At 34.7% G+C, this 66,969-nt stretch overlaps 3 protein-coding genes across 8 annotated transcripts; 1 reads left to right on the top strand and 2 right to left on the bottom strand.

Annotated features, from left to right (window-relative positions):
- Positions 1-6,703: 6,703 nt before the first annotated feature.
- LOC100245322 (lysine-specific histone demethylase 1 homolog 1) lies at positions 6,704-12,573 on the bottom strand. 2 transcript variants are annotated; one of them, XM_002265033.5, is made up of 2 exons: positions 10,314-12,573; positions 6,704-6,921 (listed from the first exon to the last, which is right to left on the bottom strand). In XM_002265033.5, exon 1 carries the CDS (start codon positions 12,473-12,475, stop codon positions 10,442-10,444), a length of 2,034 nt encoding a protein of 677 aa, XP_002265069.1. In that variant the 5' UTR covers positions 12,476-12,573; the 3' UTR covers positions 6,704-6,921; positions 10,314-10,441. The 2 variants fall into 2 exon arrangements, with proteins under 2 accessions (XP_002265069.1, XP_059592036.1); XM_059736053.1 differs by having other exon boundaries at positions 6,704-6,934; positions 10,314-12,549.
- A 16,625-nt stretch (positions 12,574-29,198) lies between these two features.
- LOC100255521 (protein PAT1 homolog 2) lies at positions 29,199-45,881 on the top strand. Its single transcript, XM_002264784.4, has 5 exons — positions 29,199-29,484; positions 30,951-31,096; positions 33,127-33,183; positions 33,790-33,865; positions 43,144-45,881. Exons 1-5 carry the CDS (start codon positions 29,430-29,432, stop codon positions 45,246-45,248), a joined length of 2,439 nt encoding a protein of 812 aa, XP_002264820.1. The 5' UTR covers positions 29,199-29,429; the 3' UTR covers positions 45,249-45,881.
- A 331-nt stretch (positions 45,882-46,212) lies between these two features.
- On the bottom strand, positions 46,213-54,064 carry LOC100250343 (probable UDP-arabinose 4-epimerase 2). 5 transcript variants are annotated; one of them, XM_010649857.3, is made up of 11 exons: positions 53,838-54,064; positions 52,410-52,534; positions 52,024-52,148; positions 51,052-51,165; positions 50,837-50,944; positions 50,648-50,739; positions 49,644-49,785; positions 48,832-48,926; positions 48,217-48,346; positions 47,989-48,133; positions 46,213-46,798 (listed from the first exon to the last, which is right to left on the bottom strand). In XM_010649857.3, the coding sequence occupies exons 2-11, from the start codon at positions 52,468-52,470 to the stop codon at positions 46,557-46,559; spliced, it is 1,254 nt and encodes a 417-aa protein (XP_010648159.1). In that variant the 5' UTR covers positions 52,471-52,534; positions 53,838-54,064; the 3' UTR covers positions 46,213-46,556. The 5 variants fall into 5 exon arrangements, with proteins under 5 accessions (XP_010648159.1, XP_010648160.1, XP_059592032.1 ...); XM_010649858.3 differs by having other exon boundaries at positions 53,761-53,838; XM_059736049.1 differs by lacking the exon at positions 53,838-54,064 and adding an exon at positions 53,733-53,774.
- Between the last annotated feature and the right edge of the window lie 12,905 nt (positions 54,065-66,969).

Raw genomic sequence — 66,969 nt, 5'->3', positions numbered from 1 at the left:
TAATTTGGATTTTATCCAAATTTAATTACCAACTATGCTATGGGATCCCTAAGGCCATGGGAATTATTTAATTAAATTTTTTTATGCTTTTTATGTTATCTATGTATAATTTTTAGCATGTGAATATTTTGGTATTTTTAAAGGAAAGTGAATTTTCCTGTGTTTTTTCTTGAATTGGATAACTTATTAAATCGGAATGTGCTAACAATAAATTTTACTTTAGGAAATATTTTACTTTATGAAACAAAAAATTAGAAAGAGATAAAGAGCTTTATTCCTTTTTCAAAAATAAATTTTAGAGATTTTATGCTCAAAATAAAATCTTCTCAAATTTAAGATCTTTGAGAATTTTTTAAATTTTTTTAAAAAACAAGCTTTATTTTTTCCAAGTCTTTGTAAAATAAGATATTTCTTTCTTTTTTTTTTTTACACAAGATTCGAATTTAAGGAAATAAGTTGATTTTGGGAAAATTCATGATTAAGAAAGCTTACTAGGATATTTGTTTAAACAATTTTGAAAAGTGATTTTGGATTTTTTTTTTCTTAAGAAAAAAATAAATTTTCATGAGAAATTTTTTTCCATTGTTATTTTTCTTAAATTAGTTGTTAAAAGTGATATTGTTATTCCTTTTTGGACTATCCACTTAATTTTGGATGGGTGGTTCTCCAAGCTCTTCCATCCTAAGAGAATGTAAACGACACTTATTATCCCCCCTAAGAAGGACTTTTGTAGATATAAATAGTTCAAGGATCCCCCGAGAGAAAGAGGAACCCACCAAATCCTTCATGTTACCCCCCTCCCCTAAAAAGGACTTTTGTAGATATAAATAGTTCAAGGATAAAGGAGTAAAAAAGCAATTCTTTTAGCATAAGAGTCCCAATTTAAGAAATAAATAACGGATTTGAAAAATCTCATGATAGAGACTTTATTTTTAAGAAAGGTAACCAAACTTACTAAAAGTCTTCCTTTTCAAAATATTAAATGGGAGAGAGTCTTAGCAAAGCTCACAGCTTCCATTGTCGAGTCTATCTTGATTTGGGTTCATCATCACCCTACCGGTGGGTTAGGCCTTACGAATCAAGGGAAATGGACTCTTCATTAAGACAATACTAGACGTGTCTGTAGTGGGAGCAACCATCCCATCGATAGGGTTCCTTACTTAGTGATATTGATACTTCAAGGACAATGGTTCTACACTTAATATTAGATATGAAATGGTCAAATCGCCCACCATGGTCCCACTTGCATAGTCCATGGGCCAAATAAAAGAAATATTGATCTTACCTTAGGTACTTTCATGGTTAAGATAGGGAGATCAATCTGAGAGGGTCTCTAAATAATAATAAGGTCATGACCTACCCACTATAAGCTTGATTCTTATAATACTAAGATACCTTGCAAGTAGATATGTAGTCATGAGAGCTCTACATTTTTGCTAAATCAATACTTGTGTTGCTAAATTTGTTACAGATATCATTGTTGGGAACCCTAGATTACTCTATTCTCATGCCCTGAATCTCGTATGATGCATTCATCTATCCCTAAGTATCTTTAAATCTATCACAACGGAATAAAATGGCAATAAAAACCATTATTACCTATAAATCTAGAGATATGAACACTATACCTAGATCTGGATGTTCCCAAATCCAAATTCATCTGATGAAGAACATGCCTAAAAAATTTGGAGGTCTCGTACACCCAAGATCTTCCTCCCGATGACTCAAACCATGATATTGGCACTCCAAAGTGTGGGCTTTGAAATGGTGGAAACTTTGTTTCTCTCTTTCTCTCTCTCTCTCTCTCTCTCTCTCTCTCTCTCTCTCTCTCTCTCTTAAGGTGCAAAACAACTCACTAAAGTCATGGGGAAGCCCCAACCCTTTAAAGGGGTATTTATAGGGTTGCTCACTAGGCTTAAGTGACATGAGTCCATTAAGGCTTGGATCACTTAATCTAGCCCAAAACAAGTCATAATTGATTAATTAATTACATAAGGTCATCTAATTAATTAATTAGCCCAATCCAAAAGACCTAGTTAATTATCTCCTATGCAACCTTGTGTAATTACCAAAACACCTTTATACACAAGAATGAACCTAAAGTCAACCCAACCCTCATAAACTGTGTTATCATGGTCTATAAGCTCAGAGCAAGGACTACTAGGACCCATAGGAGTACTGGCTCTCTCATAATCTAATTTTGAAGTTGATTCAACATTCCACTAAAGAGAATCAACTATACTCCAATGCCCTATGTAAATAACAACGGGGCGAAACTCGAGTCCGTGACCTACTATCCACTGCATGCAAACTCTCATGAAATGGTGTCCATAATCTAACAAGATAGTGTTATCACCTATTAAGAATACCTCTCAAATCCTTGAATTATAGATCTCACTTATTATGTGATCAACTGACATACTCTAACTCCAAGAGGCAAATGTCAGATTCCATTAAATGAATTAATGTGGTCACAGATTTCACGATTACATGTCCTTTGGATCACCTAAGAGGACACGTGGTCCTAATCCCATGAGATATCATGGTGCCTCTATTAAGAATAGCTATTGTCACCAACCTCCATCAATAGTGACTCAATCCATAAGGATATATGACCACTTCAAGGTCTCACCCATAGGTTAAAGTCTCTTATTGATTTCGGCATAGGCTCGATATCCTCTCAAGGTTAAGAATCCATGCAGTATACAAACTTGGTGAATCATAACAATTGATAGTCTTGCGTCATGATTCACCATAGGTCCTATTCAGTGTGCATCACATGCACTAATGCACTCACCATGGGAAACTCATCTCGACGACTAAAATAAGTCATACTCCAATTAAGAGGTGGTGCACTACAATCTCTACTGGATTTTCCAAATCCAAGAACCGACTTTTGGACAACTTATCTACTTACAAGGAAGTCATGACTTATATCTTATGTGCAACTCCCAATGCACACAAGTCATGTACAATATAAGAAATTGGATTGAATGCTCAAATCAATGTCAATACACCAAAAGGATAGCAAGGGAACAATTAAGTCTAACTTTGTTACATCAAGTCTTGCTTTTAGGGGCTCAATCCTAACAAACTCCCACTAAGCCCAAAAATAGACTAGGCACCGCAAAAAGATTCTACTCCACAATCACATCACCTCCTTCTACTATCCCACAATAAGGTAACACTTCCTTTTTATGTGTTTTCTCTTCTAGTGGTACTTCTGTTATTTAGACCATACCACTGTCCTACTGTTATCACATAACAAGATCTTAGATGATATAGTCAAAAGAATTGCCCCTAAGCTAAAAGGCTTCATTTGTTGCTATAGAAGTAATGAAAACCACTTAGAGTGTACACATACCCAGAAGTAGACCTGCGAGAGTCCTCCTCATTCTAAAGTCCAATTTCTTGGTATGAAAGGAGTACCAACTCATCACAAAGACTCACAAACATATAACCTCTCGTTCTTCAAAGATACTTAAGTATATGTATGGCATCTGCTCAAAACCCTAGTCAAAAAATGGACTAATATCCACTCATTATTCTTATAGCAAAACAATTTAGTCTAGCATATAGCATCACATACTTAAGGATATCCATTGTAGAGGCATAGGATACTGCATTAATGCAATCTCTCTCTATAGATGTCCAAGGACATTGATCATGAGAAAGACAACTCCAAACCCAAAGAGTAACAAACCCTTCTTGGATTTTTGCATGTACTTGACCATATGCTCATCAATGCAAGTGATGTGGCACAATTTTCCTATTCTTGTTGTCCTAGAGGACCTTAACACCAAGAATATATTGTGTCTTACTCTAGATTTTTATCTAGAATTGAGTAAACAACTAGATATTGGTTGATGACAATATCCATACATCATATCCAATAAGTAAATTTTCATTTACCTACAAGATCTTAGAGCATCACCACGTTTCCTTATGCCTTCCTGTACGCACAAGGCCCTTTGTTATGAAAATGTTTAATTGTTATATATCATAAATGAGACATATTACAATAGATAGGAGTATTTGAATTGATTGACCAAGGTTAACGGTCACCAAAAAACACTCCCAAAACACTCTTGGGAATGTTAGGAAACCAACAAAAAAACATAACCAAATCGGAGTTAAAACGAGTATAAAACATCAAAAACACGATGAATCGGTTCAACTAGTTGTAATCGACTCAACCAATTGGTTCGACTAGTTGATTCAGTTCCCCACATTCAATTTGACCCGAAAGAGGTCCTAGGTCACTAAAAAGAACTCGATCGAGCTCTAAACGCACCAAAAATTTGGGAGAACCTAGGGTGCCGCTAAAATCATGTTACGAATCCAAAAAAAACTCCCTCCAAAAGTGGCCCAAGAGTCAATGTCAAACTAAGTAACAATTGAACCACCAAAGAGTGCGATGAAAGGCTAAGCAAAAGAGAATCCTATGTGCATACTATATGAAAATACAAGGCGAGGGTAACAAGTATGATGAAAGGCACATGCTATGAGGACAAAATGGAGGGTCTACACCATCCTCAAGGAGAAAGAGAACTCCACCCTTCTCTCATGTCAAGCATCCATGAAAGGAGAGATTGGGTGGAAGATTATTGGATAGACAACGTCTACAACGCTAGTTTTACGACATCTTCTTCAAATTAAATTCGATCTGAGAACCAGATCACAAGTTTGAGGTTTTCTCTTTAGATCTATATTCATTTTTGTTTTTGTTATCATATGTTTCCACTATGATAAATCTAGAGAAGCCTATGATAGAATGCATGCACCTTACGTGATCTAGGGCCAATGAATGGAGCAATCCGATTTTCCCAATAGTTACACCTTAAGTCATGATTAGTGCCCTAGGAATGATGAGGAAAGGAAACAAATAGCAAGAGTTCCTTATGTGAGTGCAATTAGAAGTTTGATGTATGCTACATTGTGTCCTAGACTTTGACATATGCTTTGCAATTGGACTTATCAACCGTTAACATACTAACCTCAACTATGTTTATTGACATGCAATTAAGAGGATTTTTTGTTACCTTTAAGGTTCCAAAGATTTTGTCCTTCACTATCAAGATGAGGACTTGACATTGAGAGGATACTTTAATGTGGATTAGGCTAGTGATAGAGATGAACACCAATCCACTATAGGATAGGCTTTCTTACTCAATGGTGTCGTTATAACTTAGTGTAGTAGGAAATAGTCTTGCACCACTCTATCCACTACGTAATTAAAGTATGTCGCTTGTTCAATGGCAAAACAAAAGGAGGTTGTCTAGTTGAGAAGATTCTTCTAACGCTAAAGAGGCATGGCTCTAGCTAAAGAGTCTATCACTATTTTTAGTTATACTATAGTTGCTCTAGCATATGGTAAGGATCCTAAATACCATGGCATGTCCAAACACATAGATATTCATTTTCACTATATTCAAGACATTATTACACATAGGAAGGTAGTCTTGAAACATATCTCAACTAGTAGAAAGATGGTTGATCCACTTACTAAAGTCATTGTTAGACATGTTTTTCAAACTCGTGTTAGAAGTTTGGGACTTTGTAGACTTTGATACATATATATATATTTTATTTTTGGACACTTCCTATATTGACATTTTATATATGGGAATCACATGCATTAATTCCTCATGGATGTGGATTCCCTTTTAATATGATTGATACCATCACCATTCACTATTTGATTATTACTAGGCTTAGATTGACCTCTCACATGAGTAATCACCCTAGCACTTAGATGGTGAGCAAGATGAGACCATATTTATTTTGGCACTAAGAAAACAAGCAAAATAAATTTATTTTTGGAACATTGCCTTTGCTAGGCTAAGATGATACTTATAAGGGTCAAATATGAAATTATTCCACAATTTCATATAGTTTGAACAAGTTGAATGTGATATCGTAGGTGGGCCCTTGATGAGCAAATGTGTTAAGAAACACAGGTTAGGTGTTTAAGGAGGCAACTAAACTAAGATTGGCATTGTGTTAGAGAGTGCCACACCCACTCCAAAAGGAGTTATGTCATAGCATACGTATCATACTGTATGTGCATGTTACGACCATTGAAGGGATTAGTTAGATAGATCCCTACTCCAACTCTATGTGAGCCCTTATAGGCTATTACAGACTACTTTATACACTTAAACCCCAAACAATGTCATGAAGTGAATGCTAGATCTCCCTACTTTAAAATGTAACCTAAGGATCATAATTTATACAGTTTAATGGAATATGTTAGGAAAGTGGTCATGTCTAAATGGACTGGCATGAGTCGCCAAGGAAAATTGTCAATAACACACCACTATTTATAGCTCATAGTTTGAACAATGATGTCAACTTTGTGTTCTATATAATTATGAGTACTAATATATGTATATAAGTTAGGGTTAAACATTTTTAATTAAGATATGACTCATTAAGAGGTTTTTAGAAGTGCTTAAACTAGTATAATTTACAAGTCTAGGAAATAGGTGAGATATTTTTTTAGTCATATGTTGTAATAGTGAGATAGACACTTAGTATAAGCACTCCTATTTAACAACTTTTCATCACATTGCAAGCAAATGAAAAAAAAGGTGAAATGGAGAGAAAAATGGAAGAGATTTTATGATATCAAATGTGGATGAGTGGAAGATGTTGGAATTTGAATATAAATTCCATCATCCACAAGTAGGTTAAAAACAAATTGGATAAGATTTCATGGAATTCAAAATTCGTTTCTAAGTTCAATCGATTAAAAACATAATGATAACTTTTAATTTATTAAAATGTTTATCCTACACCAATGAATTTACCTATAACTAGAGCAATTATTGATAAGTGGAAGAATCTTTTTTCCTTTTGATATTTAGGCTTCTCTATATTTCATATCTTTCTTCCCATCAAGCCCTTTGTTGTGTCCATCTGCACCAAGAATCTAGATTATCATAAAAAATAAATAAATAAATAAAAACTCTAGTTTCTTCAAAAAAGGAAGCAACACACATTGAGGATAATGTAGAGGAGAATGTAGTTCAAGTCACAGATGACTTCCACAAGTATTTCATACGACATGCATTTTTGTTTTAATGTTACAAATTTATGCAATTTAAATTAAATATATATAAACATCAATAATTTGCTTTTTGTATAAGAATCTCTACATTTTATATCGAAATCACTATTATTTTGATTTTAAAAAAATCTATCCAAAGCAAAACATAGGTTCCATCTAATTACTAAAAATAGTAAGGAAAGGAAAAAATGTAAAAAAAAAAAAAAAAGGTTTTTGTCTCATATTTGGATGTCATGCCATGAAAAAATGTGAAGAAAAAAAACTAATGAAAAGATCTCGGAAAATGTAATATATATATATATATATATATATATACATATATATATATATATATATCTTTATTTTTTTTTTAGATCAACATGAAAAAAATTCTGAGAAACCGTATTCATCAATAATTTTATTTTATTTTCCTCCACTTTTTCATAGACAGCTAAACAAGATAGAAAATAAAAATTGTAAATTTGCCTTACAATTTTTTTTATTTTCAAAATAAAACCAAACATAAAAATTTCAAAAAAAATCTCATTCTTTTTTAATATTTTTTTCTTTTATTAATACTTTCTAGTAATCAAAATATTGCATTAAAGTTATTTGATTTTTTCTATAAATATTTTTATAATAAAACAAAACATGAGAAAACATAAAAGTAAAAAAGAAAGAAAAAATACAATAAAAATAAAAAATATATTTTTAAAGTCAATAAATTATTTTAAGACCTTATTTCAAAATCATTTCATTTATTTTTAACTATTTTATATAAAGATTAAATAAATTTAAAATATATAAATTTCTAATTAATTTTAATTATATTTATTTTTTAATATTTTATAATAAAATCAAACATTTAAAAACATATACATTTTCCTTAGTTTTTTTCTTTCCATAATACTTTCTTGAAACCAAACTTAGCATGCAGGTCCACCGCCAAGTGTTTTTTTTTTTTTTTTTCAATTAAAAAAAAAAACCAATGAACCGTATTTAAAGTGTTTTCACTTGTTTTGTGTACGCTATCACAAGTGTCAAGGAAACATGAAAAACATGACCGTTCGGAGAACAAATTTCAATTGTTTTTCACGATGTCTTGTTGAGAAACACGGAATATAAGATAAATTTACATAATTGAATTCTCAGACTAAATTTTATCTTGAAAACAACAAACAAATAGCGTATAATATTGATAATTCTATTTTTCTCTAGCACTCATGCCCATATAGAAGAGGTTTTTAAGCTCTCATATGATAGTGTAGTAGCTAGTCTCACTTCTCTGTTTCCAAAATTTTTCCTTTTCTCTCTTCTGTTTCTTACGTTCGCCTTATTCCCTGGTCATTCCCCATTTTCATAATCGTGATGATCCTTTCACAAATCAGAAAAACAAGGACCCAAGCAATACGAAATGGAGGCAAAAATAAAATAAAAAGAGTCGCTTGAAGAAGACCGGCAAGAAATCTCAATAAAGAAAACACCCTCTTATCAATTATCATACTCCAAACCAAGATTAAGGATCCAAGTCATTGTTTGAATTCCAGACTTTGGCTTATAAGTTTATTTTAGACTAGTTGGGAAACCAAGGAGAACATGGATGAATTCAGAAATGAATATTCGACCATTCCAATATGATATGACTATGAGGGTAGAGAGGCTCATACTCAGAATGAAATGTTTTTCTTTTGTTCATGCTCATCAAGATTTTACAGGCAGAAACTAAAAAGGAAAAAAGCTCCATCAAGTCTTTAATCTATGCTGCCTTGCAGTGGATGCGTCATTTATGATCACAAGGGTGATTTTATTTCACATTTTGCCAATTGGCATGACTCCAGACTCCACTTTTGATAAAGGATTGTGATCTGTATTATTCAGACTAGAAGCTTTTGATTGATGTTTTAATGACAAATTTAATTAATCAGTTCAAGTTCCTTCCATTTAATATGATCAGCAAAGTATATCACACATTCCAAGAATCTAACCAAGCTGCTAACCTTCTCACAGAGTCAGGTTGTTGTTTTTTAAGATCTTTCTCATCTTCTCTCGGATATTAAATATCATACATCTTGACAGGATGGGTCACCGTTGCCGTTATTTTAAACTCTCGCAATAGGTTTCATTTTTTTTGTCCCATAGGACTCATCTTTTTCTACAAGGTTTTGGCTGGTAAGTCTCCTATAATTTTTTTCCTTTGAATGTGTCCTCACAAAATATAGATTATGTCTGCCTAATTTTAGAATAAAATTTCTAATAGCAGAACTTGAACTTCCCAACAGATAATTTTAAAACGTACCTCCACCAAACCATTATGGACCCTCACTGAGACTCTTCAAGGAATGTTCTTAACTTAGTAAAACTCTAGAGAGCTATCTTAGGCTCTGTTTGAATCATGGAAAGTCTGATGGAAAGAATGAAATATAGGGAGAAAATAAATAAATAAATAATAATTCTAAGATCAATAAATATTTTCCCTATCAAGATTGTCCAATTTTATTCTTTTTTTATTTAAAAATGCATAAGTTTTACAAATTTTTATTATCTTTCATTTTTCCTCATATTTTCCATGAAAAATAAAACATGAGAATTTAGCTCCTTTCCCTTTTTTTTCCATCTCTTTCCCTACTACTTTTCAAGATCCAAATGAAAGTCTAAAACATTAGAATATGTAAATACATATACCTTTAGTATGATTCTAGCCGCTTATCATATACTGAGAATTTTTCAATCAGATGACTCTCAGAGCAGTCCTAAGAGTGTCTTAACTATAATTTTGTTATCCGATACCAAACAATTGAAGTAACTCAACAAATAAGAGGGTTCAAATAAAGGCATTCATTTTAAAAATGATGCAAACGCAAAGATGAAGTAACTCAACATATTCTAAAACACTAGAATATGTAAATACATATACCTTTAGTATGATTCTAGCCACTTATCATATACTGAGAATTTTTCGATCAGATAACTCTCAGAGCAGTCCTAAGAGTGTCTTAACTATCATTTTGTTATCCGATACCAAACAATTGAAGTAACTCAACAAATAAGAGGGTTCAAATGCAAAGATGAAAATGTACAAGAATATAAGACAAGTGATCAATCTAACTTAGAAAATATTGCAGTCATCCAAGGAAACGAGCAATAAAATTTGCATGAATTACGTAATTGAACAAATTTTGTGCTAAATTTACATCTAAGAATCTAATGACTAGAATGTGCAACTACTATACAACATAAAGCAGCTTTCAACGAGAATCATTACCTCAGGGTACCAGTTTTTTATTATCCATTTGAGTGAGTTTGGGCCATCCCATCCCGCCAATCCGGTATTGGATGGAAAGAAACTCCAAATAGGTATAAGCCAGTGAGTTAGCCTCTCTCTGTTAGAAACTAACTAAGCAAAGATCGCCGATTAGCCACTCTCAATATGTTTGCAGCCTCTCGCATCCCACTAAGAAAAGCTCCATGCATTGTTGCTGGATACTGTTTATTAGTTGCCTCTCCTGCAAAGAAAACCCTTCCGTCTCCTACACTCTCTGCCAGGATATCATAATCATCCCCTGATGAACCAATTGCAACATAAGAGTAAGAACCATATGTGAAGCGATCTTTTCCCCACCGGGTGCAGACCACCTGAATTGGATCAGGAACAGCTATCCCTTTTGGATTGAAAATACCCTTCAGTATGTCCAAAACCCTTCTCACAGCTTCCACGGGGGACATCATTTCGAAATTAATTGCTGCCTCTCCTGCAACAAGAGCCACAAGAAGCGGGCCTCCTGATACAGAAGAATAGCTGTAGAACAGAAAGAACTCGCCCCTCATCGTTGACTCTTCTGTCAAATGCCCAAACGTGTCAATTTCTCCACCCCAAAAATCATATGGAAACAACATAGCAACCTTGTTTAGTAATCCAAACCCAATTCTTTGAATTGCATCTCTCTTTCTTTGGGGAAGTTGAGGCAGAAAATCTATCGTTCCTTTCTTGAGCACACCCAATGGCACTGTACAAAGCACCATGTCCCCCCGAAACTCCTGCCCACCAGCATGCACAGAAACCCCATCAGCACCATATCTTACACTCTCCACTGTCTGACTGTAAAAAATCGGAAGGTCCTCTGCAAGTGCCCGCACAAACCTCTCATTTCCTCCAGGAATGAAACAGTGGTCACCCCCCATTTCATATGGATCATCCTGATCCCAATATGCCATAGACAAATCAGACATCAGCGATGCATTCGCATACTCTAAATTCGCGAGATGCCAATTCAACAGCATCCGCTCTTGGGGGTCCTCTGCAACCTTGTAAACACGCCTAAAGGCCTCAAGCGCAGTCCCAAGTGAAACATCCGCGGACTTAACCTCCTCCATCATTGCCTGCCTTAGCTTACAAACCCTATCCAACAACCTGTTAAATGAAGTCTCCACCCGCGAATCAATCTCCGAATTCACCATTCTCCCATCAGGCAAATAAAGTGGGCATATATCCCTCACCTTGTGCAGAGGAAACCCTAATTGCCTCGCCAAAACCCCTAACGGGTTCCCATTGATCCCAGTGAGGACACTCCCACCGAGATCAGCAGCTGCAATCACTCCGCAACCATCCATTCTCTTCATCTTTCTTGTTCTCACGCGCCCTCCGGGCCTGCTCCTCCCTTCCAATATCAAAACCTTAAACCCTAGAAAGATCAATTGCCGGGCGGCAGCTAATCCAGCTAGTCCCGCACCGACGATTATTACACTAGCTTTCAACGAATCATTTGGCTTCAGTTGCACCTCTCTAATGGCAGGCGCGAGGCCAAAATTGATGTAACCATGCTCAAGCAAAAAGGAGTATGCAGAATTTACCGAATTTCGATGCTCCGATCGAATCGATTCCATTGCGTGGTCGCGGGTGAGCCATGTGGAAACGCTCCAGCGCCACCGCGCGAGGATGTGGTTTCGGACGACGATGTAGTTGGCCTGCTCGGCTCCGCCGATCGCCGTCACCACATTTGCTTCGATTTCCTCTTCTGTAAGAGAGTCCACCGGAAACCCGACAGAGATGGCGACCAGGGCCTCAACGTCGACCTCCTTGGCGAGATCGGCGATGCGTCGGCGGCGGCGGTGGGTCTTGGACAGCGCCGGGGAGTCGTTGATCTGCATTCCGATGATATCGTCCATGATCTTCTCGCTGTAAATGCTGGACTTGGGATGGGGGCGGAGGAGTCGGAGGCCGGTGACGGCCGCGGCGGAAGATATCATCTCTGGGAACTGCTTCTTTCGCCGGCGGCGCTTCTTCGGCGGAGGCTCTGAGGTTTCATCGAGCTGGGAGTCCGAAACGCGGACTTCGAGGGTGGTCTCGGGCGGAGAAGATTGGTTTTCGGGGGTGGACTCGCCGGAGACGGCGGCGGTGGGGTTATCGGAGAGGTCTTGTGGTTCCATAGCGGTGGAGGCGTGGGGGCAGTGTCAGTCAGTTGGCTTCCCAGCACAATTTTGATGGGGAAAAGAGAGAAATAAAGTAAATTAGGGTTTTAATTATTATTGTTATTGAATTAAATTCTATATCTAAGAATTTTATTTTAAAATCTTTTTAATATTTTTTAAATTTTAAATAAATAAAAATATAGTTCATAGTCCCCTAAAATGAACTTAGATAAGATTTCTATATCTCCCTGGTAATTGATATACTTAACTTCAAATTAACTTTTTGGATTTGCTTCTAAAATCAATTTTTTGTTTTATAGTTCAATGATATTTGGTAAAACTTTATACTTATTACTTAATGAATTAAATTGATTTTAAGTTAAATTATTCTTAAATTTCTTATTTAAAACTTATTACTTAATTCTTACTTTAAGTAATAAAGTTGTTTGATAAAATTAACTTAAAATTTATTATAAATCATCAAATTGATATATTTATTCTCACAATTATATATAATTAAAGTTGAAGGGATCGAGTAATAATGGAAGTCGTGAAATAGCAAAAGAGATTACGAAAGTAATTAAAGCAAATAAGGATAAAAAGGTAAAACAAATATATGGACTTGAGAATAAGTTAATTGTTTTTATTTATTATCAACTTTTTGACTTTATGTCATACTATTAAGTTATTTTATCAAACATACTTAATTTACTTCATAACTTGAATTAAATTATTAAGTTATTTTAAGTTATTAAGTCGGTTTACCAAATGCCTCCTCACTATGAATTTTTTTGATTTAGCTAAAAATTAAAATCAAAATCATACCATCTTTAAAGGAGAATGTTTATATCATAAAATTTTCAACAAATACAAAAATAAGGCTTTTAGCATAATGTAACCTTCTTTTTTTTCTTTCATAATAATCTTTTTTTAAATTATAAATTCTTTTATAAAAGTTGATTATCTAAGTTTTTTTTTTAAAAAAATGGTTATATAACTTTAAAATTGTAAATTCTTTTATAAAAATTAGTTATCAAATACAAAATTCTAGAAAAAAGACATTTATGAAAGATAATTCTAAGATTTGGGTAATCATTTCCATTATCCAACCAAGCACTTAAAAAATATGTAACAAAAATACTCAACCATAAAGAAAAGATGTATTACATTAAAGAAATCAAATTAAGTAATTCTTGTAATTATAGAAAAAACCAAAAAAAAAAGAAATCCAAGATGGAAGCCCCACTCTAATAGTGTGTTTAGCAATGTTTCCATTCGAAAGTTTTTAGTAAAAGTGTTTTCTCTTAAAGTTTTAAATGTTTTTCTAAAAAAAGTGATTTTCTAACACTATAAGTGATTTTTCATATTTTTAGAAGTGTTTTCTAAATTTTGTCAAACACCTTATTTTATTTTTAAACACACTTTTTAGATTAAAATTGACCTAAAAAGTTGTTTACATCAAGTGAGGGGTTTCATTAAAATTTCAATAGACTATCAATTTTAGTATACTAAATTCAATGGCAAATTTCAATTCAATACAATAAATTTAAACAAGTGTTAGAGAGGATTTGGGTTGTAAATCAAATTTAGACTTGAATAACTTAGGTGTTGTTACACGATTCAAGCGGGTAGTCTCGCCTAGCTGCCAAGTAGCTCAAGATGTAGACGGTTATAATTCCTGCACAAAAGGCTACCTATTTGGTTTGTCCAGGTACACCCCTCCAATGCTAAAGTCAGTAAATGGCTTAAGCAAGTAGGGGAATTTTGCAAAAAGAAAGCTTTGTTACCATTTGTAGAGTCCAGATGGTTATTTATACCTTTTTGCGGTATAACGTCTTTCTAGGTGTCTTAATAGCACCTTAATTGCCCTTGATTGTGCGATATTATGGCATTGATCACGGATGCATAACAATTGTCTCACCATGATGAGCCACTGAAAATGGAATGTTTCCATAATAATTATAGTTAATATAGAGCGTGTCTGGCACACAATTTACGCATTAATAGGTGTGTAAATGCATGATGGATGGTTAAGCCTTAGTCATGTTATATCCGTGTAGGATTTATCCATCTAATCTACTTTGAAATAGATCAGTCACTCGCCTTGAGGGCCACTAGGCCATTTGACTGAGGGCGGTTTTCCAAATGGCTTCTCTAACCAAACAATCATGAGAGAGTGGTGGACTTCAGGACAGCCTTGCATAAAGGGTCCCACAATACCCCCCAAGCCTTGCAGTTAGGCCTAGGTAGACATCAAACAGCCAAATGCAAGAGTTGTGACTTTTGGAGATTTTGAAATCATGGTGCCTAAAACAAATATATGGACTTAAGAATAAGTTAATTGGTATTATTTATTACCAACTTTTTGACTTTATGTCATACTATTAAGTTATTTTATCAAATATACTTAATTTACTTCATGACTTGAATTAAATTATTAAGTCATTTTAAGTTATTAAGTCAATTTACCAAATGCCTCCTCACTGTGAATTTTTTTTATTTAGCTAAAAATTAAAATCAAAATCATACCATCTTTAAAGGAGAATGTTTATCTCATAAAATTTTCAGCAAATACAAAAATAAGGCTTTTAGCATAATGTAACCTTCTTTTTTCTTTCATAATAATCTTTTTTAAAATTATAAATTCTTTTATAAAAGTTGATTATCTAAGTTTTTTTTTTTTTTAAATGGTTATATAACTTTAAAATTGTAAATTCTTTTATAAAAATTGGTTATCAAATACGAAATTCTAGAAAAAAGACATTTATGAAAGATAATTCTAAGATTTGGGGTCGGACAAGACGTTCAGAGTAGATCGAATTGAGTGGTGTGAGACCATCAAGCAGGTCGTGACACCTAAATTGAAGAAGCTGAAGAGAAAGAGATGGTTGCCAACTTGTGAGCCGAATTCTGCTAGCAGCAACAGAAAAGGTTGAACGAGGCCATTGAAGTCAAACCCTCGTCAAAGAAACAAAGGACGGGTGAAAAGGGCTCGTCCTCTAGGTTTGCTCCCATTTCTCCACTGATGTCAATTCCTTCGTCTCCTCCCGCTCCCAAGGCACAGGTTGTGGAAAGCATTTCTTTTCACGGGCTAGGGGAAACGGTCACCATATCTAGTGATGACTCTACTCCTAGTGTGCATATTCCACCAACTACTCTCATCGATATGCCTAACCAAGAAGAGATGGACGTTCTTTTAGAGCACTTCCCCATATTTACCAATATGGAGCCTCCAACATCCCATATGAACGAGCTTTTTCCTATATTGGAGAGGGTTTCAATGACTTGACTGCAAACCCTCAATAGAAATTCATGGCTCGTGTCCTACATGGGACCTCAAACAAGACCATTGAGGCGATCATGCACTTGAAGGACTACTCGGCCATGTAGATAACAGAAATGGTATGATACCCTTTACACATAATGCTTATGGTTTACATGTCATTTTTCCTTACTTTCTCTCATTAGCTCTTTGTGACAAATTGTAGTCAGGGTTCGAAACCTGATGAGACAACGCTCTCATTTTTTTGAATGGCTAAAGGCAGTCGAAAAAATTAGGACATATACAACTCATGGCATGGACAACCAGAAGGAGTTGTTGGCCAAGTCGAAAATGACCAAAACAATTGAAGCCATTGCACGGAAAGTGACAATTGAGAGCGCAGGTTTGCTAAGGAAGACAGAGATGAAGAATGATATGCTCCAAGCCGAGAACTATCAGTTGAAATTGGATATGGCCACCACTGAGTCATCTAAGGCCAAAGCTAAGGAAGAAGGTGCTAGGTTGAAGTGGGAGCTCGAGTGGACCGTGTTCAACTTCACCAAGGAGAAGAAGAAATTGGAGGCAGCTTATCAACAATAGGTGGATGACATGTTCTTTTATGGCTATCGATGTTGTATGAAGAAACATGACATTATTGACGATATACCTAGCATTCCATCATATGAGGAGGATGAAGCTGAGGTGGATGATAGTGTCAGGCAAGAAGACAGCTCGGGAGCAGGAGATGGATTTGCAACAACCGATCATGAAGATTAGGATGCAGTTGTTTTCATTTTCCTTTCATTTGGTCGTTTAGGCCATTTGATTGTATAAACATTGGCCTTTTGGCCCTTTTTTGGATGCTACACAGTTTTCAATGAATTTGCATGTTTGTGACATATGCTTGTGTATTTGATTTGTAGCATCATACTCATTGCTTAGCACAGGTTATTCTCTTGACCTTGAGCGGCATTAACTATCTTGGGTCTTTTGGCCTTTCTCCCAACGGAGCTTTAAGGCTTGTGTCGCTTAGGTTATGCCTTGATGTTCTTTAGACTTATGATTTGTGTCATATTGATCATTCCATTTGCAATCCGGCTTATTAGCTGTTTACAATCTGGCTTGTTTAGCCATTAAAAAATGAAGTACAAACATGGTTTATGCATAACTTGTTTATTGATAGTATTTCTTCAAATTTGTTACATTCTATGGACGGGGCAATGGTGTTTCGTCTAGTGTTTGCAGATGGTACTCCCTTACTCCTTCCACTCTGAGTACAACATAAAGTTCTTCCCAATTGTGTTAGAGTTTGTTGGCTCCTATTTCAATTGTATTCTCAAAGACTCATCTTAGAACCATGTCACCTAGATGGAACAATCGTGGGTGGGCTCTCTTATTGTAATGAGTCATTATTATTTGCTAATAAGAGGCTAATCAAACATTTTCGGCCTCACACTCCTCATCCGCCTAGTTTAGGTGCACTTCAAGATTTTCTTTGTTGGTTTCCGATTCTTGCATTGTTGTTCTAACGGTGGGTAACCCTATTTCAGTGGGAATGACAACTTCTATTTCGTATGCAAGGGTAAACGGGGTGACTCTAGTAGGTTGTCTGTTGGTGGTTTTGTAAGCCCATAGTACGCCAGGCAATTTGTCTACCTATTTACCCCATGCCCCTTCCAACCATTTATTCAAAGAATTTAACAATGTTTTATTCGTCGCTTCTGTCTACTCGTTGCTTTGTGGATATCGAGGTGTTGAATAAATGTTTTTGATCTTCAATTTCGAGCAAAACTCTCGGAATGTATTACTATCAAACTGCAGTCCATTGTGACAATCGCGTGAGGAATTCCGAATCAACATACAATGTTTTTCCAAACAAACTTTGTCACGTTTTTATCTTTGACAATCGCGTAAGGACGAAGTTTTTTTGTAGCAATGTGCAACGCCATCTGCTCTACTTGAGAGTAACGTGTCTCAACGTCCACCAGAGCTTTACTCAAGTAGTAGATGAGTTTTTACCCGTCTTCTTGGGCTTGTTGGAATAAGACAACGCTGACTACATGGTCTGATATAGCAAGATACATGTATAATTCCTCCACCTCCTCTGGACTGCTTAAGATAAGAGGTTCTATGAGGTAGTGCTTAATAACATCAAAGGCGCTTTTGCAATCCTCCATCCAACCAAACGTTTGGGCTTTGCACAGAGTAATAAAGAACGGACAGAGCTTATTAGTGAACCGAGCTATAAATCAATCCAAGGCTGCGAGATGGCTCGTTAGTCATTGCATTTCCTTCTTAGTGGATGGAATGGGTGTCTCAAGCAGGGTTTTTACTTGGTCCAAGTTTATTTGGATTCCTCGTTGAGTCACCAAGTAGCCCAGAAACTTGCCCGCGCTGATGTTAAACGCACATTTAAGCGGGTTAAGTTTCATATTATACCTCCACATTATGCTAAATGCTTCTTCCAGGTGCTGAATATGTTCTATGGGAGTTTTGCTTTTGACAACTAGGTCATCAATATAGACTTCCACTATCCGTCTCATCAATGGTTTGAACATTTTTGTCACCAACCTCTAATATGTTGCATCGACATTTTTTAGCCCAAAAGGCATGGCGTTATAGCAATATAATCCATGACATATGATAAAGATCGTTTTTTCTTTATCAGAATGAAACATAGGGATTTGGTGGTAACCGGAGAAAGCATATATGAAAGAAAGCATTTTGTTCCTAGACGTAGAATCAATAATCTGATCAATTTGGGGCAAGGAGAAGCTATCCTTCGGGCAAGCGTCGTTTAAGTTTGTATAATCCACGCACACTCGCCAAGTTCCTCTCTTCTTTGGTACCACCATAATGTTGGCCAACCAATCTAGATAGGCGACTTTTAGATAAAGTCAATGACCAATAACTTATTGATTTCTATCTAGATTACTTTTTAGTAATCTGGGTGGAAGCTTCAGACTTTTTATCTCATCAGACGCATGTTGAGGAGAATATTCAATTTATGAGCAGCCACAAACAGATGGCCCTCTCAACCACTAAGGCAGTAGTAAGCGAGAGTGCTAGTGGCACGAGCCCCACTTGACTCTATCAGTCGACGGTTGGATGACATGCTCTCCACACCGTTCGACCTCCATATCATTAGCTAGGAGCTGCCCAGAGGGTTCGTAGTGCCCAAGTTCACAATGTACAATGAAACGAGCAACCTGTTTGACTACATCATGTACTTCAGACAGGACCCTCGACACAGGGAATGATGCGCCGATGTGCAAGGTCTTTCTGGCCAGTTTACATGACCAAGCTCTTTCCTGGTTCCACCGCCTCCCATAGAGTTTCATGAACACATTTCAGGACGTCTTAGAAGCCTTTTTAAGCCACTAACAATGTTTCGCTTTCCAAAAGCAAAAAATAAACACCCCGTAAAACATCAAGTTGCAGGAGAATGAAACGCTAAGGGATTTAATAAAGTGATTCAGGCAAGTAGTGCTTCAATTTTAATCCTGCAATATGGACGCCATCCTGCAAATCTTAAAGCGAAGCATCAGTCCGGACACTTCATGTTTTAAGTCTCTTGCAAAAAATCCACCCATAACAATGGATGACCTATTCAAGCGGGCAGACAAGTATTTTATGCTTGAAAATGATGTCCGAGCAACCTCTCAACAAGTCTTGGTCACCAATCAACCAACCAAGAATGATAAGATAAAGAGTTCTAAGCCTTCTAATCGAACGAGGCAAAGTAGTAGAAGGTAAGACAACTGGCAACAACACTAGGAAAGACTCACTCCCCTAAGTATCTCATACGAGAAACTCCTCTCGCAGATCTGTGATCTAACGAACTTCAGATGGCTAGAGCTAATCAAGACAAATCCGAATAGACAAGACCAGAACAAAATGTGCTCTTACTATAAGAATCATGGCCACACCACTAAACAATGTAAGAGTCTACATTACTTGGTGGATAAACTCGTCAGGGTTGGGCACCTTAAGTAGTAAATTTTCACAATAAGCGGGCAGGCAAAGAGAGATAGCTGCTCAAGCCCTTGCATCTCTAACAGGCCCCAAGGCTGTCATTAACTATATACACGGAGGTCCAATAGATGACAAGCAAAATTCTAAGTGCCAAAGGTGAAGGTTGCTTCGTGCGACTTCTTTAAGAGAACAAATTAGCTCCGTTAGTGCACCTTCGCAAAAGGAAGTGTGCATCCAATCGATGACACAATCATTTTCCCTTCTATAGATGTCAATCGGGTGTTGCAACCGCATGAAGAGGTCTTAATCCTTACATTGGAAGTGGGTGGATTCGACGTGCGAAGTATCCTAGTTGATTTGGGTAGTTCATCTGATTTCTTGCAAATGTCAGACTATAGGCAAATGAGTTACTCGCCATCTGCCTTAGAGTATCCTGGACGTTTGCTATCTGAATTCAATGGAGCTACAACAACCTCCTTGGGCGATGTTGTGTTCCATGTCTAAGCTGGCCCAGTCACATTGAGCGTACGATTCTCGGTGGTTGACAATCGATCTCCATACAAAACCATTATGGGACATGCATAACTTCACAAAATGAAAGTCATTCCTTTTACATACCATCAAATGGTGAGCTACCTCACGAAAATGGGACAAGCCGATCTCTTTGGCAACCAGCTAGCTGCACAAAAATGCTATCAAGTGGCGTTAGAATCTAAACATCCAATCGATGAGGAGGCACACCTAGAGCCATCAAACGCAAGGGAACAATAACAGTTACTAAGTCCAACAAAGAAAGATCCATCCGGGGTTGATCCACTCCAACCATTACTTCTTTCACATGACATGAATCAAATCACCTACATTAGTTTCTTACTTGCGCAAGATGAACTGAAACTGTTAGGGAATATGCTTCAGTGCAATAAAGACATCTTTATTTGGACTCACTCGGACATGCTGGGAATCCATCCGGTCGTGGCCTCCCATAGGCTCAACGTTTCACCCACCTTGCGACTTGTCAGGCAGAAAGTTCGGCACTTTCATCCGTACAATTAAAAAAATCATCCAAATAGAACTTGGCAGGCTATTGGCAACTAGATTTATCAGAGGAGTCAAATATTCGGATTGGTTGGCGAACATGGTGGTAGTTCCAAAGAAAGAAGGGAGGTGGCGATTCTACGTTGACTTCACCAACCTGAATGATGTCTACCCAAATGATAGTTTTCTCTTACTCCTGAAAGATCAAATAATCAACATCATCATCGGGCATGAGATGTTCTCATTTCTAGACGTCTTTTCTGGATACCACCAAATCTTTATGTTCCAGTCATACTAGGAGAAAACAGCCTTTTGTCACGCCACAAGGACTGTATTGTTACAGAGTTATGTCATTTGGACTTAAGAATGCTGGCGTTACCTACCAAAGACTAATGACAAAAATCTTCAAGCTCCTGATCGACAGAATTGTGGAAGTCTACATTAATGACATTGTAGTAAAGAGTGAGACTCGAACTGAGCACGTCCAATACTTGGAAAAAGCATTCCGCCTTATACAAGCATTCAACATGAAACTCAATCCAGCTAAATGTGTTTTCGACATCAAGTGAATGTCGTCCTTGAAACACCTGTTCCAACCAACATAAAGGAATTACAGTGTCTCACAAGCCGTCTCGTGGCGTTGGGTCGTTTCATAGTTCGTTTCACAGATAAGCTGCAACATTTCTTCCTCACACTTAAGGGGGCAAACACGTTTTATTGGACAGACGAATGTAAGCAGACATTTGAGGCAGTCAAACGCTACCTCATTGAACCACCTCTTCTAAACAACCTCAAATCCGACAAAGAACTCTACATGTATCTAATCGTATCTGACTGCGCTGTCAGTGTCGTCATGTTTCGACATATATGAGATAGGGAATAGAGGCCATCTATTATAGGAGCAAAGCAAGGGTGGATGTTGAAACACGTTATTCCCAAGTAGAGTAGACTGCTCTAGCATTAAAGAGTGTCACTCAAAAGCTCCGCTCGTACTTTGAGGCTCATCAAGTGACCATACTTACAAACCAAACTCTCTAAGTCACTTTGCACAAGCTAGACTTATCAGGGTAGATGTTGAAATGGGCAATCAAGTTGAGTGAATATGGGATCAAGTATTAGCCACAGTTATCCTTAAAAGGGCAAGTTAAGGCAAACTTTATAATTGAACTCCCTAAAAAACAAACATATCTGGTCGACTGCCTTGGAGAGCAATGGTGGAAATTTCATGTAAACGGAGCATCCAGGGTGTCTGGATCCAAAGTAGGTCTGCTCCTATAGTCACCCATTGGGAAAATAGTAGAACAAGCTATCTGCCTCAGCTTTTCGGCTTCCAACAACGAGATAGAATATGAAGTTGTGCTAGTCGGGCTAGATCTTGCCCTAATATTAGCCACAACCAAGTAGGAAATCAAGAGCGACTCTCAACTAATTGTCGAGCAGATTCATCGAGAGTATGAAGCAAATGATGAACGTATGATGCAATACCTTGCCATGGTGGAAGAATGCCTAAAAAAGTTAGACGAATGGATCACCAAACGAGTGTCATGGGAAGAGAACGGAAAGGTCGACACACTAGCTAGGATAGCTGCCACTCTCCCCATAAATTGGACAGTAATGTTGTCCATCTACCTTAAAGTCGCGCCTTCTATCAATCTCGGGCCATATTCAATATCAGTCAAACAAACTCAGGATGGATGCTCAACATTATAAACTACCTCACGATAGTTGATGTACCAAAAGACGAGAAGCAAGTACACAAACTCTGCATACAAGCAACACACTTCACTTTAATTAATGATCAACTTTATAAATGATCATTCAGAGGCCCATACCTAAAGTGTTTAAGCGAGCCAGAGACCAAACATGTCCTAGTCGAATTCCATGAAGGCATATGTGGCAATCACCTAAGCAGACTAACTTTGGCACACCATGCCTACACACAAGGATACTATTGGCCCACAATGAAGTAGGACACTGAAAGCTACGTCAGAAGATGCGATCGGTGTCAACAAAATGCTCTCATTCCTTGTGTACCTTCGAAAGCCCTCAACCCAATCATAACTCCTTGGTTGTTTGCGCAATGAGGGGATGGACATAGTCGACCCCTTACCCACTAAAGCAACACAAAAGAAGTTTTTACTCGTTGCAACCGACTATTTCAACAAGTGGGTGGAGCTAGAAGTCTATGCCAGTATCAAAGACAAAGATGTCTCCAAGTTCGTCTGGAAAAACATTTATTCTTATTCCGAATTCCACGAGCAATCATCATGGATAATGGGTCCTAATTTAACAGTGTTATCTTTCAAACATTTTGCTCAGAGCTAAACATTAAGAATTTGCACTCAACACCCCACTATCCACAAAGTAACAGACAAACAAAGACAACAAACAAAACCCTGTTGAATGCATTACAGAAAATGTTGGAATAAGCAAAATGAAAATGGGTAGACAAATTGTCTGGAGTCTTATGGGCCTACCGGACAACATCCAAATGACCAACAAGAGTCACTCCTTTCACCCTTGCTTTTGGGATGAAAGTCATCATTCCAACTGAAATTGACACGTCTACTTCCAAAATAGTTGTGCATGATCAAATGAAAAATGATAAAGAACTTAAAAGGCAACTAGATTGGGTTGATGAAAGCGAGGAGCTGTAGCTATCCGAGTAACTTCTTACCATCAAAGGATAATCGCTCGGTACAACAAAAAGGCATGTCCACGGTTTTTCTGGTCAAGATCTTTGGTTCTCAAAAGAGTCTTCGAAAACACAGTTGAAGGGGGAGTCGGAAAGCTACAAGCTAATTGGGAAAGACCTTATGTTGTAATTAAGATAGGAGACTCAAGGACATACCATCTCCAGACACTAGACGGTGTGCCCCTACTCCACCTATGGAATGTAACTAACTTAAAGTAATATTATTAATAAAAGTTGCTTTTGGAAACAGTATAGCAAAGACAAACTACTATAAAGAGCAAACTAGAAGGAAAATTAATAAGTGCATTCAAAATTGAAGTAAAATGCTCAAAAGAGCATTGTTTATACAAGCATAAAAATCCAAGCCACAACCGGCCAAAAAAAATAAAGGAAAAAAAAAATCAAGTTTGCTCATCATGGGAGTCATCCTCATTGGAAGGTCCCGTCTCCTAGAGCACGTCGTTCTCTTGGCTCAAGCCCGTCTCATAAGGTAAGGCCGCCAAAAAATTCATCATCCTTATCATCAAAAGGAAAGTTGAGAGTATCGTTGGCAATGTCATGCTTCTTCATACAACACCGGTTGCCATAAAATAACATGTCATCAACCTGCTTCTGGTAGTCCACTTCCAAATCCTTCTTCTGAGCAACAAACCCTGCCCGGAGGTCTTGTAGCTCTCGCCTCAACCAGACAGTCTCCTATTCAATCTTCTCATTCTCGGCCGCCATAGCCATCTTCTCCTCAATCAGTCAGTGACCCTCGACTTGGGATGCTTTCTTCTCTTTCTCAACTTTCCTTAGCAGACAGGCACCCTCCTTAGCCAACTTTTGGGTAGCAGTAACCTCACTCCCTACCATCTCTAAGTTGGTTAGGAGCTCCCCATTTCCGTCCATGTTATGGGCAATGAATGCCCTCATGGTTTCGATTGTTTCCAATCGATGGAAGAGGTGCACTTACTACCGTATGAGGTTACGAACTCCGACTATCACCTAGGGGCAACAAAGATCATTATGAAAAAAGAGACTAAAGAAAAAAAAAATGAGAAAATTCATAAGTGAAAAAGAGAGGGATGACTTACCACTGTCAATGTCTCAAAAGCAGTGTAGTCCTTCATATGAATTAACGGGCAATGGTAGTGTTTGGATTACCGTAAGGAAGCCGCACCAAGAGAGACTAGTTAGGGTCTTCATTCACCTTAACCGGAATTCGCTGCATAACCGAAAATGGCGCCCCCATGTCCTACATAAGAGACTCCTTTTCGGTAAAGACAAGGGTACACCTCAAAAACTCCGACACTTCCTCTCAGTTGGGAACGTAGGTCGGCTTTAGGCGATGAAGAGAAGGGTTTGGACACTTGAATGAATCCTTAATGATGCTCTTCGAGACGACAAATGGTTTTCTCATCTTGTGGTAGGGAATATCGCCAATAGAGGAGGGTTCATCATCCAAACCCGAGGCGACAATTGCAATAGGAGTCAATGGTGTTGGCTTAGACAGAGAATCTAGTCCGGGCGCCGAACAAACTTTCTTTGAAGGAGAGAGGCCGATAACAATATATTCGGATAGGTGCTTATGCTGCCTTTTGTGGAATTCGACTCTCAAGTTGGTGGTCATCTACTATTCTTCCTCTTCTTCACAAATAATAAGGGGCATCAACAAGTTCATCCCTACTTCTACTTTGTCTTTAAAAGATGAAAAGGATGGAGAAGATGAAGGAGACAAAGAAGAGGATGAAAACGGGGTGGCAGGAGGCGAAGTTCTTGCCTTCTGGACGGGACAAGTTGTAGGCTTCTTCTTTTGGGTAGGAAGACGGACTGCAGAGTTGGATGCTGGACTGCTAGTAATTGGAGCTTGCCTTAGTGTTCCCTCATGGTGTTTCTTCTCATGTTTCTCTAAACGAGCCTAACGTGCTTTAGAATTTGCCAAACAAGTAACCTCATAGAAAGGCAGATCCTTCAGTACGAAATGTTCGCCAAGCACTAAAGACGGATGAGCTAGCTAGGGAAACACTGGGATAATGAAGGGTTTTGGATTTTCGATCAAGGCTTAGAGGTTCTTATCCGATAGAAGAATGTTGTGAGCCCATTCAGTAGTGTCAATCTTGAACAACTTGTTTAGACAAACAAATGAAGCCTTTTTCACCCACTCTACAAGAAGTCCCCACCTCTCCTTACCTGCATTAGACGAACATAAAAATCGTAAGTAGGTTAGCAACAAGGATGGAATAATAACAAGACAAAATGAAAGTGGTAAAAGCATAGATTACTTGAAATCTCCAACGAGCATTGTGGAGAAAAAACTCTGTCCAGACCCTCAAACGAACTGCTCTAAGGGTCGAACACCAAAACATGCCCCTTGGCCTAGTCTTTGCCTGAGTTCGAAAGATTGGTCACGAACTGGAGAGAATGAATGTGGGCAACCAAGCTGAACCTCTCCTTTGGGATTATCTTGATAGTGTAAACGAACAAGACTTTCAATAGGGAGAGATCTAATTAGAAGAGCATGTCCAGCACACTACACCCCATCAATATCCGAACGATGTTTGCATGAAGGAAGGTAGGAGAAATTTGTGTGAAGTGAAGACATTGTTTAAGAAGGGAAGGTAGGAGGAAACGGAACCCTACGAAAAATTGCTCCCTATATCATGTTATTCGGGAGATTGATTGACGATAAAGCTTCGTCGTCTGATAGCTAAATCGAGATGGTGTCTGGAATACGAAAACGAGCCTTGAGTGTCTGAATTTAAAATTTGTCCATCCGCCTTATTGATGCCTTCCATTGGTAAAAGTAACTCCTCATCTATCCATTAGATCATACAGATATAGGTCGTGTGGAAACTTGGGCAGATCAACGTAGTTTTCAAAACCAATCACTCTACTCGTCTATCGTTTAGTGTTGCCCTAGTGACGGACATATAAACCTAAACAAACTATAATTCAAACTAGACAAATTTGGCTGTGGAAACTTGCAAAACAAGCTCATTCGGCGACGGCAGACGAAGAATCGCACACATCACACCATCAAGATGGTAGTGAAAGCTTGAGACAACAACACAAATACAATGATGACATCGAAGTAAGCAATAAATCTAAAAAGCCCAAAATCTGGACATTGATGTGTCAATTTTCTTTCCAAACAAACAACACCAACATAATCGGAAAAACAAAAACAAACACAGTAAAAAAACAAATCGATAGTAGAAAACTTACTAAATCCAAGAACAAAATGCTTTTAGGCGAGAAAAGAAAACCTTTAGTAGTAGACCAGTCGTTAATGACGATGAAGGCAAAAAGGCGCAACCGACAATAAGCACAATAACGAAAAAAGAGCAACGCAGGCGAAAGAACACTGTGTAGAGGAAAACTAATAGATGAATCAAATGGGTGTAACCTCACTATTTATAGGGAATGAAAACCTAGGTAGACCAAGAAACACGCTGCTTGGAAGTGCTTACCAAGATTAGTAAAGAGACACGCCACTTGACAACGGGTCTCGATTGATGTGTCACATCGTTAAAGGCCAGATGATATGCGTCCCTTAGTACCCAAAAAATTGAAAAAAAGGACAATTCGTCCTATCTCCGCCTGTCAACGACTCAATCGAATAAATGCAGACAGATTAGGGGGCATTGTGGGAGGCTTCCCTCCATGTGTCCTCCCTAGGCTCAAGACTCTTTGACCATTCAAGGTAAATAGATAATCCATTTAGAGCAATCCGTTTGCACCAAGATAAACTCCGTTTAACATGGGAGGAAAAATAAAATTTATTATTCCCCGATGCTAGACGGAATGGACAAACCAAGCCGACTAGGACTTCTAGACGGACAAACCAAACCAGTTGAAAATTCCAAACATTGGTCGGATGATTAATCACCACCAATACCTAAGCGATAATCAAGACAACATTTAGACCCAAAAATCAATGTCAATAAGTTGTTACACGCAATCAGCAACATTGTCAAACGTAAATGTACAATTAACAATATGGTCTGAGATTCTTGCACGACAACCAACAAATGGCACCAGTTAGTAGCGTTTGTTTGGTATGATTGTCCAATTTGTGCTAAGATAATGGTGTTGACTACCTTATTAAGGCATAGTATTTTCCAAGACGACAATTATCAGCGCAATAAAGGCATGAATGCACAATCAATGTTCTGACTATGGCGCCATATGTTCTATAAAACCCCTCCAGAAGCATGAAAAAGGCATGCATACATAATCATTCAAAAAAGTTGGATTCATTCTCGCTAGATTTTGACTTAAGCTTTGGAGGGGCGTGCTGGGATCACCTGCTCAGACATCCTTTTGTGCAGAGAAGTAATCCGTCTGACGCTGGTGAAACTAAATTGGCCTGCATCCAGTTAGCACAACACCAATAATAAGTATGCTTATTATTTTTGTATTTGGTTGGTTGGAGAAGATGATTATAATGAGCATGCCCATTAATTATAGTAATTTCAAAAATAATTTCTTATTAAATCATTCCAAATAAAAAAATATCTAAGAAAAAACTTTAATTTTTTTTAAATAAAAAAGATTACACATTATGATTTGTAGGAAAAATTCTTAAATTATGGGCAAATAATTGAAAAAAAGGTTGGCATTCTAGAATAAACTTTTTTTAAAAATAAATATAATTCCTTTTATTATCATTTAAAGAAATATATAAATAGGCATTAATTCCAATTTAATTTCATAGTATGAACAACTAGAATAATAGTGAACATCTATGAAAACCTCAAATGACTAACAATATTCAAACAATGAATTAGATAATCAAACCATCTAATTAATAATGAATATCAATAATAAAGAACAAAATATTGGATATAAATAATAATTTTGAATTACTAAAAATAACTAAATAATGAATAAGGAAGATGAAGGTTTGTTTGGAAGTGCTTTTAAAAAATGGTTTTTAAATATTTTTTATAACAAATATTCATTTAAAATGTTCTTCACCTACAAATTTTATATGTTTTCAAATAATTTTTTTTATCCATAATGCTTTATTTTTACTTATTCTCTCTATTTTGCACATCTATTTTTTTTTTTATTACAACAATTAGGAGGTATTTGATAAAATTTAATACTTATTATTTAATAACTTAAGTTAACATTAAGATAAATTATATTTAAGTTGTCGATTTAAAACTTATTATTTAATTCTTACTTTAATTATTAAGGTTGTTTGATAAAATTAACTCAAAATTTATTATAAATAATCAAATTGATATAGTTATCCTTATACATTGTCATAAAGTAGTAACAATGAAGGTAATTAAGGCAAATAAGTATAAAAAAGTAAAATAAATATGTGAACTTAATAATAAGTTAATTATTTCTACTTATTACTTTAAGTTATTTTTATTTTAAATTATATTATTATGTTATTTTATCAAATATACTTAATTTATTTAATGACTTAATTTAAGTTATTAAGTCACTTTAAGTTATTAAGTTAGTTCATTAAACATCCACTTAGTAAAAAATAAGTTAAAATAACTAAAAACATATAGATGTACTTAGAAAACAAATTTTCTGTTTTTCTTGTTTTTAAAAAATAAAAAAGTAATATTGAGAAAATTTTGCAAACATAACCTAGTGTCTACTTCTATTTCTTATATTCCAAGAAAATTAATTTTGAAAATTGGATTTTAGAGAAGAAAATTCCAATTTCTTTGCACTTTGATATGAAGAACTAAAAACAAGGCTCTTGTCCGTATAATAACTTTGTCTAAAATTTACAAGTGGCCCAGGGTTTTGAGTTTTTTTTTTTTTTTTTTCTTTTCACATTCACATCCCAAATAAATAAAGGGAGGAGCCAACCCTCACTAAGATATTCCTTCACACCATCTTTCGATTCTTCCTCTATATATATACATATAATATATGTATGTGCATAAGGACACTGGGAAACAACCCGAAAAAATCCCTCAAATTTAAGCTTTTGATTATGCTGCTGTTTGGATTTCTGGGGTTTTAGCTCTTCTGATTCTGTGGAAATGGAGAGATCTCAGGGTTTGGATTTCAAGGACCTCCCCGAGGCTTCTTCCTCAGGTCAAACTCCTCACCTCCATCTTTGTAATTATGGCTTTTCTGGGGTTTTTTTGCTTTGATTTTCTAGGGAAGGTTTAGGAAGTTCTGGAGTGAAGCTAATTGGAGTAGATTTTTCGGTGGAAGGGACCCGAGGCTTTTGGGTTTGTGTCTTCGATTTGGGTTTTGACTGAGATGCGTTTTTTTCTGGTTTTACTTGATCTGGGTCTGGTCGGTGGCTGAGAGAAAATAGGAAAAGAAAATAGAAATTTGAATTTTGAGTCGTAGGAAGTGAAATCTACCCCCTAACGGACTGATGAAGCTAATTGGAATGGAGTGTTCGTGAGCTGTTTTTGGGGAAACAAACTGAGGCTTTTTGGTTTTGTATTTCTGTTGTGTTCGTGATTTCTGTCCTTGATTTGGGTTTTGACTTTGATGGAAATATATTTTTTTTTTTTTCTGGGATTTGTTAATCGGGGTCCGTTTGGTTCTGAGAAAAGGTAGAAAAAAAGGAAAAAAGAAGCTGGAATTTTGAGTTATGGGATAGTGAAATCCACCACCAAACGAATGGGGATTATAGGGCATAACGATTGACTGTTGTTTCTTTTCCTTTTGTGTTACTCTTCTTTTCTTTGGTTCTCCCTGCAATAGAGCAGAGGATAACTGTTTGATTGAGCTTTCAAGTGTTTATCTTCCTGATCTTCATTGGTGTCGTGATTGATTCTGTGATTGAATTTTGGGTTTTTGAAGATCTTCAGATGCCCATTTTATAAGTAGGTAGGTTTGATAATCCAAAGATTCAGTTGAGATGCTGACAAAAATGTAGGAATTGATTAGAAATGAAAGCTCTGTAAGGCAACCGGAAGTCCAAGTTTCCAATAAAAGAGTTTATACTTCTCTTGTTACACTCCTAGACTTAAGGTGTCTGTAGGGTTGGGAGATCTCTTGTGGATCTTGTTAGCTGTTTGGGAAACAATCGGGATGGAGGAGCTTTGCTTTCTTTCTCCTTTTTTGTGTTGTTGCACTTAGCTTAGTTTATGTATACTCCCAGTGTACATAGGTAGGGTGCTCAGTGCTCGTTCAGTATATTCTTTTTATCAATTAAGAAAGATAATTCCCTTTTCCTTTGTCGGTTTTCTCAACAACCCAACATAGGGGTCGTATTAAAAGATTTATCACAAGTATTGGGATTTGGGGCTGTCATAATTGGGGTTTTCTAACCAGAATTGATTTTCGGTTGGTTACTTGACACGTGCTTAATTTGTGTTCGAGCTGTTGTTTCTATATGTAGTTTACTGGGTTACATTCAGCATCTTGATTATAGAATGTAAATAACCGTATTTGTATTCATCTTCTGTTTAGTGGCTCACGAGGCTCAACTTTTTCTAACATCTATATGTGTTTTGGATGTTTGAAGGATGGAACAATTGGATGTGTTGACTTAACTTCTTTTTTTGGTGTCTCTTTTTTCCCTTTCAATTCTTTTGCAGATGGTGCACTCTTTGATGCATCACAATATGAATTTTTTGGTCAACATGCTGTGGAGGAAGTGGAGTTGGGGGGTTTGGAGAATGAAGAAAATATTCCTGTATTTGGATCCGTTGACGATGAGTATCAGTTGTTTGAGAGAGAAGAGGTAAATATTTTTCCCCTTGGGTCATGTAATGAATTAATATTAGTTTTGGTGTCCATTCAATTCTAAGTCGCATCATTTCCTAGATGGTACTTGAACTTTTTATAAAAAATTAACGGAGAAAAAGAGAAAAAGGGGCATTGCCATGGTGCTGTTAAGAGCTGAAGATAATGCTTTTATTTTAATATATAATATAAACGTATGTAGATGAGAAGTCATTTCATATAACCCTTGAGAATAAAATCATATTATTATCTATTTGTTTTAAGATGTATTTGTGTAGCTGTAACTTCTACTAAAACTCTTTTTAAAAATATCTATATGTAAAAGACCTTTACTAGAAACAGATTTGTTAGTGTTTGGTTGCTACATTTTTAGAAATTATTTTTTGAATAAACAAGTGGATAAATTTTTCATTTATAAGGTTATAAGTGTCATTTTATAAAATTTCTAATGTTATATATGTACATGTAAAACAATTCTTTTAAACAAACTCCAAGTCCCCATGTCTTTAAAATTTTAGAATGTTTTTTTTTTCCATTTTTTTTATTTATTATTTTATCATTTTCCTTTTTATTTTTTAAGGTGTTTTCACAAAAGCTACTTGTTGCAACATTTACACAGAGATTCTAAGTCCCAATGTTTTTACATCGAAGGACTACTTAAATGTAACCAAACACTCTGCAAAGGGGCTTTTACTCTCAAAAAGCTCTTTGAAGTCTTCCAAAAGGTGCATCACATAGGGCCTTGACAAACATGAAACTATGTCTGGAAGAAACATTTTTGGTACAGAAATTATGCTTTGATTCTCATTTGTTGGCTGGTATAGTTGGATAGAAGACCCCTTTGGAGTCCATTGAAAGCTTATGAGTGGCTTGGACTGGGAGGGTTTTTTCTTTTTTTTTTTTTACTTTTTTCTTTCCAGTCGTTGTATGTCTATAATTTTCTTGGTTGTAATGGTATAACTTGTATGCTATGCATGTAATGGGGTTGTGCCCCTCTTTTGGCATTGTTGATGTGTATACTGTGCTAATAGTCTATACAATAATTTTTGTTTTTGATGGTCTTTATAAAAATGTGGCAGTACATGTCTTACTGACAAATGGGAACTTCAAGATCGCTTAATCAAACCCAATCTTTAGTTGTAGTATATGGAGATGTCTTTACACCAAAATTCCTTTGTCAAGTGGTGCGCTTTGAGAAGAGAGCTTCACTTGCATAGAAGTATTTTAATCTTTCAACAAATTTCCGTTGTGGAGCTTTCTCCTGAAGAGCTTCTCTAAAATTGCTTCCCAAGAGGTTGCCTACCCAAATTAATGGAGATTCAATTGTCAAAATGTTTTTACCCCTTTTGTCTTTTTAAAGGAAGACATGGATAAAAGCAGGACAAAGAGCAGAGATGTTCCACTTAACAGAAACTTTGAAACAAAGGGAATAGCAGAGAGAAAATTAACTGGAAAAAAATTGATGTTATGACATCATCAAAGCATGATTTCTGGATGCCTATGCTATAGATGATCCATTACCATAGTCTTCAACAGAGTGATATCCTCTGTAAATCTGCCTTCAAAACCATCATACATTGGCTCCTTCATTAACTTAACAAGAGCTGCTGTGGTATCTGCTGAATGTGTCAATTTCGTTGCTACAATTGTTTGACTGACTCTTCTGTGATTTCTAAATCTTTAGACTCAGTTACAGATTACACAAAAACGAAAAATAGTTCTAATCACCTGTGCTTGTCAAAACACACCCACGCATGCTAGCACATATGTCTTTTTGCATGAGAATAAGGTCTTGCAGACATGTGTGTATTGCTGGTTGCATATGAGAATATGAGAGTTCTAATTTATTTTTCTGATTTTTCTGTAACTTTTCCTTTAATGTCATTGCTCCCAACTTCCTGTCTTCTCAAACTGCTGGATTAGTGTTATCTTAATGGTTGATGATATACATTTTTTCTTCATTTCCATCCTCAAGAACATGATACACTGCCATATTGACTCTAACCTCATTTTATTTTTTATCACCAGAGTGTAGGTTTAAGTTCTTTGTCTGACATCGATGATCTGGCAAGTACATTTTCAAAGGTAGGCTTTCTCACATTTATCATCTTGCAAGCAATGAAGAATAAATATTGTTATTGTGTCAATTTTTATAGTTCTCATATTTTATACTTCTCTAAGATCAAATGATTCTTAGTTTCTTAATGTAAAAACTATTATTTTTATTTATTTATTCATTTATTTTATCCCATGCTAAATGTTTGTATTAGTCATTGCATTGGAATTGCAATCCATAAATTACTCTCTCTCATCCTCTCCCTATGGTACTTGACTGGGGTATGCAATCCATAAGTATTTGTTTTCCTCATGTTTACTACAGCTCTGACAACAAATGTTTGCCTATAAAAATTGTTCCAATGAAATGTGATTGACAAGAATGTTACTTACTTCCATAGAATGTTGATAAGACTATTGTGAAATTGCTTCAGACAATATAGCCCTGCATTAATGATTTCTGTGTTTTTTTAATCAAATATCCTTTACGTTAATAGATGGGATATTATTTTCATTTCTGTCAGAATTTGTTAATTCTTATTACTATTCTCTCCTTTTAGTTTCATGTCCTTCTAAATGTAATTTTAAGTTGTAAATTTCTTGGAGGCATTCTTAATTCATTGTTCTGTGATACAGTTGAACAGAGTTGTTACTGGACCAAGAAATCCAGGAGTTATTGGTGATAGGGGTTCTGGATCTTTTTCAAGAGAAAGTGAGTAATCTATTTCTCTGGCATCATACTATGGTAGACATTGGATGGTTTCCTTGACATTTTGATCTATAGACCGACCAGTTTTCTTTCTAAAATCTTTCTGTATTGCTCACAGCCTTGGCCATTGGCCATCTTTTGTATGTGAAATAATAAATTCATCTTATTGCTATGGCTGAAAATATCTACCAACTGGCGAGCTTTATGTATCTATGCATTTGCATGTATCTAGATTGTATTTGATTTTCTGCTGGCAGCTTTACATCCTTTGTTGCATGCACTAGTTTATCATAGGTTCTTGCTGATTGAACATTTGTGATGGTAATGATGCTATTTAGAATATTATTAGTGTTAAGAAAAAGCCTTATTAGGGTGTCTATAGATATGAGTCCTAATTCTCTTTTTAGCTTCATTGATTGGTTAGATTCTAAATAAGGACAGGTAATGTTTTTTTGTTTCTTTCCCTTTCCCTCTTGGGTGAGCCTTTAGGCCTCCGCTGTATACTTCCTGTATACTTGGGGGTGCTGTTTTGGCATCTCCTCTTTATATATATACTTTTTGATATTACCTATAAAAAAAAAGAAAAAAAGAAAAGAAAAAGCCTAACAAATTTCACTTACTAATGAAGCGTTTAGTTTCTCTATTTCCTGCATAGAAGCATAACTTTGTCGTACTCGAGGCCAAAAACAGTTAGTTGTTGATCTGAAAATATGAAAATTAATAATATTTTAACATACCTTTTTTCTGTTGTTCTGGGCTTTATAGTTCCTCTGTGGATTATTGGCCAGAAATTAGAGGGTGGGGTTCTTGTAATAAGGCCTGGTGCCAACAGGTATTGATGGTTGATCCAGTAGCAATTGGGGGACAGTTGAGATTTGTGCAAGCCTACATGTTTGATTCTGGCCATTGAGGCAAAGGTTCTTTCCTTGGTGGAGGGCTTGAAAAAGATGTCCTAGATGGTTGTTTGGAGTTAATAGTAGTGTAGGGATTATACTGTTGTCTTTTGTCATTTTGTGGGTCTCTATGAGGTGATGGTATTGGCGGAGGGACCAGTGGGTAGGGCCAGACTATTGACCAAAAAGCTAATAAGTTGGCTGAAAGGTTGCCTCCTCTCTAGTTGACTTTGGACTTCTCATTTGTGATGAGGCATGGTTTAAGGTTGCCTTCTGTTGTAACATTGAGTATTCTGTTGTTTATGGGAGTTTGTTTACTGTCTTGTGGAACATGGCTTGTTCCCCCCTTTTTTTGGTTCTTTTTGTTCTCTCCTTTTATTTTTCTTTTTTTTTTTTTTTTTTTGCTTTTGTTTTGTTTTTGGTTACCTCATGAACTTGAAATTCTTCATGTTAATGATTTAATTATGTCAAGTTTAAAAAATTTATTCTCTTATGAACATTTTCCTATGTTTTATGAGTTTAACAGATTACATTACTATTGCCTTATGTTTTAAGGCTCATGCCTTGCCTTGATAGAGCAGGGATGAAAGTCCCCCGAAAGTTTATTGAAGTATGATTTTACAATTCCATTTTGTTCCTCTGTGGGACTTTTTATTTATAAAATGCACACCAGTTAGGTGTGAATAATATGTGGGGATTCCAAATGAAGAACAAGCCAAGATCTCTCATGAAATCTCTGAAAGCTAGCCTCTCATGGAGGTTGAGGATCAAGCTAGCCTATTAATCTGCTCTGAATCTTTTTATTTTCTCATAGGTTCAATCCCCTCTGAATCTTCTTTGTGCTTGTTCAAAAGGTTTATCTGTTATTAGCCCTTCGAGCTCTCTAAGTTAGGGCACTTTCCCATCCTTGCTGTGCAGAGAAGGGATGAAAGTGTATCAAAGTATGATTCAATAGGGCCTTAGGTTTATGAAAAGTTTCTCCAAGAAGTGTTTGGAAAGATCGCTTGATTGAAATCTTCTGGCCCTAGGATGCTTATAGTGGTCGGTTGTTGTGCTTTCACCCAATCTGTATTAATGTGCAATAATTCATGTTTGCAAATAGAATGCCTCCTTTGCATGTAGTTTGAAATATGTGTTTGCCTTTCTTTAGTTAATTGTATATTTTGTAAATTTGTTGTCAAACCCATATGTCCAACATGTCTACCATGTGAATTTGATTTTATTAGTAACTTAAACTACCTTATTGGGTATTTATTGTGTCATTGAGCTATATTTTCCTACTTGGTTACTGTGAAAATGTAATTCATAGCATTACATAAATGCATTTATGGTTACCTCACATTGTTGGAACAGCTTCATATTACTTAAGTTTATTAATTACTTTTTTTTCTTAGTTATGAAGAAGTTCTAGTCCTTTACTCTGCTTCACCTACCATTTCCATAGTCCACTTCTTTAAAATCAGGATAGTGAATGGATCTTGTATCTTAGGAGATGAACAAAAGAATGTTTTTTCTTCAGCATTTTTTTGGTTATTGGTTTTGTTTTTGTTTTGTGGCAGGTAACATATTTTTTTATTGTCTTTATTGAGGCTCAAACCTGAGATCTCCCACATCCCCACCCCAACCCCATCCCCCTTGAGCTAGCTGTCTCCAGTAATTTTGAAGATGAAATTATTAGATTTTTGAAATAACAAATAATGGCTGCTTTTGCTAAACGTTTCAAGGGGCAGATTCAACAAATCTTCATCCAAAATTTACTGTTTCTCATTTAGTTTGTTCTATCTGCATGTGTGCACACACACACATGTGCAGGATGTTTACAAGGTGCATCCCAACAGATGTCAAAAAGGGAAAAAAGGGCTTCTGTTATGGAGACTAAAAGAGCAACATTAATCAATTACTTAAAAGGGTTAAGCTCTTAAAATGACTAGTTTCTTAGCTTCTGCCATGTGCTTGTATGTACTTTTACTTCATAACAGTTGGATTTTTGTGCCAATGTCATAGAACATGTAGAATTTGAAAATTGTATTTATTTATTATTATCAACTAAGTATTTCTAGTGAGCTTTTGAGTTTGCTTTGTCACCTGGTCTTAAACATTCTGTATGCCTCTGTTGTTCATTAAACTTTCAGTTAGGTGTTGTATGACAATAGAGATGTAACAAAATAAAATATTATCACTTCCTATATTTATGCCTAACATAAGTACTTAATTGAACATCTTTATCTCCATCACTAGGCTATCTACACCATTTCATTTTTTATTACTGATGATCGGATGTGAAGTCATTATATTGTAGTATTATATAAAGGCTAGTGCAAATGATTTTTGTATGGTTGATGGTGTCATTGTTACTTCTATAGATTTTTTTACATATAGTAGATTGATGACATATGGTTATTTTAACTTTCTCTAGTTTTACGATATTTCCAGATTTAGTAGGGTACTTTTAATAATGGCACTGAAGGTTTTGTATTAAGCTATATCATTTCTAGTTTGCTGATGCTATTATTTTCTTATCTAGAGTTGTTGGAGAGGAATGTCAAACTTATCCTCAGGGGGAAAGTTTGTTTTGGTACCATGATTTGAAAATAAATAGAAAATAGTAACTTATTTAAAATCAGTTATTTTTATATATTTGAAAATATGTAGAAATTTATGCACTCTAATATTGATTTGCAATATGTTTCCCAAAATGCTCTTTTCAGTTGGGTGGCAGCAACTGTTCAGGAGACTCTATGTGGACTCTCCCTCTCTATCCCATTCTCTCAACATAAAAAAGCCTTGTCTAGAAAATCTCTCACTTACCAATTTATTGTTTTGAAACGAGAGAATTCAACACCGGTTTTACAGAATAAAATTAGGAAAGGAAGGAGGCCTTCTTAAAACAATGGGTCCAACTATGAGATAGAGAACAAAGGCGAGTGAGAGGAGTTGGGATATTCTCTGGGGATTGAAGATTTTCTATTATTTTTTTTTGTTAGGTCATGAAACATGACAAATTCTTAAATTTAGAATTGGCAAAAATGTCATTCAATTTATATATATAGCATTAATTTTTTATTATTTAGAATTCCATTAGTATTTTGTTATAAATATTATTTTATGAATCGAATAAGTATATATTATGAAAATAAAAAATGTAAGTAAAATAAAATTCATAATGGTTTTATTTTTCAAAATTCAATTTTTTTTTCTAAATTAGAAATAATTAAATGCTATATAGTTAATCTAGGAAAAAATTTGATGTGTCGTGTTTTAGAAAAACGGTCAATGAGAATTTGTAACGAGTCATCACCTTGTAAGAAGATATAAGATGATATTGTTTTATACATAGGAAATAATCCTGGGTAGAGTAAAAGGAGGGTGGAGTTTCTTTGGAAGTTATCGTCACCAATAGAGGAAGTATATTTCGGGAAATATATTGGAAAGTAAAGTGAGAGAGTACATAAATTTCTAAATATTTCAGAATTTGTGAAGATAACTTTAATTTTATACAAGTGAGTTTCTATTTTTCGATTGTTTTCAAATCACTGCACTAAAACACAAGTTTCCCTATCCTCAAATATAGGGACTAGCTTAAGTTGAAATTTGACAATTTTATGTTGTATTAACATTAATCAGGTGATGCTGTGTAGGCTTGGTTCCCTTGTGGGTTATAGCACTAGCTGTTATCTTGTCTGGGTCTTCCTTTTGGGTGTGAATCCTAGGGCTACTAGTTTTAGGTATTTAATTCGAGAATGAATCTGTAGGAGGTGTGATAGGTGGAAGAAGGCTTTCTTGCCCATATTCTCATGTAGTACCTTTTTATTGCAGAAAACTAGTTGGTATTGCTGTGATTGAAAAAATCCTGATGTAAGTTCCCTTGGGAAGGTGTTGTAAGGGTAACAAAGAGCATCTTTAGGTTGGAGTCAAGTCTGCAATCCCAAATGTGAATGGGGTTTGGGCATTGGGTGGCCTATTTGAAGAATAGGGCTCCAATGGTAAGTGTATTTTCTGTTTTCTCGGGGGTTTGATCCATTGTCACGCAATATTGTTAAAAGTATATGTAGTTTGCTCTGAAACAGAAAACACTCTTAACATTGTGCTCAGTTGGAGGCTGTCCATTAATCTGTTTTTGGGAGGATGTCTGGTGGGCAATCAACCATTTACGCATTTGTTTTTAGTTTAGTTTCTATCTCATCTTGAGGGGTAAAATCTTCCTTATGCACTTGTTTTAGTCAATCTTATTCAGTTCATCTTTGGAATTTCCATGTCTCTGTGATGCGAGAAATCATGGATTTGAAAAGCTTCACCTCTTGCTCTCTTTGCAACATGTGTATTTACTCTCCTTGCACGGATGACAGGTCTTGGACTTTTGACTTTTTCAGACCGATTTTGTGCAAAATTGTTCCTTTGCACCTTGTCTTCGAGTAGTCCTCTGCAGGCCAATTTTCTTTGGAAGTCTGAAGTTTTGCTTAAAATCAAGGTTTTCACTTGAGCGTTGGCTAATTGGAAGATTGATGCCCAATGTGCTACAGATGAGATCTTATAAAGACATTACACTCTTTGTCTAGATAACAGAGAAACCACAAACCACTTGTTAATTGTTCTGTAGCTTCAGGATTATGGTAGAGATTATTCCAATTGGGCAATGTTTCTTGGACCTCTATGAAGTGTTGGGCACTATGTTATCAATGGTGTGCCTAGGTGCAAAGTGATGTGGAGGTGTTGCCAGCTCACCTCACCTGGAGCAGGTGCAGTGCCACCAGCCAAGGTGCTAAGGCTTGCCTTCGTTCTTTTTTTGTCTTTGCCCTGGGAAAAACAATGTAATTTTGCGCCATGCTCTTTTTTTTTCTTCCAAAATCATGAGAAATAGACATCGTTTTGCACATGCTTCATAAAAAGTAACCCAACTTCAAAAGTAGTTTTTTCTTTCAACCCAACAGGTGAGGGCAAAACTCAAAAACCATATAGGGAAAATGTCGGATACCTGACTCCATGGCTACACAGCTTTCATTGTTCCACACTGCCATTCATCCAGTCTTCAGTGGTTTTTAAGGTATTGATTTTTGTTTTTTAAAAATAATTTCATTTTTTTTAGGGAAACCTTTTCTTTCAAACAAATATTTTTTTAACTGTTTTAAAGAGGAAGAAGAGCATAACCTTTTCTTTTCATATTTTATTTTAAAAAGATAGAGAAAACTAATTTCAAAGAAGAGAACAGCTGATTTCTAGAACTAATTTAAACCTGATTTTTAAAAGTGAAGGTAGCCGATTTTTGAATCTAATTTTTTTTTTTTAACTGATCTATGTTAAAGATGATTTTTAGACTGATTTCTGAAGTTAATGAGAATTGAGAATTGATTTATGAGTATCCTTGGTGATCAGTGAGTAAATTTTTTAAATGCATGTCTAAATTTGCAATATTTTATAAAATTGCATATGCCCCTTACAGTGCTCCTTACTTGAACAAACACGAGTCTTGGGCCATGCCTTGCACCTTGTGCCTTTTTAAAAATAGGGTGGATGCCGATTATTGCCTTTTGGGGGTTTTTTTGAGCATCTGTAGGCAGAGAGTGCTTTGGCAGCGGGCTTTGCTTGTATATCTGCATTATTTGGTTTGAGAGAAACGCTAAGATTTTAGGGTAAATGCAGGCCTGTTGAGCACTGTTGAATATTGTTTGTTTCTATGCTTCCTTATGGGGGGGCCCATTACTGGGGTGTTCCTGAGTGTTCTGTTGGGCATGATTCTACTAAGTTGGGGAGCTGTGTGAATTAGGAGAGACTCTAGGTTGAGAGTTGTGGATTCCATTCCTGTAGGTTCTTTGAAACTTAATTTTGATGGACCCTGGTTCTATGGGCATTCAGAGTGCCATAAGAATGTCTTATGGCCATGTGGTTGGAGCATTCTTCTATTCAGCTGGTTTTGGATCAGTTATTTAGGCTGAACTACCTTTTATGGAAGCTTGATTGAGGTATTTGCTTGGAGCTACAGAAAATGGCAGTGAAAGGGGATTCAGTCGGTTTTCTCCTTTCAATATTTTAAGGGAAGAGGGGGCTCTGGAAACCAGTTGCTTCATTGCTCAAGTCCATAGGATTATTAATTTCTTGAGGCTTATAGGATGCTCCTTTTTCTGGAGGTCTAACTCAAATAAGAAGGCAGTAGATTGTCTGACAAAATGGGGAGGTTTATCAGCATATCCTTCTAAAGGGAATTTTTTTCTTCATAGGGTTTGGCACCTCCGTGCTAGTCTGTTAGCTGGAGTTTTTGGGTTGCCTTTTTTGAGTAAATATTTTGATTGTTTCTTCCTTTTTGTTTGTCTTGAAGGATAGGCCATGCTGCTTTACTTCATTTTTCCTTTTAATAAAATATCATGATCAATAAAAGTAACAATAGTAAATATTACTTATTGGAAAAAAAGAGAGATGGTTTCCCTTTTTGCTTTGAAACCTAGATCTGCAGACTAGGTGGCTGATAATTTGGCCCAAGAGGGTGCTAGATATCAAGAAATTTTTGTTAGGAACATCTGTCCTTGACTGCTTTGTGACAGTGGCTGTTTTGAAATTTGTTTTTATCTTTTTGTTGTATTTTTCTTCCTTTTTATGAAAGATATCTCATCATTATTTCTCTTTTTGTCAAATAAACCCCTGTTCCTTATTTTGGAAAAAATAGAAAAGAAGAAAATTAAGGAAGCATGCCATAATGAACCTGTTAATATTGTGATGATGATGGTGATGCCACTTACGAAAAGTTGAGTGTTGATTTGAATGTCCCATATCTATTGAGGATGACGAAGAAACCTACATGTTCAGTTGAAAATCTAAAAATCATGAAGTACTTGTTTGTTAAGGTTCTTTCCCATTTTATTTCATCTCTAAAATAGTTGTCAGTTAAAAGTAGCAATTCTTATGTGGTGCTTTATGAAAAATTATTCAATAGAATCATAGGCAAAAGCAACCAATCCCTATATGCCAAATAGTTATAGATCTATATATATTTGCATGAAGTAAGTTCAAATATTCTACATTTGCACAAATGAAGTCGAATTTCAGGTTTAACTGAAGTTAGGAGATTGGTTGGGATTGTGGTTTTGTTGGTTTCACTAGAACAATTGGTTGGTTTTTTTTTTTTTGGTTATTTATTTATTTATTTTTTAAATATGGCAATATATATTTCCTAATATTGAGAACTTAGATTCTTAGCATTTATATGCAATCATTAACCTATTTATCAAAGATAGATTATTATTATTTTTTTCCCAAAATTATATGTTGGTGTTTCTTAATATTTCTATATTTTGCCTTTCATCCTATATGCTTTGTAATTAAAAACTTCTCCTCCCAAGTCTTTCTATTGAACTACCAATTATCCTACAAACTTGAGCTTGCAGGGTTTGGGTTCATAATGTATATCATGCTCTCTAGCATCCTCCCTCACATGTAGCCTATTTTTTGGGCTTACACGTGGACTTAATAAATTGGGAAAATAAATTTATGGTGGTGAGGTTTGAACGCATGACGTCCCACCAAATGAGATTTTGATACCATGTTGAACTACCACTTTCCCTAAAAGTTTAAGCTTGTTGGATTTAAGTTCATAATGTATGTCGTGCTCTCCAACACTTTTTATTTTTTGGGTTGGCTTTATAATGGGGTCGTATGACCAAGATCTTACTCTCTCATTCTTTTTCCCCCCACTTTGTGGTGCGTAATTTGCAATTACGCCTCTTGGGTCGCAAGACAATGTGCTAAACCTAGTAATCTCTCTCTCTCTCTCTCTCTCTTTCTCTTGTTCTTGCAAAAATGGATGACAAAAATGGCGGAACACATTATGGGGCCATCAACTATATTTAGCAATTGTTTTGTACTTCTGGCATATGTTCTTTAACTACAGTTTTCTGGTTTCTCACTCAAATAAAAACTTTTTGGATAACTGAACTAGTACTGTTACCCCATTTATTTTTATACCTATGATATAATTCTGAGTACTTTTTAGGCAGAACTTGACAATGAAAAATGAAGAGTGGTTTAATTTTGTAGTTATGTAGTGTTAGAGATTTTGCACGTCCCATTTTGTTGTTTTATCATTTAGGAAGAAGCAGATTGACTCGACTAGTGATTGTAATTATTCTAGTAGAGTACACTTTCCTTTCATTCTTTGATAGTCAAGGAAGTACAATAACATTGAATAAAAAAGTCATGCAGAGATTTCCATTTTCAGTCTATAAAATGTCTGTGCACTCCAGTACTTTTTTGCCCCTTCCATGTTGTGCTAATTTTGATCATTGTTTCCCCAACTTGTGTGAGGTGTTATAAAATTAGTGGAACTTCATCATCTGCAAGTGCTTATTAATGGATTCTAGTTTCTTAATTTCTGTGCCTCAATTGATGCCAAGTTCTTTTTAGGTTCGTCTGCAGCTGATTGGGCACAAGACACAGATTTTCCGAACTGGTTGGATCAGCATATGTTTGATGCAGAATGTTCTCAGGAAGGCAAGAGGTGGTCATCACAGCCACATGCTTCTTCTGCTCATCTAGGTGAATCAAGGCCTTTGTACAGAACATCGTCATATCCTCAGCAGCCACAGCAGCCACATCACTTCTCGAGTGAACCAATTTTAGTGCCCAAATCATCTTTCACATCTTTCCCTCCGGGTGGCAGTTCTCAACAGGCTTCACCACGCCACCACCATTCACATCACCTGAATATTTCATCTCTTACTGTCGGACCTCAGTTGCACTTATCTGCGCCAAATCTATCTCCTTTATCTAACTCTAATATCCATTTGTCTGGCTTACCACATGGGTTGCATTACGGTGGAAATATACCTCAGTTCAACCCTCCTGGTCTATCTGTTAATAATAGGCCACTGAACCACTGGGTCAATCATGCTGGCTTAATTCATGGAGATCACCCTAGCCTCTTGAACAATATTCTGCAACAACAATTACCTCATCAAAATGGGATAATGCCCCAACAGTTAATGTCACAACAGCAGCTTCAACAGCAGAGGTTGCATCATTCAGTTCAACCATCCATGGCCCATTTTTCAGCACTGCGATCCCAACTGTATAATACCCATCCTTCACCTCAACATAAAGGAATGCCTGGATTGTCTGATATGAGAGATCAAAGACCCAAGTCAACACAAAGGAGTAAACAAAACATGCGCTTTTCTCACCAAGCCTCTGATTCTAGCAGCCAGAAAAGTGATAATGGTCTGGTGCAATTCAGGTCCAAGTATATGACAGCTGATGAGATAGAGAGTATTCTTAGAATGCAGCATGCTGCCACACATAGCAATGACCCCTACATAGATGATTATTACCACCAAGCACGTCTTGCTAAAAAATCTGCTGAATCAAGGTTGAAACACCATTTCTACCCGTCTCACCTTAAGGATCTTCCTACTCGAGGACGCAATAATACAGAACAGCATTCTCATCTCCCTGTAGATGCTCTTGGGAGGATTGCCTTCTCTTCCATCCGTAGGCCTCGCCCCCTCCTTGAAGTAGACTCTCCTTCCTCTGGCTCTAATGATGGCAGCACTGAACAGAATGTCACTGTAAAGCCACTGGAACAGGAACCAATGCTTGCAGCTAGGATAGCTATTGAGGATGGCCTTTGTCTTCTCCTTGACGTAGATGATATTGATCGGGTTTTACAATTTAGTCCCCCCCAAGATGGAGGGATTCAGCTGAGGCGGAAGCGGCAGATGCTGTTGGAAGGGTTAGCAGCTTCACTTCAGCTTGTTGACCCGCTTGGGAAAAGTGGCCATGCAGTTGGGTTGGCTCCCAATGATGACCTTGTTTTCCTGCGTTTGGTCTCTCTTCCCAAGGGCCGAAAGCTCCTTTTCAGGTACATTCAGCTACTTTTCCCAGGTGGTGAGCTTGCCAGAATTGTCTGCATGGCTATTTTCCGTCATTTGAGGTTTTTATTTGGCGGCCTTCCCTCTGATAAGGGGGCGGCAGAGACAACAATAGATCTCGCAAAGACAGTTTCCACTTGTGTTAATGGCATGGATCTTCGTGCTTTGAGTGCTTGTCTGGTTGCAGTTGTTTGTTCTTCAGAGCAGCCACCCCTCCGCCCTCTTGGAAGCCCTGCTGGAGATGGGGCCTCTATTATCTTAAAATCTGTTCTTGAAAGGGCAACCGAACTCCTAACTGATCCTCATGTTGCTGGCAAATGTAGCATGCCCAACCGTGCTCTTTGGCAGGCTTCTTTTGATGAATTCTTTAGTCTTCTTACCAAGTATTGCCTGAGTAAATATGAGACTATCATACAGTCAATATTTTCACAAACCCAGCCTGGCACAGAAATAATTAGTTCAGAGTCCACAAGAGCAATAAGCCGGGAAATGCCTGTGGAGCTTCTACGTGCAAGTCTTCCTCACACTGATGAGCACCAGCGGAAGCTTTTACTAGATTTTGCTCAGCGATCCATGCCCATCACAGGATTCAATACCCGAGGGAGCAGTGGCCAGGTAACTTCTGAATCAGTGAGGGGTTAATAGAAGAGGAAATAAAGAAATATGATGTGAAAGGCATCTCAGAAACATCCATATGCTGTAGTGGATTAGTTGTGTGTCATCCCTTCACAAAGGCAATATATACACACACATATATATGCTTAGGAATGAAATGTGGCCACACTGGCTTCAGCCTCATTTGTTTTCCTGTCTTTTTTGTTCCTTTTTAAAAGTGTTGGATACGTTATGTGATGTTCATCTTGTTAAACTTAGTCATATATGCATTAATGTGTACTATCGTCAAGGGGAGTTTGTGACTGGAAGTGTTTTTTCTTCTGGGGAGCTTAATTTTGGTGCTCTGTGTTGAAACTCCGGCCAAAACTGGGAAGTATAGGGAAAGAGAATGTACAGAGGGTGGTCCTACCAAAACCTTCGAACCCCGTTCTTCCTCCTTATGGACCTAGAAAGAAGTTTGTGGTCGTCTCAAGATGGGGGAAGTATCAATTATGTATTTTGTTAGCATGATATAGTAGTAGTCTAGGGTTTTTTATTTCCCTTCTTGTATTACTTTGATGAGAAAATCTTGTAATAATTGAAGTTGTTGTAGTTATATTTGACAAAGTTCTGGATTTGATGTTATGCATGATTCAACTTTCTTAGGTTTTTCGATACCAATGTTGCTTGTAAGGTTAAGTTTTTTATTCTAGTTTTTATCTAAATTTGCATGAAGTATGAGGTGTTTTCAGGTGTTTTTTGGTCTAGTGCTTTAAGAAATAACTGGAGACAGTGAATAGGTCAAGGTCTAGAATTTTCAGATTGTGAATTAGTCCATAACAACACATTTATGGAGACTAGGCGGAGAAAACTGTTTTTCATATTTGAGTCGATATTTAAATCATGTATCTTTGTCACTTGTAGTGATTTATCATTCAATGAATGACTGAAAAATGATCCATTGTTGATATTAATCCGATTAGAATGTTTAAATTTAGATATTTGTACCCTGTTGAATCAAGTAACCATGGCATATATGTTTGGAATAGCTTCATGTCATGCAAGCACAAATGCTTAGAAAAAGTCCAAGTCCGTGATGGCAGGTCAACTTTCTCAGAAGCCAAACAAACCACAGCTCAAAGTAAGTCAATCTTAAGGAAGCTAAACGTTGAAGATACAACAAAGGGGTAGAACTGAAATGTTACACCCAAACAGACATGGAACTTTTCTCTGTTTTTGCATACCTAACAAAATGTTGCAACTGGCTTCATTCCCTACAAGAACTAGCAGACTTTCAGAACAACCGGAAAAGTATGCACGCCCGGCCCGGTTTCTGCTACGTCAGGCTCTATATCATCAAGAATGCAGAGACATTCGGGTACCATAGCCATTTCTGTGAGATTTTTGCCACCTCCACGCGGTCTGCAAGCTCTCTTGGAGATTAGTGTATTGGGCTGTCCAGTTGAGCTCCCGGAGAATCTTGGAAGGATCACTGTACACTTCTGCATAGTCACCGGGTCGCCGGTCAAGGTATTCGACCTTTATGTCCACCCCTGTTGCCTTCTTGCATGCTTCGACGAACTCCTTCACTGATCTACCTGTCATTAAGAACCCAACAATTTTGAGGAAAAAACCTAGAGGACTTATAGGGTCATTGTTTTCAAAATGCAATCTTTGACAATAGTTCTTAAAAATGGTTCTTAATCGGTTTCGGGAACAAAATTATGTTTGAAAACTTAAATACGAAACATAGTTTCATCACTTCTTCTCCATGATGGTACAGTAAACTTCATTATAATACAAAAATTTCTAAAGAAATCTTTATGTTTTCAATTATTGCTCGAGATGTTAAAAAGAAAAAACAATTGAAAATATATTAAGATTATGTTTGGTTTTCAAAACAATTGAGGGAAAGTGCATAGGAAAGAGGAAAAGCATAAGAACAAAACATGAGAAAAAAAAAAAATTTAAATTTCAAAAATTATTTTTAAATATTATTTCAAACTCTTTTAATTTGTTTGAAATTATTTTTAAATATTATTTCAAACTCTTTTAATTTGTTTTTCATCTTCTATGTAAAAATTAAATAATTTTAAAATACATAAATTTGTAACTAATTTTAATTATATTTAATTTTCTTTATTTTTTTCATATTGAAGTCAAACAAGAGAAAAAGAATCTATTTAACAATTGTTTTCGAAAATAGTTTTCTATTGTTCATAACAAAAAAAACCAAAAAAACATGTTTGATAACCAAAAACTGTTTTCTGTTTTTTATTCTTAAGAATAGAAAATATGGTGTTTTTAAATATCTTTTAGTTGTTTTCTACTTTTTTTCACTTATCTTCATGGTTGTTTTAAAAAACAATTATATAATCATATAAAATGATTAAAAAATAAAACATTAGACATAAGAATTATTTTTAAAGCATATTTAAAACTATTAAAAACAGGTTAAAATTCTTTTAAGTTTCCAAATAGACTTTTGTTCTATAAAACATCATATAACAATTTTCAAAAACTGCTTTCAAAAATTGTTTTTCAGAACTATTTTCGAAAATAGTTACCAAATATACCTTAATTTTTTTTAACATTTTTTTTCTTTTCCTAACATTTTATAGGAATCAAACATATCCATAACATTTTTTTCTTCTTTTCTTAGTATTCTTTGGGAACTTAGTATAACCTACATTTGTTCTGAAAAATAATTTGTTTCCATCAAAAGTTTGAATAGTTTTCTTGAACAGATTAGTAACCTTCAAATTAAGAAAACAGCAGTATTCATCACCTTTTCCTGTTCCAACATTGTAGATGCCAACTTTCTTAGGTTTTGCATGGGCAAGAGCTTTTACATGAGCATCAACCAAGTCAGTGACATCGATATAGTCCCGGACACAAGTGCCATCTGCTGTTTTGTAGTCTGTTCCTTTAACCTACAAAACAACAACACACAAACAGGAAAGCTAAGCTTCATCACCAGGGAAAACAAATGGAAAGAAACAAATCAAAAGGGTACCTTTAGCCCAGGAATAATCCCAAGAGCTGCATCAAAACAAGCACCAGATATACGACCATGCTCACGCAGTTCAGGCCGTGGAGCTTCTCCTAGTCTGCCCTCTGGATCCGACCCAATCACATTGAAATACCTGAAATTTTAGATCCACAACACAAGTCTGTAACATTTATAAGCCTCATGTTTCAGGGAAGCTGGAATTTGGGAATGAAGTTCCTCAGTTTTTGACGAAAAAACCACTCTTTCCATCAAAAATCTCAACTGGGATAAATGAAATTGAAGATACGTAACAAGACTCACTACCAAAAGATCAATGAGGGGTTGTGAGGATCCAGTTTTGAGAAAGAAATCAAATAGAAATGTCAAATTGTCATGAAGGGCTTTTCTTTCACAGAAGTGTGGTGCTAAAGAATATTGGTCTCTTTTTCACAAAATGTCAAATTGTTTTCAAAGCATTCTCCATGTTTTTAATTGTTGCTCAGATTGCTCAATAAAAGATAATAGCAAACATTTCAAATTTGTTCAAAAAAACAATCTATTTTCAACCAAAAAATAAAAAAAACATCAATAAACTATTTTTTATTAAAAGTTTGTTAAACACGTTTTCTAAACACCAACCTTAAGACCATAACAGCCATGTCGGAATTCTTTGAGAAGTCGATGATCATATCTTCTGCCATCTTCTTAGCTTTTCCATACGGGTTGATTGGGACCTGCATTTATAAATAGTAGAAAAGAAAAAGATAAATTAAAATGTATGTTATTGAGCTTGGGAATTATGATCAAAACTTACTCTATCATAAGCCAGATACTTCAGAGATCATTTTTAAAACATTTTTCAAGTACAGAAGTTGAGTATTGTCCCTTAATTTGTGAATTAGGCAAAGATTCATTAGTATAGAATAGCAAGCAGAACATAAATTTTATCATAAAAGTGAAATACTTATCAAATAAAAAATTGAGAGCAATTAAAAAGATGCAAGGTTTTTTATCAGCTTGGCTAGTCAAGCATGGTCTAGTTTATAGATCTTTGGGCTTCAATCATCAAGGAAGAGAGACTTTATGAATAAAGCCCAAGGATTGGCACTACACTCCCAATGTGTCTATGATGTCGCACCAGGAGAACTGTTAGCTAATGTGTCTCCATCCTTTGAGAATAAAGCATGTGTTTATGTCTTTGAACTGTTCATGTAATTCCCCCCAAAAAGGAAAAAAAAAAAAAAATCATTCCGAAAACATTATTTTGCACATTTTAGATATACAAAATTTTAGGTTCTGCTATTATCAAAACTATTATGGAACTCATGTTTATGTAATATCAACATGTATCAAAGATGTCAAGTTCAAACCAATGGTACGAGCATTCCTTGATTTTCCTTCAGTTATCTATTTGTGAATAAACAACAAAATATAGTATTTTCAACTCTCACTTGAGGGGTTCCTTCAGTAATCGGCATCTTTTTAGGCTCGCCGTATGTTGCACAAGTACTGGAATAGATCAATGTCTTTACACCATGTGCTGCCATTGCCTTTAATACCATCAATGTATTGGAAGTAATATTATGATAGTACCTTCAACACGAAAAATATTTAATATTAATGCAAAACCACAACACTACAAAAGATATAATTGAGGATATACCCTAAAATTCATAAATCTTAAAAGAAAACTTCGGGAAAAATTTACATGATTTGATATGCACACATAATGTTGAATCCATAGCCTGTAACCCATAGTTATTAAAGGCATGCTTATAGTGTGCCAAAGCCCAAGGTGCAACTACTCCTTAACTATAGCACCTCAATTGCCAATGCCGATGCCTTGTTCGGGAGGCATCCCTCTTCTTTTATCTTTTTCTTCTTTAAAACTTCTATTCTTGATATTTTTGTCAAATGATTCTTTTAAATGCTTGCAATATTGAATTTTTTTTTCTTGATTAAATTTTAAATCATATATTATAAAGTGATATGCACCCTGAGTTGACTTTCATTTCATTGAAGCATGTGCCTTGTGCCTTTAAACCTATGCTATAACTGCATACATAGTGCAGTGGATGCCAGGAATTTATTAATACAGCATGGCTTAGACGAGTCCCTCTCCAAACAGAGTTTAAGACTGACATTAAACTAATGAAACATATGTTAAAATTACATTTTCTTAGGTGGTACCACAAAATAATATACTAAGCATTACAACAATAAGTTCATGAAAATATAAATTTCAGTTGGAAGATGCAGCTCGGATGGAAAACACAAATTGTTTTCAAATCTAGCTACCAATCTTCCAAAATTATGTGATTTTGTTTTACTTTCCTTAATAATTTTCCCTTTTAAGGTTATGACATCGAGTTTGATAAACAAAGAAAACAAGACCTTCCCATTTCCATATGGCTATAAATTAACAACTTGAAGCTAGTTTATGAAGAAAGAATACCTAAGAGGATCCATTGTACTCTCACCAACATAAGCAACAGCTGCAAAATGCATCACAGCATCAAACTCGTTTTCAGAAAATATTTTGTTAACCTGAGGTACAAATTAAGGAAATAATTTTAAACATGTACAAGTCTAATTTTATGTGTATGTATATGCGTGCATGTTATGGTTGATGTGATTAGGATACAGCTTTTGCATCCCCAAGGTCAGCATAAATGAACTGTAGTTGTGCAGGGTCCGGAAATAGCTGTTGGAGAACCTTTACAGCACCTAGGTTTCCCCGAGAAAGATTGTCCTGCCACGAGTGTTGAGAAAATTAGTTGAGCGCAATGATCAATTTTGAGATTGGACTAAAGAACAGAAGAAAAACTTCCAAAATTTTCTAAAATGGGAGATATATACCACTATAGTTACACGGTGTGAATCCTTCAAAAGCCGAAGGGCAGCATGAGAACCTATGTAGCCAGCACCTCCAGTTACTAAGACGTGTGTTACGCCGGGCTGACGGTGGGAGAACTGGGAATAAAAAAAAGTGAAATATTAGCTTACAAATGATGCCATTAAACCTATACTGCAAAAATATCAATGTTGTGATTTGCAGGCACCACTAGAATGAGATGGATCTCGCCATAAGAAACAAGAATATGTTGTAGTTTCCTGATTAATTTAGATGGAATTTTGATTGTCGACAACCGATAAAAATGAATGTAGAATGCAGAAACAGGGCATTTAGAATTGATTGATGAAAAAGAATGAAAATAATTGTTGCAGAGTAAAGGAGGCTGTATTGGCAGAAAACATTATAAAAATTTGAAAGAAACTATTTCAGCATGATGAACAGACTCATTTTAAATTCTACGAAAAGATTTGGGATCATTGAAAATTTGTTGGAAAAGAAAATGGAATTATTCCATTTTTAATGCAAAGTCCTAATTATGCTGCCAGGGGAACAGAAAACTTGAATAAGAAATAATGGAAAGCTGAGAGAACATATATGCTATCAAGTTACGTGTTGAAATCTAGTCCTTCCCGAAATGTTTCACCAAAAAGAATGTAATTTTTCTTTGCAATATGTTATACATGGTTTTCCAAAATTAAGAAAATTTAACAAAGTTGTAACCTGATTGGAAGAAAAAGATAAAGATCTAGATTATTCTTTTGGCTTAAGAGTGCAGGATCCTCAAGAATTCAAGAGCTTAAAACATTTTTATGAACCTCTTCTTGAATTATAAAAAAGAATATATGCTAGTAGATGAATTTATAACCGAATATAGCACTATAGTAACACATGACATGTTTAATTAGTACAGATTATGCTGAATAACTAGGCATTGATGATGTCAAACTAGTTTACATAATGAATCAGAAAAATACCGGGCTGGGGCTGCTAAAGTTTGGTGACCGCTTGAGAATGATAATACAGAGAGTAATGAGGGAAATAGCCATAAGAACTTTTCCCGTAACATTGCTCTTACGTCTTGAGTCAGCAAGATCCATGGCTGCGAGTTTAGAGACAAATACCATAACAAACTTCATAAAGAGACGTTAAAAAATCTAAGTTTTTTGTGTACAAGACAATATATAATCTATTAATTAATGGTAATTAAACCATACTTGTTTTGGTTCAAAGGAAAGCATAAGAAAAGAGAGAAGAGTTCCATTCTTCCTACATCAAAGTGAATGTGTTTCTTCCTATGAATCCACCTTGAAACTACAAAATTTCTGTGTTAAATCATAAGCTCCATGAAAAGAAGGCCCACCTTCAAGTGAGAAAGATCGGTTTGGTTTTGAATGAGCTCGGTTCCTACTGTAATTTAGCATGTGAAATGTCTCCTACACCATAAAATAAATAAAACCCCCCTATCCTTTGTGCAATAGGTAAAACCTGCATTGACAAAACAAACCAAAGATCAGCTGTAGATAAATATCTAAAAGCCATTAAAGTTGAATCCCCCTGTTCTATTCTTTAGTCCAGAGAGGAAGTAAAGAAGTGATTGGTAGAGAAATATTTAGACAATTTCCCTTTTTCAACTTTTCCCTCCTCACATGTTTCCCATTTCTCTCAAACCAAACACATATCAAGGAGAAGATCAAAATGGGTGAAAAAGATGAACGTAATAAAAAAAGTTCATAATTGGTCTCTATGGAATATAGAATTTTTGGTACACAGCTCACAGGCCAGAAATTTCAATTTCCATTAGAGGAAGAGACCCATTATACAAGACTGATATTAAACAAGAAAGGCAACAATAATCCGGAAATTTTCAAGTTTTTCAGAATCCAGATGACAGCTTAAGAAAATTCAAATTTCAACATTGGAGGAAAGCCTCATTCTACAAAATCACAAATTTTATTATAAGATTCTGCCGATGATAAATATACTTAATTAGAACTTTAGAGGAACAACCAACAAAAATTTCAACCTTAACACTTCATAAGAGTTGGAGAGAGTTAGAAACCAAAAAGTCAACAGGCTTTTCAATATTTAAAGAACCCAAGCAGGCTTAATTTTGCTGGCTTGAATTGGTAAACAGGAGCAGAACCTTGATCAGATAAAAAAAACAAATTTTAAGTACCTAACGAGAAATAGAGGAACCACCAACAAAAATCACAAACTTGAAACTTCACAAGAGTTAGAAAGGGTTATGAACAGGGAAGAAAACAGACTTTTTTCGGGATTTAAAGAACCCGAAACAGAGAATTAAATTTGCAGGCTTGAATTGATGGAGAGGACCTGAAGCAACATCAGCGTTCAAAGTTCTAAGGCACCATTAATAGAAGGAACAGAGAAACATAGAGAACCCAATTTATAACCCAATTTAAAGAAGAAATGAATGCTAAAATTTAAAGTTTTCTGCATTGCAATCAGAGAATATTGGCCCACATGAGTATGAAAACAATGATGAAATCCACAAAATAAGAGAGAACAAATCTTAATTTCCACAACAAATATAAAATTAACAATCAACATACAAAAAAAACCCAATAATCCAAAGTCCCCAAGTTCATATTGCCACAAACTAAGAAACACCTCGATAACAAAAAGAGGCCAAGTCTCATATCAACAGATACAAAAAAGAAACCTTCATGAAATTTTCAGGAGAGACTCACATGCAAAAGCAAAACCCAGAAAGGATATGATCAAAAGTGAAGAAACATATAGAGATTCAGGGAAGAGAGAAACGAACCATGACAGAGAGAGGTGGAGAGAGAGAGCGAGATAATTGAATGCGTAAACGAATTTGAATTGAAGAAAAGTCCACAGAGAAGAAACTTGAATGTTAAAAAGTCTGAGAAGACAGAAAGTTTTAAATATAATAATTGAATATAAAGCATTTACAAGGCAGAAACATCTAAGATAAACAACCAATGAGAGAGAGATGGACCAAGTCCAAGTCTTCTGGGAGCTTTTGTATTGAGAGGGAAAGGTCGGGCTTTTTCCTAAAAAACTATCTGTTCTGGTTTGGTTTTTTTTTTTTTTTTTAATTTGTTTAATTTCAGAATTTAAGTTTTATATTTTTAATGATAAAATGTAAATTAATTTCAAAATTTATGTAATCGTACCAAAAAAAAAATGTTTTAACAACAACAAAAAAGTTATAATTTTAAATTCTTATTATTATATGATAAAGTCACAATTTTTGTAAGGTTGTAATTTCTACCTTGAATAAACCCAATTAGAATATAATCCCATGTTAAATTAAATTAATGCCAATTTGAATCAAATTTGCATTGCATTTGGGTTGGGGGTTGAGGCAACTTGAGCTTAACCCAATTTTGATTATAAATTTATATAAAATTTAAATTATATATTAATTTTAATTTTTTATTCTTTTTTATTATGATATTTTAAAATATTTTGAAACTTTTAATTTTTTAATGAAAAAATATAAAATAATTCTAAAATTATGTTCTTGTAAAATAAGTTTCTTTTTAATAAGTACATATTTTTTATAGCATTTTGAGCAATATTTTTACACAGGTTTTATAATTTGCCTTTTTTACTATAAGTTTTATTATTTTAAATAATATTAAATGAGTAAAAATTTTGGGAAGGGAGGAGATTTTTTTTAATGTTTACCAAGAAAAAAAAAATTAAATCACTTGAAATCTTCCTAAATTTGCTAACTTTTTCATTTTTTTTCAAATAAAAATGTTATTAAATCACAAGAAATCTTATTTGATTTTTTTTCTTGATGCATAATATAGAGCATTTCAATAAAAGCAGACCACATAAAAGGATTTTATTGGAAGAGCTCCCTTATTATCTTTCCTAAAATACTTTTAAAAGTTTTTAATTTGGTAAAAAAAACTTCAATGTTACCAAATCCTTAAATAAAGATTGACACATCCAATCCAATTAATAAAAATCCACAACAAGTCTCTTATTTTGTGATTTTTTAAGTACTTTTTATTTTTGGGATACTTATTTTTCTTTTTTTATGTTTTTTATTTTTTATTTTATAAAAGAATGTGTTAGATGATGCTATATTATTGAGATGATTGACTGTGTATTACAATGATATTCCAAGGATAGCTTGAGTGGAGGACAACTTGAGCTAATCCAAAGCTTTTGTTATTTTCTAAATTCTCAACTTTTTAGCTCCATCCCCTTGAAATTAACATTGAAAATGCAAAAAATAAATAAATTATTTCTATCTCCTTCTTGAACTCATTTTCAGTCACTTTCTTGGAATCGACACTAAAATACTCATTGGGAACTACAAATTGAAAGTCTTTGCACTTGGGCTTAACAACAACAATAATAGGACACTAAGTTACAAACATTTTTGGTGTCTTTGTTGAGGAAATTGTTGTAGCTTGAGTATTTCTACTACATGTTTTGCTACAAAACCCTACAACACAAGTGTGTCCAAAAGAACTCTGGGCAAACCCCTTCGAAGTTTAAGTCAAAATTAGAGTTTTTGTATATGACTAATTTGAGACCAAGGTTTAGGATAATCCCCTTTATAGGATCCAATGTTTATTTTTATAGGCTTATGACTATGAGTGTTACATGGGCCTTTAAATTCCCCACCTTAAATGTGTAATGACTAGCCTTTTAAGATGTAACAACCGCTCATTAATATCACTATTAATGACCATGAGCATTAACTGCGTGATGTTTTTCCCCATTTTTGAACTTTTGGTTGGCCTTCATTTACCTAGGCACTAGTGTATGGGCTGAACAAAGATGTCCAAGTGTTGAGAGTATCATCCTATTGCTTCTCTTTGGAAACTTCTAGTTGTACTTAGGCACACTTTCCTCGGGCTCTTCATGCAGTACCCACATGAATGACACCAACCAATTCAAGAACCATTTTGTGGGAGTTTTGAGCAATTGTTATTTTTTGTTCTAGCCATGGTGGACTCTTTCCATACAACTCTATTTGTAGCTTTTGTCCTCGATTTCATTTTTTTCAACACCTTTTATTTTTATGTTACAATGCCTTGTTGGGATTGAGCCCCTAAAAGTAAGACATAATGCAACAAAGTTAGACTTAACTGTCCATTTGTTATCCTTTTGGTGTATTGACATTGATTTGAACATTCAACCCATGTCTCTTACATTGTACATGATTGAGTGCATTTGGAGTTCCATAAAAAATACAAGTCATAGGTTTTTTGTGAGTAGATAAGTTATCCACAATCGATTCATGGATTTATGCAGTCTAGTAGAGATTGTAGTGACTACCTCATAATTGGAGGGATAGCTTGTCTTAGTTGTCAGGATGAGTTTCTCATGGTGAGTGCACTAGTGTATGCGATACACATTGGACAAAATTTACAGTGAATCATAACACAAGGCTATCAATTGTTATGATTCACCAAGCAACTACACTATATGAACTCTCAACCTTGAAAGGATATTGAGTCTATACCAAAAACAATAAGAGGCTTTGACTTATGGGTGAAACCTTAAAATGGTCATATACCCTATGGATTAGATCACTATTGATGGAGGTCGGTGACAACATGTATTCTCAATAGAGGCACTATGATATCTCATGGGATTGAGACAATGTGTCCCATTGGGTGATCCAAAGGACACATGATTATGAAATCTGTGGACATAGTAATTCCTTTAATGGAATTTAACATATGCTCCTTGGAACTAGAGTATGTCAGTTGATCACATGATAAGTGGGATCTGTAATTCAAGGATTTGACAAGTAATCTTGATAGGTGATATCACTACCATATTAAATTATGAACGCCAGTTCATAAGGAGTTTGCATGCAATGAATAGTATGTCAGAGAACCGAGTTTCGTCTCATTGTTATTTACATAGGGTACTAGATTACAATCATTTTATTCCATTGGAATAGATTTAGAAATGTCTAGGGATAGATGCATGCATCCTACGAGATCCAAGGCATGGGAATGGAGTGATCTAGGGTTCCCAACATGCCTTTTATTTGGAAAGTTGGGTTTTTAACTTTCTTTAGCTAAAATGAATTTTGACCACTTCCTAGGTTACTTTTGTTCATGTTGGAAATTTTTTATTATAGATCAATTGATAAATTTTAGGGAATTTGAGCTTAAAAATTTTAACCAATGTTATAGAAAGTATGAGGATTTATTTTGTGCTAATGCACTCTTAGGTTATTAGCATGTTGTTTCACTCTTCTATGAGGTTTATCATATGAAACACACTAACATTTAAAATTGAATTGAAAAGGCCAACTTTGTTAGGAATCCCATATTACACTGTTCCTTGGCCTTGGATCATGTAAGGTGCATGCATACTATTTCTAGGCTATCTAGATTTAAGCATAACGAAAACATGACTTTTAAAACCATTATAGAATATACATCTAGAGAGTAGAAAAATAATAGTTGTGATTTGAACGTTCTTAGATCAAAATCCAATCTAAAGAAGATGTCGAATATGTAGTAGTCGTTGTAGATCTCATCTACCCAACAATCTTCCACCCAATCTCTTACTTCACGAAATTTGGCACAAGAGAAGAGTGGGCTTCTCTCTCTCTCTCGTGAGGGTGGCTAGGATTTCTATTTCTCTAGATGATAGAAAAAGTTTGAAGCCCTAACCTAATGGGTGTTTATAGGCTTCCCTATGAGTTTAAGTAACTTGAGCCCAACTTGGCCTTAGGTCACCTAATCCAACCCGCTTAGGTCTTAATTAATTAATTAGTCATACTGAGCTTCAATTAATTAATTAACCTAATCTAGAAAGTTCATTCATAAGATCTAGTGCAACCTTATATTTTTACCAAAACACCCTTATACATACTTATGAACTACAAACCCAAAATCCCTTAAATAAACATGTCATCATGAGTTTGAGTAGGGACCACTGGGATCTATACGAAAATATTGGCTCATTCGAACTCCAATTTTGAAGTTGACTCAACTTTCCACTAAAGAGAGTCAATTACACTCTAGTATTCTATGATATTATAATGAGCAAAGCTTGGTTCATAAGCTACCATCCATTGCATGTTGACCTCTCATGAGCTAGTGTCTGTAATATAACGAGGTAATGTTATCAACCTCTTAAGATTACCTTTCCAATCATTGAGTTACAAATCCTCCTATTATGTGATCAATGTTAGGATAGACCCTTTAAAAGCATGACATGATGTAGCAAATTTGGAATTCATTATTTATTTAAGGACATTCTAGTTTCACTTTATGAGCATTCTTGCCTAGCATCTCTTATATTGTAAATGACTTGGGTGCATTAGGAGTTACACGAAAGATCTAAGTCATAGGATCCTTGTAAGTAGATGACTTGTTCATAGTCGATTCGTGGGTGTAGGCAACCATTAGATTAGAGGTTGTAGTTCACCACTTCCTAATTAAAGAGATGATTGGTCTTGGTTATTGGGATGGGTTTCTCATGGTAAGTGTATTAGTGTGTATGGTTACATGATATTGGATAAGACATACTGTGAGTCATGACTTAACAATATCAAGTAGTCGTGACATCACCAAGTTTCTTTATTATGTTATTTCTCAACCTTGAGAGAATATTGAACTTGTGTTAAAGTTAGCAATGACTTTGACTTATGGGTGAGATTGTAAGCTAATCATATATTCACTACGGATTGGGTTACTATTGAAAGAAAATAGTAGCAATAGGTATTCTCAATAGAAGCACCATGATATCTCATGGGACTGAAACAAAGTGTCTTTTTGGGTGATCCTAAGGAGGTATATTCATGTAAGCTATGACCATAGTAGTTCCTTTAGTGGAACTTGACATTATACTCTCGGAAAACTAAGATATGTTAGTTGAACAAACAATAGGAGGATTTGTAACTCAAGGATAGTAGGGTAGTCTTGAAAAGCTAATAGCTTTCACCTTGTTAGACTATGAACACTAGTTCTTAGGGAGATTGAATGAAATGGATAGCATGTCACAGGCTCGAGAACATGATGTCTTATTGTTATTTGCATATGATATTGAAGTCCGGTTGATTTTCTATAGTGGGATGTTGAATCAACTTCAAAATTGAATTTTGAGGGAGCTAATACTCCTATGGGTCCCAATGGTCCCCGTTCAAGCTCATGTACCTTGTTGGCATGGTTTATGAGGGCCGGATTGGCTCTACGTTCATTTTTTGTGCATAAGGGTGTTTTGGTAATTATGTAGGATTGCACAGGGATAAGTGAAAAAGGTCTCTAGATTAGGCTAATAGATTAATTAGTAGGCTCTGTAAGGTTAATTAATCAACTAGGACTCATTTTAGGCTAATTAGGTGACCTAAGCCCTTAGTGGGCTCAACTCACTTAAGCCTAATGCGGAACCTTGTAAATATCTCTTTAGTGGTTAGGTTTTCCATAGTGTTGTCTTCCACCTCCAAAGAGAAAAAGAGTCATAGTCTTCACCCTCTTTTCTTCTCACTTGAAGTGTACTAAGATCAAAGAAGAGTCATTACATGGAAAATCTACGAGACTTTTGAGGACATTGACTTAATTCTTCAACACTTGGAATTTAAAGTTTGGGAACATCCAAACCTAAAGGTTAGTCTTTTTAACCCTAAAAATCAATCTTTTGAGATATTGGTACTGTTTTTGTTGCTTAGATCTAAGATGCCAACAATTGGTACAAGAGCATAATGTTATAAGCATGCATATATTTATTTAGGGTGTGTTAACCTCTTTTTTGTAGCTTTATTATTACACCATGGACAAAGGACACATGTATGTTTCTTTTTTATTGTTGTATGTATTGATTGAATGGAATAATTGTTTTCTTTTTTCATTTCTTCATAGATCCAATTATAAGCTCCATTAAAGGAGTTTAGGTTTTCAAGTTTTCTTATAAAATTTTGATCTTTTCATAGATTGAGATGTAAGCTACATTATAGGAGTATAAGATTTAATTTTATGATGTACAATTATGTTTTTTTATCATCTATGGAGGGCTAAAAGAGAAGAATTTCTCAATGATGTCAATAAAGATTTGATCTTTATTAGAGCATCGATCATCTATGAAGAATCAAGGAGTTTAATGGCTATGGAAAAGAACAAAATTTTCCTTTGACTAAAAAAAATAAAAATAAGAAGATTCTTGAAAGTTTTTTATTTTATCTATTTTAATTTTTATTTAAGATCTACGGTAGCACAATAATGTTCACTTTAACTCAAAATTGGAACAACCTCCTATAATTTTCTTGGGGTACAACACATATGGTTTTCAAGCTTAGGAAGTCAAGAATCCAACGCTTTAAACAGTTCTTAAATCAGAGTTAAAACAAGGGAGACATAGTCTTTTAAAGCAAGGTTGCACAAAGGGCATACTGTTATGGAATTGAATGAGTCAAATTTCTTTGGGTTGTTTGGGCTTAGTTTTGGGCCTCTTGAATGGTGATGCAATCTACTACTTCATGGACGTCTATATAGGAGCATTAGTTTGGCAAGTTTTGATGCCAAAAGTTGGTGCCAAGTTATGGTAAGTTGAAGACCAATGACATTCATGCACAATTGGTAAGTTGTGAAAATATCCTTTGGTCATGAGAACTCCTTTTGATTATTTTCTTATTATTCATATCAGTTATATTGCATGTGATGAGAAATATTTTCAAAGTTGCTAATTTTAGATTTTCTTATGGAAAGTAAATTTTCATGAGAAGGTTATTTTCAAATTAATGTTTTAATCAAAATTGGCATAGTGCTATTATTACGAAATTTTTTATATAGAAAGATTTTTTAAAATTATGGGAGAATCTAGTTTCCTTTTTAAAAAAATCCCTAGAAGATCCATTTTTCAAAGTTTCTAATTTTGAGATCTTCAAGGACTTGAATTTCTATATTAAATGAAGATTTTCTTATTTTAAAATATTTATAAAATTGGATATTCCTTATAAGTACAAGTATTCAAATATAGTGAACAAATAAAAGTTTTTGGAATTTCTTATGATAGATACTTTATTTTAAGAAGGTTACCAAAATTATTGAAAGTCCCTTTTGTAAATATGGATGAATATAAATAATATGAAACTTTTTGCAATTTAATGGATATAAATTTTCTTGAAAATTAGATTCTAAAGCATATTATTTACTTAATTTTGGAATAGTGTAGATTAAGAAAATAGAACTTGCGAAAATAAATTAGAGAGCGAAGTTTCATTTTCTAAATTATTCCAAAGGATTCTAAACTATTTTCTTCAAAATTATGTTGACAAGAATCTATATAGAATAAAAGTTTTCCTTTTGGATAAAGTTATCTCTAGTTTTTGGAATTTTTCTTATTACACTAATTCCTAATTTGGAGAGTAAATAGTTTTTGAAAAATTTCAAGAAGGATAATTTATCATTAAGAGAATTACTAAAAGTTTTATTTTTGGTAATTTGATGGAATAAATTATTATGAAAATTAGTTTTCATGTTAAAAAATATTTATTAAATTGGAAATGTGTAGGAATAAGGAGAAAAATATTATGAGGAATTTTGAATATGAGAGCTAAAGTTTGTTTCTATATTTATTCTTAAAATTTTAAAATATTTTTCAGAAACTTATTTTTTAGAATTCTTGAAGAATTAAATCTTTCCTAATTGCATAAAGTACTATCAAGTTTTCAAAATTTTATAAATTGGAAGTATTCTTATTACACTAGAGTTTCTAATTTGGAAAATAAGTATTATAAAAATTTTCATTAGAAATAGTTTATCATTGAAGGTTATTGCCAAAGGGATTAGTAATTTGATGAAGACAAATAAATTATTATTTTTTTGGATAAAATATTTATTAATTGAAATTTTATGAAGAATGAGAATATTAATGAAAGTAGATTTTAAAATTTGAGAGGGAACATTTTATCAAAATTCATTTTTTTTTTTGATAAAATACTCTCATAGAAATTTCAAATTTTCATAAAGACATTCTCGTATTGCACTAGGTTTCCAATTAAGAAATAAATATTTTTGAAAATTATTAAAGAAGATCATTTATTCATCAATATAATTACTACTGTTTTAAAAAACTCTTAACTATTTCAAAATATTAAGTGGGAGAAGGCCATAGGCAAGCCCATAGCCTTAAAGATCAAACCCATCTTGATTTTGGACCCATCAACATCAACATCCGAAAAATGGGGTGACCAAAGGAATCAAGAGATATGGACTATCCGAGTTGCACAAGACTATATATGTTTATAGTAGGAGTGGCCAATCCTAAAGATGGAACTCTTCACTTGGTAATGTTGATGTCAAGGATCTTGGTTACACACTTAACTTAGACATGAAGTAGTAGAATAATCTAAAGTGGTCCCACTTGCATGAACTAATGGTTAAATATAAAGGTATATTGATTAGTGTCTTAGGATAACTTTTAAAGTTTAAGGTAGGTTGATCAATTAGAGAGGGTTTCTACCCTAGTAATAAGAGTCATAACTTGCCTAAAGTAGGCTTGATTCTTACGATAGTAATATACCTTGCAAAAAGACATGTAGTTTGAGTGCACTACATTTTTGCTTAATTAATTACCAACATGCCTTGAATGCTTAGTTTATTTTATAAATGCATGAAATTATTTTATTTATTACATATATCATGCTATTAACCTGATCACCTCTTATCACTTGTTTAAATTGAATCTAGTCATAGAATGAAAAATGATCTAGATATAATATTAGTTGCATGGAAGCTAATTTAGGTAGAGCTAGCTATTCCTTATGAACTAACTTACTAGCTAGAAAGAAAGAGCAGTATATCAAAGGTGACATTAGAAGGATCAAAAGACCAAGTGTCTCATACTTAGGTCTTTGGATAATGTGTTACAATAGCAACACATATCGATTGTCATGGTCTATGATATTCTCGTTAAGGTTGCAAGGATTAGTTAGTGATGAGCTGCTGTCCCTAGCTCATCGCCACTCAAGAGCTTTAAAATTAGCCATACTCTTCATAGTAGGAACCTCTGAAGGCCCCATTGGAATCAGTCCACTGTAGGGTTCTTGAACTGAAATAGCATTGGGAACTACAGTAAGGATAGATGGTTTCTTTGTTGGAGAACCTCTATATGATGGTATAACTTACAATATGGGGCTTCAAAGACTAGCTATTGCCTTAAACTAAGTTCGGCTTAATTCATTCTCTTGTCAAAAGCTTAGTCAAATTTCTTTGCATACATGTTCTAAAAATGATGTTGAAGAGTCCATTCCTTTTGTGCTACTATTGTTGAGTGGCGATGATGGTTATAAGAATAACCCTATATCTGGAATTGGCCATAGAACTTGGTTCTAGGGAGTCAAGAGAAGTTGATATTCAAGTGTTGAGAGCAATGATTAAAATATCGCGATATTTCAGTGATATATCGTTGAAACATTGTGTTTCAGTGGATCTCAACATAATATATAGGAAAGAAATATCAACACCTCAATCTTTTGACAATTTATCAAGAATTTCACTGATTTTTCTCAATTTATTGGCAATTTGTCGATTTTTTGCTAATATTTTGATTGGTTAATGCGGGTCAACATTTTCAATTTTTCTGTTGTTGAGGGGAATCGAACACCAACCAAAACATTCACCAATCCACTAAAACAACCACTAGGACAAGCTTGCCCCTAGTTATATACTTGGCACTAAATATATATACTAAAACTCATTATATAAACAAAATATTAAAAGAATGTTTTAAAGAACAAATTAATTATAACTATTTCATAATTAAATGAAAAATTTTCATTTAATTAATTACCAAAATATAAAATTTATCGTGATAGTTTTCTTCATAGTGTTTTTCATGTCATTAATATATTAATTAAATATTAAAAATTATACATACATAATTATTTATTTTATTTCATTTAATGCAATTGAATTATTTGGATTATAAATTTAATTTAATATTAAATATATTTTTTAATTAAACATATTATAATCAAATATCACAATATTATGTCGAATAATATTTAATATAATTTAATAATAAATGTACAATTATAAAATGCATATTTTTTATCCGTGCATACAATATTATTATCAAATATGATAAATTATATCATATATATATATATATATATCAATTTCTTGAACAAAACAACTTTAAAATATCCATTATACTTCTAATTTTATTTTTAAGAGTTTTTCTTACATTTTTATAAGTTCTGATCAATTTTAGATCCATTAATATTTTGTGTCAAAATATCCATTGATATATCCGATATATCTGTAAAATAGAAGTATCAATATATTTGTAATTTCTAATATTTTCATCCTTGGTTGAGAGGTTTCGCATACACTTTACTGGGAGGACTAAAGACTAACATTGTAAGTGAACTAGCAATGGTAAATCAACCCTCGTACAAACCTTTCAAATTGTTGAACTTGTCAGTGGTCAAGTTATGGTAAATTGTGCTAACATCTCTTTTGTTGGATTGCATGATGTGCAGTCTAGACTAAGCATTATCCCTCAGGACCCAACCGAACCATGTTTGAAGGGATTGTACAGATCAACCTTGACCCACTTGAAGAGTACTACTTAGATGAAGAGATTTGGGAAGCTCTGGATAAGTGCCAACTTGGGGATGGAGTTAGGAAGAGAGATGAAAAGCTAGATTTTGCAGCTATCAGAGGTAACTAGCTTGTCTTAGTCGAGTTCTACTCAAGAAAAGCAAGGTCTTGGTGTTTGATGAAGCTACTGCTTCAATTGATGCAACCAATGGTAACCTTATTCAGCAAGCCCTTAGACAACACCTTGTCGATTCTACAGTCCTACCCGCGGGCCCCAACACCTGGTCGATTCTACAGTCCTACCCTCAAACCCCACTCTTGGTGCACACCCATCCTTCTCTTGATGTTTTCTTTATTTTCCTTATGATCTTACCCATTTTAAATCTGGTTTTCAAAATCTTGTTCATTTAAAATAATTCCAGTTTTTTTCTAAATTTCATATGGGAAAATAAAACCCAGTTTTCAATAGATGTTTTGTTTCCAAACTTCCTTCTAACATGCATTTTTTTGTTTGTTTCATTTGATAATTTTCTTGATTTTTCTCTATTTTTAATAAGCATTAATAAATTTTATGATTCCAAAAATAATGGAATTTATAGAATTAATTCATACAAAAATAAATTGGGCCTTGGTGGGGAGGCCAACATCCATGATATTTTTTTTAAAAATGATTCAAGTGAAATGCATGTTTGATATTTGATTGACTTTGACCTGTTTTGTGATATACATGTGAGATATTTTACACTTATTATTGTGCACTAACTTTGTCTCTCATGATAGCAATCAACTTGCAGTTAAGGTATACCCCGAATCTATCTTTGCACATTTATTCTTTATTATATGACTCTCATTCCTAGGTATGTGTTGATTTCCCAATTAATTGTCATGATTGTCTTAGCTTGATTAGTAGAGACATAATTTTAGAGCCTAGAGGGATGTTATGGTTCATCACCATACTTTCTTGATAGGTAACTGACCTTCTGACCCCAACTCGACTTTCATAGACTCATCATTCCTTTCACTAGTTGCACTTAGGAATTTTCTTTCTTATATTGTTTTCTCTTTTAAAAAATAAAATAAAAATAAGTAGCAATGCCAAAAACTTTTCTAGATAAAAAAACGAGTCTCATCATTCGAGTGGCAACGCATGCGAAAAAATAAGGGGTCCACAAATATATAATAAAATAGCATCATTTTTAATAAAAATATAACTTATGATTTTATTATAATTTTAGTATTCATATTTTATTAAAAATTAGTTTATTTGAAATTAAAAACTATTTATATTTTTAATAAGATTTGCATTAAATATTAATTAATACTATATAAATTGAATTTAAAATTTGTTTATCTAAAGGATTTTTTTTTTTTACTTGCAAAAGTATCTTTAAAAACAACTTTTCAAATACTCTTATTTTTAGAAAATAAAAAAATATTTTTTTTTTAAAAAATATTTTACAAACAACTTTAAGAAAACATGATCAAAAGTTCCTAATTTTCTCAAAAAATTTTAATGTCGAAACTGATGACATTAAACTCTAACTTAGACAATCGATATAGAAATGCAATTATCACATCCTAACCTCAATTGCCATGTGTTATTGGGGAATTAACATCTTTTTTTTTTAAGTAATTACTATTCTTTACTTAAACACAAGTATCAATTTTAGCCTCTTTAATTTCTTTTCCATTGATTTAACTCTCTCCTAGCAATAAGAAAGGGGCAAGTTTGAGACTAGTCACTCCCATACCGACCCATCCTATTTATATAAATTAATCCCAATAAAAATTTAAACAAGGTGAGAGGGGTATGAGAATTTTCCATATTAGACTTGTCCTATATAATTTTAAAAACTTTTTTGAAAGTATATATAATATTTAATTATATAAAATTAAATATTATATTTTTTTAATAACATATTTGATTACATAATAGATTTTTTGGGGATCAGTTGGATATATATAAAAAAAAGTGTTCCATTGTCATTTCTACTTTCTCTCTATACAATTATACTTTTGTGGATAATGGTAAAGGTTCATTATTTATAATATTAAATAGAACAAAATATTGCTTTTATGGATAATGTGGAATATTTTTTAAGAATTTATATGTGATATTAATTGCCCTAAAATAAAAAAATAAAAATTATTATATATAAATTTAACTGAATTTAATTACAATAGAAAAATGAAATTACTTTGTTCACAAAATAAAAATAAAATGCAAATAGAAAGAATTAGTTTTTAATATAATAGTGATTTATTTAATTAAATGTTAACTTTATATCAAAATAAATAAATTTGGTTGAATTTTTAAGGTCTTTGTATTGATCCTTATACACGTTTAAGGATAATTTACTAATATAATTTCCTCCATAGTTAAAATTTTAACAA

The sequence above is a fragment of the Vitis vinifera genome, chromosome 3 (genome assembly GCF_030704535.1).
Source record: "Vitis vinifera cultivar Pinot Noir 40024 chromosome 3, ASM3070453v1".
Taxonomy (NCBI): Eukaryota; Viridiplantae; Streptophyta; class Magnoliopsida; order Vitales; family Vitaceae; genus Vitis; species Vitis vinifera.
Note: the sequence above shows the minus strand (reverse complement) of the source record. Positions and strands in the feature narration are given on the sequence as shown.

Bases quoted from the DNA above. Each gene is read 5' to 3' on its own strand.
- LOC100250343 (XM_010649857.3), bottom strand. From the start codon at position 52,470: ATGCTAAATTACAGTAGGAACCGAGCTCATTCAAAACCAAACCGATCT. The intron at 48,927-49,643 runs GTGAGAGTTGAA...TTATAAATGCAG, and splicing joins TTACTGAAGGAACCCCTCAA to GTCCCAATCAACCCGTATGG. The intron at 46,799-47,988 runs GTGATGAATACT...TCTTAATGACAG, and splicing joins CAATGTTGGAACAGGAAAAG to GTAGATCAGTGAAGGAGTTC.
- LOC100255521 (XM_002264784.4), top strand. From the start codon at position 29,430: ATGGAGAGATCTCAGGGTTTGGATTTCAAGGACCTCCCCGAGGCTTCT. The intron at 31,097-33,126 runs GTAAATATTTTT...TTTTATCACCAG, and splicing joins AGTTGTTTGAGAGAGAAGAG to AGTGTAGGTTTAAGTTCTTT. The intron at 33,866-43,143 runs GTGAGTAATCTA...AGTTCTTTTTAG, and splicing joins TGGATCTTTTTCAAGAGAAA to GTTCGTCTGCAGCTGATTGG.
- LOC100245322 (XM_002265033.5), bottom strand. From the start codon at position 12,475: ATGGAACCACAAGACCTCTCCGATAACCCCACCGCCGCCGTCTCCGGC.